We start from the raw sequence: 72,089 nt of genomic DNA, 5'->3' as shown, positions 1-72,089 counted from the left end.
TTTGTCCATATTCAGTAATTATTAACATGTTCCCACATGTGTGTGTATATATATTCTGAATCTTTTAATAAGTCACAGATTTCATGATAGTTGCTCATCAGAGATTCCACATCCAGAATGTATCTCTTAAAACAAGGACATTCTCCTCCATAACCACAGTACCACCATCAGGTAAGAGATCCACAGGTTGTAGCTTATGCAGCACATCGGTATATGATATGCATTATTAGTTATTAGTCATATTTTCCCAACAATAAACTTTACAGCTTTTCATTATCCAGATCAAAGATATATCATTGTATTATATCTAATATCCTTTGATCCCAACTTCCCTGCTTCTATTTTCCATGACTTGACACTTTCAAGGAGTCCAGACCAGTTAGTTTTTAAAATAACCCTAATTTTCTTAAAGTTTTGATTCATGTTAAACACTTTGGGCAAGAATATCACATTGGTGATAATGTATCTTATCTGGTAACGTGGTATCAGTTGTCGTGTTCTTAGTGAAATTCAGTAGAATAACTCCTTCAAGATGGTATCTGTTAGACTTCTCCATTACAACAGTATCTTTCTTTCAATTAGTACTGTCCTTTCCAAACAATACTTTCTTTCCAAAAAGTAATCAATGAACAATCTTTGTAATTAATAAGTAATAAAAATGAATATTTTGCTCCTCTCCAAAATAAAACAAGTATTTTAAAAAGCAATACATTTTAAGGTGTTTCCAGTTGCCCCTGTCGGTGTTGCCTATGCTGAAGCTGCCTAGTGGGAAAGCCTGGGGGACTGTCAATTTTCGAGTTAATTGTGTCAACACAGAAAGGATGTGGGTTAGGGAGTATTTCTTAATCTATATCAATAGTAAAATCACATGGAAATTTGAAGACAACAGAGATTTAATAAAGTGAAAACATAAACTCCATATACATATACTGCTTATATTTAAATTAGACTTGATAGTTAAATTTAATGATGGAGGTTTCTCAGAAAAACTGTTTATAGAAAAACTGTACAATCCAGTAATTCTACTTTTAGGAATTTACCCAAAGAAAACAAAATCACTAATCCAAAAACACATATGTGGAGAAAGTGAAGGTCCCTGTGGCCAGGATTCTCATCTGGCCCTGGCTGGTCAGCTTGCTTACATGCCTGCATGTGAAGGTAATACGCTGTTATTGACTCTATATAAGAGCTCTGTCCAGTGCTCTGGCCTGCTGCACAGCTGTTGCATGACTGCAGGAGAGCAGACACTGGAATGGTGGCAGTGCCAAGGACAGAGATTGAGATGACTGCAGGAGGCAGAGAGGCCCAGAGGCAGAGACCGGCTTGCTGCGTGCAGACTCGCTCTGAGTTGATGGGATTCTAGTGATTGACATGCCACTGTGGGAATAAAGATGGGTATAAACCTTTTCACTCTGAGAACATTCCATTGTCATTTTTTCTTTCTCACTGAATCCATAGTGAACTTGCCCAGAGCTGAAACCTATTGGCAAGACATAGATGCACCTCTATATTTATTGCCGCATTATTTACAATAGCCAAATTTGGAAACAACCTAAATGTTCATCAATAGATGAATGGATAAAGAAGAGGTGGTACAGATTAACAATGATATATTAGCCATAAAAAGGATGAAATCTTGCAACTTATGACAACATGGATGGACCTAGAGGGTATTATGCTAAATGAGTAAGTTAAACAAAGACAAATATCGTATGATTTAACTTATACATGGAAAGAAAAACAAAAATGAACAAAACTATTAACTCATAAACACAGAGAACAGACTTGTGATTGTCATGGGGAGTGTCTTGCCAATAAGTTTCAGTCCCTGGCAAGTTCACTGTGGATTCAATGAGACTGAAAAATGACAATATACATTTTTGGGGTGAAAGGGTTTATACCCAAATTTATCCCCACAGTGGCAAGTCAATCACTAGAATCCCATCAACTCAGAGCGAGTCTGCATGCAGCAAGCCAGTCTCTGCCTCTGGGCCTCTCTGCCCCCATAGCCCTCTCAGTCTCTGTCCTCTGCACTGCCACCACTCCAGTGTCTTCTCTCCTGCAGCCATGCAACAGCTGTGCAGCAGGCCAGAGTGCTGGGCAGGGCTCTTTATATAGAGTCAATAACAACATATTGCCCACATGTGTGTACTGAGCTAGCCAACCAGGGCTAGGTGAGAATCCAAGAACAATTAACTGTGACAGTGTGGAGAGAGTGAAGGTTCCTATGGCCAGGATTCTCACCTGGCCCTGGTCGGCCAGCTCACTTTATCTACAGGGGGTCAGAAACTGGTGAAATAGGTGAAAGGGGAAAAATTAGTGAGAAGCAAATAAATAAATAGAAGAGATTTAATTGTACCTAATTCTGTAGGATGGTGCTAGAGAAGAATGCCCATGGAAAATACTATATGTTCTTGGAGTTAGATAAACTATTGTTTCTGTCCCAAGAAGAACATGTCTGAATGAACAGCAAGTTGAAAAGATGTTTAGAAATGACATTTTGCATATTTAGAGCAGTTTTGTACTTAACTTGATATACTCGCAAATCGTTATTCAATCCACCTCTAGGAGACATACAGGTGGCAATGTACCAGTTAGAGCATTTCCTCTGAGGGCTGGAGGAATCCCTAGCCCAGAACTGCACCCATTACATAAGGCCATCTGTGTCACTGTGGTGGGGCTAGGGAACCTTAATGTTCTGCCTTCTCATTTCTTTGGCAGTAATGAATAGCAGGTTTGTCCTCTCATTGGGGGATACCGTGAGCAAAATGGAAGGTGAGGTCAGCTGAGCTGCTACCTGCTTGAAAATTGCAGTCATGTTTTCTGAGACACTTGCCTATTTCTAAAAGCACCCTGCAGTAATAAAGGTAATTTAGACAAAAAGGAATGAATTAATGTCAAGGAGTGGAGAATAATTAATTAAGAACTACTCAAAAATATTTTGAAGATTCAGTTCAGAGGCAAAGCTAGAAATATAGAATTGTATTACTCTGGTTTTGAATAGGATTTCCAAACACTAATTTGGATCCTAACCCTCTTGTAAAGCAGATTGTTTTACTCAAAGGTCAGTTAGGAAGCAGAATGAGAAGTGAAAAGACTTTTTTTCACACAGCTTTGTTGGCCTTTCTTCATCATCTCACTCAAGGACTAAAGATGGGAAGACACCAAAGATGGGAGTAACTATAAGACCCCATGTGGGACAGGAAAAGGGAGGCCTGGGCTGCTGGCTGCATCAGCAGTGCTCAGAGCAGCCCTCTGCAGCCTGTGGGCAGTCAGTGGACAGTAAGAAGGCCTGAAGAATGTGGACTTGGTAGTCAGCCTTACAGCAGCCCTGGAGTGGCTTAAGGCTGTTACCCACCGAGCTGGACACACAGATGATACAGGCATTCTAGTCAGGTGTTGGGACTATCCGCTCCCACTGCTAGGCCTTCCAACCCGGCTCAGGCTCAGGGATCTCCTGTCTGCCCTAACGGAGTGCCTGCTGCTATTGCCCTAACTCCAGGTGCCCCTGTCTTCACAAAGGACTCTGTATCAGTATGTGGATGACTTTCCCTCATGGACTTATTCAGCACCAAACAGTATTTTAATTGTGTAATATTAGTTGCTAATGCCCTCTCTGATCCAGTTTAAGTGGTTTGGATTTCAGATACATATAATTTCTAATACAATAGCATCTACTTCATGACTGAAATTTTACATCAACCCTGTGAGGAAAGTTGATCAGAAGCTAATAGGCTCTCTCAGTTTCCCACTGGCTGAGTCATGAGCACCATGCTTCTGATGCCAAGCCTGGAGATTCCTCATTCCACAGTCCAGGAAATGTCTCCTTTGCTGGAGTCAACTCTGTTCCATTGATTTCTGCAGCTTACGGCCAAAACAGTGCCTCTGGAGAATATGGTAAGCTGTTGAGCACTGGAGCAAGGACTGACAAATTTAGAGGAAGTATCTGGAATTAGTAGTGTTTGTAAGTGCAGAGTTTTATAGGGTTTTAGAGGCTTCTGATAAGAAACCGTAAGTTAAATTAGCTAAATCTCTCAACGTAAGGAGTCATTGTACATCTAAAATAGTCTCCTCAAGTTGCTTGTACCTTTTCAGAGCACAAATCATCCATCAGCTTTAGATTTTAGCTGTATCCATGACTATCAATTTACCTTTTTAAAAAATACATATTTTAATGATAGAGACTGAATTGGGATTTAGATGTATTTTTGCAGGACTCATATCCAAAGAAGATTGTAGGAAAAATTGACCTTCCTATGACCAGGATCCTCACCTGACCCTAATCTACTTGATGATGTAATTGACCTACTGTGTAGGGTAATGCTTCCACACTGGTTGGCAATGAGCTGTGTTGCTATGAAAGGAACTCCACCCTAGGGAAGAACAGGGCCTGCGCCTGGAGCAGGGCAGAGCCTGGAGAACAGAGCAAGTGAGAGCCAGGGGCACAAGCAAGGGCTGTGAGGCAGCAACCAGCTTGCTGCAGGCAGACTGCCCTGAGGTGGATGTGATGCCAGCCCTTGACCTGCCATCACAAGAATAAATCTGGGTATAAACATTTTTACCTCAAGAATGTTCTGTTCTTATTTTCTGGTCTCACCAAACCCAGAGTGAACCTGCCCAGGGCTGAAACCCTCAGATGACACAAAGGTAAAAAAGAATATTAAAAAGTTTGAAAAAACATCTAGCAGTCTCTTTACAGAGAATGATCTTATCGTTCTTTTTCATACCTGCATATCCTATGTAAATTTAAGAATAGATTTCCTTTAACAAGTTTATATTCAGGGAGATGTCTAAAAATACAAAGGTTTGTGAAGTTCAGTTTCACTCTTTTAAAGGCAGAGGTGCATCCATTCATTCTCAGGTCCCCCCAAATCCTCAGTGATGATAACTTTTCATCCTTGCTTCTTGGAGAGCAAGTGTGTTTACTTGGTGGGAAGCACCGTTTTTACAGATTGACACTGAGCTCATACTGCTGACAAAATGTCCACTGCTGTGAACAACTTAGACATAATTGCAGGAAAGAGGAAATACTTCCGGTATGTGCAGAAGCCAAAATGGGAAGCAAAACCCCACCAGGGACTCAGAGCTACCAATTAACAACAGCAAGATGTGCACCAATTACTCAGGAGTCAGCAAGAGCCAATCTAAGGGCCTGCACACTGAGTGTTTCTGGAAGCACAATAGCTTGTGTTTTAATTCACATGGGGTGATTTTGCTTATTTGGGGCAAATTAATATGTACCTATTTGCATGAAACAAATCCAGTGCCCTCACCTAAGACTAAAAATAATTTAAATTCTATCCATTAATCGATCTCAGCTCTCTAGGTTTTAGAGTTGGCTATAAAGAGGGAAGAAGCAGGAAGAGTTGGAGGATTCTTAACACACTATTGTTGTAACTATAAAAGAACTGGAGGATACAGTGCTAGGAGGAGTGAGGAGGAAAGACTGATGAGGCCGGGTGATAAAGAACTCTGCAGAGAAAATTAAAATTCCTGTGGCCAGGATTCTCACCTGACCCTGTCTGCATATCCAGTGCCCACATGTGGGCAATATGTTACTATTGACTCTATATAAAGAGCACTACCCAGTGCTCTGGGCTGTTGCATGGCTGCAGGGCTGCAAGGCTGCAGGAGAGCAAAGGCTGGAGTGGTAACAGCACTGAGGGCAGAGGCTGAGACGGCTGTGGGGGCAGAGAGGCCCAGAGGCAGAGACAGGCTAGCTGTGTACAGACTCGCTCTGAGTGGACATGATTCCGGTGATTAATCTTCCACTGTGGGAACAAAATTGGGTATAAACCCTTTCACTCCAAGAACATTCCATTGTTATTTTTCGGTCTCATTGAATCCACAGTGAACTTGCCCAGGGCTGAAACCCATTGTCAAGACAAACTCCAAACAGAAACAAGAGAGAAAAAAAGGGGGGAGATATTTGCCAAGAAATAATGAAAGAAACATTTTCAGTTTCTACATGACAGGGGCCCAGTGTGTGTCCTGCATTAAAATGGAAGACAAAAAAAAGAAAACCTATCAGGGATATTACATCATTGCCTCCCCAGCCAGCACTTTCCCATCTTTGCCCCTTATTTTGGACTGGGAATTCATCGGTTCCTGGGAAGCAGTCTCCACCCCCAACCCTCGGGCTAGACCATGTAGCATATTTCTTGCCCCTGGCTACAAAGTGAACAGGCTACTTATACAACCTCAGCTTCTGGCTCCCAGAAGGTTTTCTGGGAATACTGGGACAAACCAGCTTTTTTTTGAGAAATGCAAGAGCTAAGCAAGAACACAGAGAGCAGTGGCAGACCACTTGGTACCATAACCTGACGCGGGAAGGCTGAGTGGGGACAGAGAGAAGCAAGATTGGCATCCACATCTCTGTTTTTGGGGAACATAAATTCCTTTATTGTACAAGTTCATTCTGGCTTCGGTTTGTTTCTCTCTGTGGAAGAGAAATATTTACAATTGAATCATAGCAAAACAAAGCTCATCAAGAAATTTCAGAATACCAAGGATAACAATACAGTTTTAGAACCTAGAAAAAAAACCTAGAAAATATAATTTGCAAGGTTTTAGAACCTTGCAAAAAATAAAAAGTTGGCATTCAACTTTTCATTAAATTGCTAGATGTTAAAAACAATGAAGAGATAATCCCCAAATTGTGAGGGAAAATTATTTTTATCCTAGAAATGTATATAACTAATCTCTTCTGTAGTCATGACATTTTCAGATTTATATTTTTGTTAAATTTACTCCATGTACACTTTCATAGGAAGTTACTTAAAGATGTGCTGTCAGAGAGATGAGGGCTCAAACAAGAGGGAGGGTGATATGGCATGAGGCTGGTGTCCTGCCCACGCAGTTAAGGATGAAGAGATGCCCGAAGGCAGCAGCTGGGCAGCAGCTCTGGGAACAATGGGGCATGGGTGGGGCAGGAGCAGAGGGTGGGAAGGACATCCCTACAGGAGCTGCTGCTTATGAGAAAAGTTGACATAATAGGACAGATTGAGAAATAAAAGGTATGGAGAAAATTAGGCAAGTGAAATAATCAGGCAGGTATTCACTATAGAAAAAAAGAAAACTATACAAAAATTTTAAAGCACACCATTATTATCAGTTATCCTACTGTGAAAACTGATTATTGCTCAGTTATAAAAGGATGCATGCTGCTATTGGGGGAATGGGATATGGCTTTTGGAGGGCTCAGTCTGCATCATGACAGAGTAAAATGCACCTGTATTGTATATAACTTACAGACAATTATGAATGAGTTTACAGTTGACTAGTTAACAAACGTTTTATTTCACAATCAGTTAAGCAGTTAGGAATTTTATTTTTGCAGTTTTCTTTTCGTATTATGGAATAAAATTTGTTTCAGGTTTCAAATGAAAATCCTTATAGGTCCTGAGCAGTTGTTTATAGAGCCCAAAAGATAACATGTCATGGTGTTAGGGTCCAGGACTCTGGGGTTTCCCCAGAGAACAAACCACACGGACACGGAGATGTAACTCCAAGCAAAGTCTTTATTCAGCCAGCTAGCTTGGGCCGACAGCACCTCCCCTGACACGCAGGCAGAGTCCGAGCTGCCGACCCCCAGGCAACTTTAGGTAGGGATTATATAGGGTTTTCACAGCCGTTGCACCGAAGCCCGCGCATTTCTACAACCAATAATTTTAAAACACATTCTATATTTTACCAATGGAGTTGAAACGAGAATGCCCCGGTTACCTAACCGCTTCCCGTAATCTCTAGCTCACACAAGCATGTCTTCGTGACTTACCACGGGTTATGTCCCTAGGCTACTGCCCACCTCTGGTTATCTAACTTAGGGCAGGTGTGTTAGCTTCAGGCAGTTTCTACGAAAACTGGGTGGCTCTTGCTCTAGGGTTTAGCTAGGTTTTATTAGTTCTTTTTCCTGACTCTTGATGCTCTCTGCACTCCTTTACATTTCCCCCCTTTTCTTGATCAGACTGAGGAATCTTCCACAGCGGCACCTAGGGCCTGATACTTTTGACGAAGGACCAGAAGTTGGACGGTGTTAATCCTCTCCTGTACAAACCTAAGTAGCCTGTTTATTATGCACGGACCGATTGTAAGCAACAACAGCAGGATGACTAATGGCCCTGCAACGGCTGAGAGGAGGGTAGCGAACCAAGGCTTGCATTTGAACCAAGACTCAAACCAGTTTTCGTTACTCTCATATTCTTTACGCCTCTTCTCTAGATCCGTTTTTTAGTTTGGCTAAGGAATCTCTGACTGCACCTGTCTTATCTACATAGAAACAGCACTCTTCCTTTAGGGCTGCACACAGTCCACCTTCCTTTAAGAACAAGAGGTCCAGGCCCCTTCGGTTCTGTAGGACCACCTCTGACAAGGAGGAAAGGGATTGTTCCAGATTTGACATTGTCTGTCAGAGTTGTTCTAGGTCCCTGTCAACTGCCAGCCTCAGGGCTGTGAGCCCCTTTTCCTGAGTTACAAGGGCTGCGACCCCAGTGCCTGCCCCTGCTATCCCTAGGGAGAAGAGGGCCCCAATGGTCAGGGCAGTAACAAGCTCCCTCTTTCTCCGGTGGGGGCTCAGCACTTCTTCCCAATAAGAAAGGAGGGATTCATGAGAATGATATATTAGGCAAGGTAGAAAGGCCACAAGCACACAAAACTCACTGTTAGCATTGAACACAGAGGTGGATAGGGCCGGGGTGAGGCCTGTCTTTGAACAGAGCCACCAGCCCAAGGAGGGTATAATCCACTTTTCCTGCTCCCGCGTGGTGTTATTATAGGAGAAGCATAACTGGCTCTGGGCTGTCGGGACTGTGCCCACACACGTAGCAGCGACTGAGACCTGAGCAATCGTAAGCCCCCATGGTCTCCCGTCCCAGTAAGTGGGATGGGAGTTGCTGATAGTGTAGGAACCCTTTATCCCAATTGCCTCATAGAAGTGGGGTGAACCTGGGTAGCATAGCCAACAGGGATAGGTGAAGGAGGGAGTGGTGTGGTTAAGAGTCTCTGCTACTGCCTGCACCATTTCCCACATGGGGTTATCTGACCCGGAGGGACTCAGACCCGGTCCTCTTGTGGGTCTGGAATCAGGGCTACAGCACCTACTGTAACCAGGGCTATGGCTACTAGCAGGCTATGGCGGCTCCGACTACTCGCCCCATGGCTATTACGGCTACGGCCCCGGCTACTACTATAGGTGGGTTCGGGGCATGCGTTCCAGCGGTTGGCCAGCGGATGTGGCCCTTGGTGCCTGCCAGGGCCCCCCTCGGGGAGCTGAGCCAGGCGTGAGGCACAGGCGTACGTCTGGTCGACATTTTCTCTTCCCTTTGGCCCAGGTCCTTGTCCTGGATCAAAGGTGTCTGGGGATGTATAACTGGGTTGGGACCTACGGCCGTGCTGGGAGTTGACACAGCTAATTTGATGGTGAGGATTGAGCCTTCATGTTCCCCATGTCCCCCATATTTATAGTACTTTATCCCCCATTTTAGTCCTTTTATCCAACGCGATACCTCAGTCTTTTTGCCCGTCTCGGTGAATTGAATTCGTACCCAATCCTGGTCCCTTCGGTCACAAGCCTTGTCCATAGGCACGTGACGAGGGATGCCCTGGTTGACATAAGAAAATTTGACAGCATCCTTTTTTGTAACTGGCCATCTCCGATCCCCATCGTTCGAGGTTACACAGTCCCCTATGTTGGCACACCAGAAGGGCCCCCACCCACATGACTCTCCTTTACCTGCTTCTGGGCAAGCATAAAATCCATGGGAGCAAGCCAAGTTTTGAGGGACGTTGGGCTGCCCCCAAAGGGTTCGGTAACCTTGGTTGATCCATCGAAGGCAGAAAAACAGGTCAGGCCACCAGGTTCTGAGTTACGCAGTGTGTTCTGTGGTACTAATGACCTCCCCAGTTGCGCCGTTAACCAGCTTCCAGGTCAGGTCCCATGGCTGAGGGGGGTTGGTGCCTTCGAGCCGGGGGAATGATGCCTGCCCCCAGCTCCACAGATGTGGTTCCCTTGAAGGTCCACATTAAGGCGCTTATCAACAGGATCTCCTTCATCTTCGGCTTAGGTGTAGTTTTAGGGGATTTACAGGATGCTGCTGCACCTTCCACTCTGAGGTACTCTGAGGTAGAGCCTTCCGAACGTGGGTGTAGTGCACCCATGGAGCGATACCATCAACTTTGAGAGCAGTGGGGGTGGTAAACAATACAACATAAGGTCCCTTCCACCTGGGTTCGAGAGTCCTTACTTGGTGTCTCTTGACCCATACCATATCCCCTGGGACTATGCCATGTTCTGGGCTCGGAATTTTCCTGCCCTCGTAATATGCTCTGATCCGTGGCCAGATTTCCTGCTGCACTTTAGCAAGAGCTTGCAACACATTCAGATAGTCAGGGGCCAGGTCCTCTGCACCGGGAAGCTGCACTCGCCGAGTTATGGGTGGAGGGGCCCCATACGTTATCTCAAATGGAGTTAAACCATGTACATAGGGGGAGTTCCGAGCATGGAAGATGGCTAAGGGAAGGAGGGTCACCCAGTTCCTGCCAGTCTCTAATACCAATTTAGAAAGGGTCTCCTTCAAGGTCCGATTCATTCTCTCTACCTGCCCAGAGCTTTGTGGGTTGTAAGCACAATGTAACTTCCAATGTACCCCCAAAGCCAGGGCTAGTCCCTGCAGGATTTTGCTAACGAAAGCCGGGCCATTATCGGAACCTATGGCTTCAGGGACCCCATATCTGGGGATGATTTCTTCAATTATTTTTTTGCTACCACCTGGCTGGTTTCATGCTTGGTTGGAAAAGCCTCCACCCACCCTGAGAAGGTATCCCCCATAACCAGCAAATACTTATATCCATACTTCCTGGTTTTACTTCGGTGAAGTCTATTTCCCAATTCCTCTCTGGAGCCCTCCCCCTTTCCCGAGTACCTGCCGGGTGCGGCCCTCTTGGGGCTGGTCTTAGCATTGCCCAGCTACTGCATTCTTTCATGATCTGATGAGCTGCCTCATTCTGGTGGGGAAACACCAACTGTGCAGACTGGAAAAGGCTGAGCAGCTTTTTCCAGCCTAGATGGGTGGACTTATGCAGGTTAGCAAGCATGCACTGTCCTAATGCTTCTGGCAGAATCAATCTACCTTCTTGGTCCCTACCCCAATTTCCTTCCCCAAACACTTTCCCTGAGACTTGTTTCCTAATCCACTCGAGGTCCTGAGGGGAATACTCAGGTTTGGGCGGCAGGGAAGGCAGTTCAGGTATGGTTATCTCGAGGGCTGCAAGTAAAAGGGAGTCCGAGAGGGCCGCCCTCCTAGCTTCCGCACAGCATGGTTGTTGCCGATGGCCTCAGGTGTCTTCTTTGGTTGGTGGTCCGGTACATGTATAACTGCTACCACCTTTGGTTTTTCGATAGCGGCTAGTAGTCTTTGGACTTCTTGTAGATTCCTCAGTTCCTTTCCTTCTGTGGAATGGAATCCTCTTTCTCGGTAGATGGCACCGTGGACATGGACAGTGCCAAAGGCATACCTGCTATCTGTGTAGATGTTGGCCCGCTTGCCTTCTGCTCTTTCCAGGGCCTCAGTGAGAGCAATAAATTCCGCCTTCTGTGCTGAGGTGCCAGGGGGCAGAGCTGCACTCCAGACAACTTCCCCTTCTTGGGTCACTACCGCTTCCCCTGCTTTCCTGACCCCTTCCTGCACAAAGCTGCTCCCATCTGTGTACCAATTTAGCTCACAGTTCGGTAACGGTGTGTCTTTCAGGTCTGCTCACACCTGGATAATTCCGGAAAGGATGTCTCTACAGTCATGGATGGGGGTCGACAGATCTGGGTCTGGCAGAAGGGTGGCAGGATTTAGGGCCACTGGGTCAGAGAAGGCAATTCGTGGAGAATCTAGTAGGAGCCATTGGTAGTGGGTGAGTCTTGCATTCGTCATCCATTTTTCTGGAGGGTGCCTGAGGATCCCCTCTACAGTATGTGGGGCTGTTACCCTCAGGTTCTGGCCAAAAGTCAGCTTGTCTGCCTCTTTTACTAGTAGAGCGATGGCTGCTAGGATACGCAGACAAGGTGGCCACCCAGAGGCCACTGGGTCCAGCCACTTGGACAAATAGGCCACAGGTCTCTTCCATGGGCCCAGCTGCTGAGCCAGGACTCCTTTAGCCACTCCCTTCTTTTCATCTACAAACAGGATGAAGGGTTTTTCTGGGTCTGGCAGAGATAGGGCGGGGGCCCGGAGGAGAGCTTCTTTCAGTCTGTCAAAAGCCTCTTGTTGTTCCTGATTCCATTGCCAGCCCGGCCCTTCTTTGGTCGCCTCATATAGCGGTCGGGCTATTTCTGCGTACCCTGGAATCCAGAGCCTGCAAAACCCGGCTGAGCCAAGAAATTCCCTCACTTCCCGGGGTGAGGAAGAGACAGGGATAGTCAGGATAGTTTGTTTCATGGTCTGCGTGAGCCACCTGGCTCCATTAGATATTTTGTACCCCAGCACTGACCTCTGACAGATGTGGGCTTTCTTGGCCTGGCTTGATATCCCAGTTTGCCTAGTTCAGCCAGCAAGTTCCCCGTGGCTTCTTCGCACTCCTCATGGGTTTCTGTGGCCAGTAACAGGTCATCCACATACTGCAGCAGTGTCACACGGGGGTGGCTCCTGCAAAAGGGCTCCAGGTCCTGGCTTAGGGCTTCATTGAATAAGGTGGGAGAGTTCTTAAGCCCTGTGGCAGTCTAGTCCAGGTAAGCTGCCCATTTCTTCCTCCCCATGGCTCCTGCAACTCAAAGGCAAACAAAGGCTGACTAACTTCAGAGAGTGGGATACTGAAGAAGGGGTCTTTCAGGTCCAGAGTAGTATACCACACATGTGAGGGTGGCAGGTGGCTGAGTAGGGTGTAAGGGTTAGGCACTGTAGGGTGGATGTCTTCTATTCTCTCATTGACCTTTCGTAAATCCTGCACCGGTCTGTAATCTCCACTGCCAGGCTTCCTTACTGGAAGCAGGGGCGTATTCCATGCAGATCGGCAGGGTTTAAGGATTCCTGTTTCTAACAGTTTGTGGATATGGGGTGCTATCCCTTTCCTAGCCTCTTCCAGTATTGGATACTGCCAGACTCGGATGGGCAGGGCCGCGGCTTTGAGCTGAACAACAACTGGGGGCAGATGTTTGGCGAGACCGATTCCTTTGGTTTCGGCCCATGCGTAAGGGAACCTCTGCAACCAAAAGTCAATTTCTCCCTGTTCTCCCTGGCCCCCCTCTTGATCCGCCTGAAACAGATGATGTTCATCGGCCAGGGATAGAGTCAACACATGTACCGGTTGTAGGGGCTGCCCTTCTTTGCCCATGATCTTTATCCCCTCAGGTTCAAAATGGATGCGTGCCCCGACCTTGATTAGTAAGTCTCTGCCCAGCAACGGTGCGGGGCTCTTGGGTACAACCAGAAATGAGTGAGCGACCTGATGTCTTCCTAGGTTCACTTTTCTGGTAGTAGTCCAAGCACATCTCTTGGACCCTGTCGCTCCCTGGACTATACTTGTGCATCCTGGGTTCAGGGGACCGCGGACTTAGTTGAGAACTGAATATTGTGCCCCAGTATCTACCATGAACCCAATGGGAGCCCCCTCCATGCACAGGGTTACCCAGGACTCGGGGAGGGGTGCCGAGCCCCGTCCCCGTCAATTCTCCTCTCCTAGGTGTAGGGTCTTAACGGGGTTCCCTCCGCCTTGTTCCCTCCTTTTGGGGCACTCCCTCTTCCAATGCCCATATCTCTTACACAGGGCGCATTGATCTTGTCCTAGTCGGGATTGGCAGTGTCCCGTTCTTCGAGGTGATCTAGGGCTCTCCTTCACCTTGGCCAGGAATATCCTGGCCATCTCCTCCCTCTGCTTCTTATTCTCCCTCCTCTGAAATTCTCTGTCTTCTTTCCTATTTTTCTCCTGCATTACCCATTTCTCTTTCCTCAGCCTTTCCTCTCTGTCTCCTGGAGTTTCCTTAGCATTGAAGACCTTCTCCACTTGCTACAGCATTTCTCTAATAGATATTTCCCTAATAGATATTTCCCCCAGGTCAGCCCGCTTGTGGAGTTTCCTCTGGATATCGGGGGCTGCCTGGTTGATGAATGAGAGGACTACAGCTGATCTATGTTCCTCTGCTTCTGGGTTTATGGGGGTATATTGCCTGTAAGCATCAAACAGCCTTTCCAGATACATGGCCGGGCTTTCCATTTCCCCCTCAACAATAGTTTTTACTTTAGCCAGGTTAGTGGGCCTCCTGGCGGCCACCTGGAGACCGGTCATCAGAGTCTGGTGGTAGACCCGGAGATGCTCCCTACCTTCTGCAGTCCCGAAGTCCCAATTTGGGCACGTAAGTGGGAATGCCTCATCGATGATGGGCTGGAGGGTAGTAGGTCTTCCATTTTCTCCAAGGACATTTTTCCTGGCCTCATTGAGGATATGCTCTCGCTCTTCTGTTGTGAAGAGGGTGCAGAGCAATTGCTGAAAGTTGTCCCATGTGGGACAATGGGTGAACATAATGGACTCCACCAGACCTATAAGACACTTGGGGTCCTCCGAGAAGGGAGGGTTCTGAGTCCTCCAATTATAGAGGTCACTAGATGAAAAGGGCCAGTACTGATATTGTTGAACTCCATCTGGACCGCCTGCACCGATGGCACACACAGGCAGGACCAGAACTGCTCCTTCTGAAGTGGAGGAGGGAGCTTCCCCTTCTTGTTCCCTGGCCCCCCGAGGCCTTAACTGCCTTCCTCTTGCTCTTCCTGGTCTCCTGCCCTCTCTATCTGAAGAGTCTGGAGAGGCTGTGACCGCCTGGTCCCTGCTGGGCTCCCCAACCTCGTTTTCTAACCCCCCGGTGGCTTCACGCCATTCCTCCCTCAGAGCCGCATACGGGGGGGGGGCCGCTCAATCGGCAGAGGGGGCTGGAGGGGAGAACTGTCTGGGAGAACAGGTGGTGCACTCGGAGTTCTGGCCCTGTGATCAGAGGGCTTTAAATCTTCCCGGGCAACTAGGATGGAGGTCTTTAGTGGGTCGGTGTGCGGTTTCCCCACCAAAAAGGGCCTCAGCCAGGAAGGGGGATTCTCGGCCAAATTTTCCCAGACAAGAATATAGGGAAGTTGGTCGGGGTGGCCCTCAGGGTCTGGCCAGGAGATAATGGCTTTGACTTTGCTGATAAGGTCCAAGGAAAGAGACCCTGCATCGGCCAGCCTACTCCAAAGGAAGGCCACTTGGCCGAGCAAAGGGTGTCAAGTTTACCTTTCTTGATGCTAAGTCCCATATTTAAGGCCTGTTCCTTGACCTTTGGAAAATGGGAAAGGATCAGACCTTTAGAAGTAGCCTGAGTCTGGCCCATAGTGAAAATGCAAGGAAGACAGAGGCGAGGGATAGAGATGCCACTTTAAACAAGATGACTGGTGTATGTGCTTGTGAATGGGTGCCTGTCGTTGCACAGTTTTTCTTCTGCGGGGGACGCGAATTTATCTGGGATTCATGGCTGTGACCCCCTTATCCTGTCACAGGAGTCTTCTAGCGGCGGGCGCCCTAATGGCTCTTAGTTGCCCAACCCGTGCCCGCGGGGAATGATTTAGTGGCAGAAAGGAGGAACGGAAAGGACAGGAGAACCTCAGAATAGGGGAAACTTAAAATGAAAAGCGCAGAAAGAAATATAAACCAAAACCAAAACACAATAAAACAATCAACGATAACACTAAACACACACACCACATCTGATCACACTCGCTCAGACTGGTCCTTCTCTCACTCTGGTGCGCACCACACTCACCACTTTCAGGATCCTCAAAAACTCTCGTGACTCTCCCGAAAGGCGTCCACTCGGACTGCCGCAGGGTGACGAGCTCGATCTTTTCCTCCTCAGGCGCCAGGTTCCTGCCGATCGGACTTGCCTTCCTAAGGTCGAGTAACTCGGACCCTAGGGCCAGGATTGTTTACCTGGGCTTCACCCAGGGTCGCTAACCTGGGGGCCGGGACTACCAACCCGGACTTCCTCACTCAGGATCACTAACCCGAGACCAGACACGGGACGGCAACTCCCGCTTTACAGTGGATTTATGCAGACACGAGGGGGCGACCCTCGAATTACACTGCCCTGTCCGGACAATTAGACCTTGCCTCCAGCCGTCCTTTGTTCTCAAGGAAGCTGCTCAGATCCCGGACGAGCCCCCAAAGTGTTAGGGTCCAGGACTCCAGGGTTTCCCCAGAGAACAAACCACACGGACATGGAGATGTAACTCCAAGCAAAGTCTTTATTCAGCTAGCTAGCTGGGGCCGATAGCACCTCCCCTGACACGCAGGCCGAGTCTGAGCTGCTGACCCCAAGGCAACTTTAGGTAGGGATTATATAGGGTTTTCACAGCCGTTGCACCGAAGCCCGCACATTTCTGCAACCAATAATTTTAAAACACATATATTTTACCAAAGGAGTTGAAATGAGAACGCCCCGGTTACCTAACCGCTTCCCGTAATCTCTAGCTCACACAAGTATGTCTTCGTGACTTATCACAGGTTATGTCCCTAGGCTACTGCCCACCTCTGGTTATCTAACTTAGGGCAGGCGTGTTAGCTTCGGGTAGTTTCTACAAAAACTGGGTGGCTCTTGCTCTAAGGTTTAGCTAGGTTTTATTAGTTCTTTCTCCTGACTCTTAATGCTCTCTGCACTCCTTTACAATGGGAGTGTTAAAACATTATATCCTCACCAGTCATAAAGTGAACAACTGGAAAACATAATGAAATCATGATTAATGACAGTATTAACAACTAGTATGTGCTGATTGCTTACTACAAGCCAGGCATGTTCCAAATGCTATTTATGCCTTATTTTAGATGGTAATCTCACCAACCAGATGGTATTGGTGTGGAGGGCCAGATGTGATGTCACTGCGGAAGTGACATCACCCGATCCAGACACCAGGAAGTGGGATCACTGGAAGCAGAAGTGACAATACTGGATGAGAGATCAGACCGGAAGTGACATCATTATGAGCTTGTGTATATAAGTGGTGCTCAGAAAATAAACTGTATCACTTGTCTGACATCAGCAATCAGTTAACCTCCTGATCCCAGCTTTGGTTTCCGTGTTTTCCTTGTATATTTCTCTGTGTTTTTTAAAGCTCCTCACCCACTCCACTCAGGTTCAGCTGATTTGTGGAGCTGATCTCTGCAGGTAGCACCCAAGTACAGAGTGAAAGGGACCTGAGAAGAGTCAGGTCTTGTGCAGATGGCCAGCAATTTTGATGAGGAGCTTCCTGTAGGTGAATAGATGTATGTCTATATGATAAGGACTTGGTGAAGTCCTAGGTGTAGTACGGGAATAGTGTTATCAGGAGTAAAACTTGGGATAGCATGGGTCAAAGGACTGTTAACCCTTAAAAAACTTTATATATATGCTTAAAGCTAAAAATATGGGTCAGTGTGGATCACAAGACCAATCACTTTTTGTACTTATGCTTAAAGCCATGCTTCACGCCCACGACAGTAATGTGTGCAGCTGGCAGTTAAAATCTTTTCTTGCTTTTGAGCAGACTTGGCAAGAAGTGGGGTTGCAGTTTAAACAGCCTTTCACCCCTCATGGGCCTCAGTACTGGGCCTCAGGACTTTCACGTGGAAACATTTGCCCTGTGGAATTTAGTGAAAGAAAGTTTAGACTCCTCCCCTGCAGCCTCCCCTTTGCTAGATAAACCTCTGGAAGGGAACATTGTAGCTGAACAACTTAAACAGGTGGTGACTGGCTATGAGGTGCTTGCAAAATCCATAGCCTCAAAGAGTGATGAATCTTTGTCACCTGAATATGAGCAGTAACTAACTCAGAAGAAATAACAATACTTCCAGAAAGAATCTGGGTCATGGGGTTGGGGAGGATAATAATGATGCAGATCCACCTACTGACTCCAAGTCAGAGCTAGGTGACCTTGGAAAGCCTAAAATAACCTCTCCTTATCTCCCATTCCCTCCCTTTGCAAGTCCACCTCATTCCCCCTAGTAATTTGCAAACTAGGCAATTAATTTAGCATGCAAGCCCAGCCAGTAAACTACATAGTAGAAGGCAGGATGGATTCCATCTTCAACTTACTCTTTAGCAAACAGACAATAGCTCAGCCCATAATCACATCATCAATTTGCAATTGAATATTAGTAACTAGAAAATCTTTGTGTCAGTTTCTGTCTGTGTATGTATTCTTTTATGTTGACTGTAGTCATTGAGTCTCAATCTGTGTATTTCTATGTTTAAATGTGTAAATGAAAAATATTTTACTACCTTCGGATGGTATTAATAAAAACTAATTTACAGACAAGTGCTTGTAAAAACTGGGCATTCTGAAACTTCCAGAAAATCTAATAAAAAATATTAAGCATTAATGCTAATTTAAGTTTAACTGAAATGGACATGTCCTTATAGTTATCAGCTGCCAAAGTTTACTTAAAGTCATTTAAGTTTATGTTACCTGTTATATATTTCAAGAAGATGCTTAAAGGAAGGCTTGACTTTGTCTAATGTTTGGTAAAAGTTGTATAAGTAGTCTAGCGTGGTTGCTAAAAATAAGTAAACAAGTGTAGCAAATGAACATCTTAATAATAATACTGTATTAATGTATAACAGTGTGTATATCTGCAAACAGCCTGATAATTTTTGTGGTAACCAAAATTCTTAAAGTTTTGCTAAGTTATATAGACACATTTTGTGCTTAGTGAGAAATTGTGCTGTAAGGCACATTTCCAGAAATGATAAAATATGTTCATAATTGCATCAATCTGAAGAATGCTGGTGTAACAGTTTACAAGGGCCTCTTTTTCAGTGTTCATTGAAGGTTAAGGTAACAAATGGTTTTAAGTTCTAATTAAAACTACTTAATATAATAAGGAAAACATTTCTATATGCTAAAGAATGTGTGTTTTAATAAGAGAAGGTATAAGGAATAGAAATGTATTGTACTGAAAGTAAAAGAAGGTAACTTGTTCTTAAGTACAGCTGTTTATTGAGTGCTTAAGAAAATAAGAACTTAATATTAAAAGGACTGTAAGCTAAGTGTTGTTAACAACTGTGTAACCTTTTGTATTTGCCTTTAAACCTTCTTATTATCATACTGGTTAAATAATAAGCATTATTTAATAATAACCTATAATTCTATTTAAGCAAGTGCCTTAAAAACTTTTGACAACTTACCAAGATCAAATTTTAAAAAGTGCTTTTACCTCTAGTTAACTCTGATATTTTCCTGAGGGCCCCTAGAACATGTCAGAGGAATTTTTTCTCCTCATTAGGGAAAATATGTGGCTAATTCAGCTTGTTTATCTGATATATAATTACCTGGAATGCACTGTCAAAAGAATAATGCTAAACTTTTTAAGTGTTTTATATTACAGAAATATCCAAATATCATTATATCAACTGTCTTATAATAAGTTCTCCTCAGATCTTTAACCATTGTAAATTATAAGTGTTTTGTCATTTATAGTTTATTATTCCTAAACTGATAAAGAACTAGATGCCAGCAGCGGTGCTGATCTGCGGGAGAGGTCATGTCTGCTACAGGTCCTCTCTGGCTCTCCGAATGGCTGCTCAAACATCATCATAAAGCGGTCAACTCCTAAAATGAAGATGAAAACCACCCAAGAAGTCCACCTCCCTCGGGGTCTTCCGCATCATGACATGAGGGCTCAGTTTGCATCATGAAGACAACAAACGGCACAACTCGGCACCCAACATCACCTACGACTTCAATTAAAGAAAGAAGGGGGAGAGCTCCCAGCTATGCCCTAAGTTTTTGCCCTGAGGTTTTTCCAGTCTTTTCAACTTTCTTCCTATTTGCTGGTTCTGTGATTTTCTCCTTCCTTCTCAAACCAAACTTTTTCTAAAACCTCACTACCCTGTTGTTCCAGAAGAAATATCTTACATTATAAAAGATGGCCTGAGTTCCCTGAAATACATTACCTGAGCTAGGACCCTGCCAGCTGGCAAGGGATCCCTAAAGCAGGTACTGGGCATGGAGGCCATGGAGGCATAAACAGCCAAGGAGGCAGAAAACCGATGCTGTCTCTCTCCCACTCTCATACCTCACATTGCCCTGATTGGCCCCTGAGGATTGCTGGTTAGCCAGAGACGGGTAAGATTCCTCACGGGAGGAACAACCTAAGACAGGCACAGTCACAGAGGGGCCATCAGGAGAGAACTTGGGGGCCAAGAGAGGTGAGGCTTAGATCCTCACCCCCCCAACTTCACAGAGGCCTGAATCTTCACCATCTCTGAGAGAGATCTTCTCCTCCTATGGCTGCTTTGCTGCCCATGCTCGGCTCAGATTGAGAACCAGGCTGTGGTTATAGTCCTACTTTTCTATTTCACTAAGGGAAATTAAATCTTTCTATGGGAAATTAAGGTAAGGGCTATGTTAAAAATGGGATATTTAAGGAAAGACTTTCTATAATCTTTATTATATATCTATCTATTACCATCATTTTTAATAAAGTAAAAAAGGGGGAGGTGTGGAGGGCCAGATGTGATGCCATCCTGGAAGTGACATCACCAGATCCAGACACCAGGAAGTGAGATCACTGGAAGCAGAAGTGACAACATCGAATGTGAGATCAGCCTGGAAGTGACATCATTATGAGCTTGTGTATATAAGTGGTGATCAGAAAATAAACTGTGTCACTTCTCTGCCATCAGCAGGCAGTGAACCTCCTGATCCCAGCTTTGATTTCCGTGTCTTTCTTACATCCTTCTCTTGTTTCCTTAAAGCTGCTCACCCATTCCACTCAGGTTCAGCTGGTTTGTGGAGCTGGTCTCCACATATTGGTATTGTCCCTTTTACAGATGATGAACTGATGTACAGCAATGTTAAATCACTAGCCTAGAGCCACCATGCTATCTTTCTCCAGAAACTGATACCACCTAAAACATAATTCAAGAAATAGCAGAGAAACACAGTCTTAAGAAACATGAAAGTCAATACCAAAATGAAAAAAGCTTAAAGTGGTCTTTGAGGAGCTGGCTTAGGGGTAATCTGTGGTAGGTAAGAAAACTGCTGTTTTATCATTGTAAACCTTTTTTTTACTGTTTAACCTTTGAACTACAGGCATGTATTAGCCTACAAGAGATTTAAAAATTGACAATAAAATGAAGGCAACAAATGGCACAACTCCAGCCCCAAACAAACTTGATCCACATTGCTTTCCATATGGGATCGAAGTGTGGGTGTTTGTCAACTCTTAGTACCTGAGTAATAGTTCCAGAACATTCCAGCTGGACAACTGCCATTCCCAAGGATTGAGTCTTTCCATACTATGATGCTTTTTACTCAATTCTAGAGTATGACTCTAATTAGTAGAAAAGAATGCTAGAATATAATTGAAATGATGATGACACAGGGAATCTCAATGAATCATTTGCATTTTGAGTAATAGGAAGGCAGAAGCAAGGTAATTTGCCCTGCCAAATAGCCCTCCCTCCATTTATATGTTAAAATTCCTATTCCTTTGATCATTTGCCTAATAGCATCAAATTGAAAAATGTTAGCAGATGTAAATCTTAGTTCTTATTAGTTCTTATAGTCAAACTAGTTCTTGTTGGTGGAGGGGACTGCTACTGGTAGGTACATATGAGTGAAATGGGAGGCAAAACCATCACAAGAACTCTCAGAAACTTAGTTGGGGTGTATGTGTGTGTGTAGTTGGGGGTGGGAAAGGTTTAAAGGTAGAGAAACTAATCTCATCTACCAAATTAGTCTAACTCCTGAAAGCTTGATTTTATGGTCCAATTCTGATAGTTAAAATATTGTAGCACAATTGAATCTTTGCACTCAGGCAGATTTTATCTAGGCACTGCATTATAAAGAATTGAATTCATCCTTTAGTATAGTGTTGGGCAGTTTGTCTCTTATTAGAATTAGCATTAGAACAATTATATTTTGAGTCTCTCAGACATTGCTCATTTTTTTCTTAGAACCCTCTGTCCATGTCAAATATTTTTCTTCATGGGACATCACCACTCACTGCCGTGGGTGAACACATAGTTGAAGATTTACAAAGATAAATGGTGGTATGGTAGGATGACAAAATCATGATAAACACAATTGACAATATCCTTTTTGACAGATCATTACTGAATCTGAAAATTTTAGTAAGGTTGGGTGAAAATTAAGATATTATAAGGTGGATTCTCTTCTAGCAAGGGAAGGGGAGTTATTAAATATCCCCAACACATTTTCAAGTATCAATGAATGAGGCAGACCTACAACATGGGAGTAAAAGATAACCAGCCATCTGAGCACAGAAAAGAAGGCATGGCTATGACCCATACAACAACTCACAGAACACAGAAGTGCAAGATGAGGAACAAGGAATAGATGAATATTGATGGCTGCATCACAGAAGTGTGTTAGCAAATTGTGGAAGGCCCATTTACTAATTCTTAGTCTTCTCCATAAGGCTGTGATAACTTGGGAATCAATTAAACTCCATTTTGTTTCTCTACCTGTCAATAAGGACAATAGCTATTGTTATTGGAGACTTGGAAGCAATATTTGTTTGAAACTACCTAGGCTCTTTGTTTCCGGAGAGGAGGTCACATGTCAGAGCAAGGGCTACCATTGCTGATTATTGCCAGCAAGGTCAGGTTTATGATTCTCTTCCAAGTGTGCTCTGACCCATTGTCTAAATGTTACTGTGTTTTCCTTCATTACTCATAGGTGTGTGACAGAGGAAATAATATTCTTGTCAATTTTCACTATTAATATACATATATATATATTTTTTTCTTTCTTTTCCCCCACCCCCCACATTATACATGCTAACATAATACCCCATTTCTTCATCCCTGCCCTTATCCCTCCCTACCCTCCCATTCTCCCCAGTCTCTTTCCCTTCGGTAACTGCAAGTCCATTCTTGGGTTCTGTGATTCTGCTGCTGTTTTGTTCCTTCAGTTTTTCCTTTGTTCTTATACTCCACAGATGAGTGAAATCATTTGGTATTTGTCTTTCTCCACTTGGCTTATTTCACTGAGCATAATACCCTCTAGCTCCATCCATGTTGTTGCAAATGGTAGGATTTGTTTCCTTCTTATGGCTGAATAATATTCCATTGTGTATATGTACCACATCTTCTTTATCCATTCATCTACTGATGGACACTTAGGGTACTTCCATATCTTGGCTATTGTAATAGTGCTGCGATAAACATAGGGGTGCATCTGTATTTTTCAAACTGGAGTGCTGCATTCTTAGGGTAAATTCCTAGAAGTGGAATTCCTGGGTCAAATGGTAAGTCTACTTTGAGCATTTTGAGGAACCTCCATACTGCTTTCCACAATGGTTGAACTAATTTATATTCCCACCAGCAGTGTAGGAGGGTTCCCCTTTCTCCACAACCTCACCAACATTTGTTGTTCTTTGTCTTTTGGATGGTAGCCATCCTTACTGGTGTGAGGTGATATCTCATTATAGTATTCATTTGCATTTCTCTGATAACTAGTGATGTGGAGCATCATTTCATGTGTCTGTTGGCCATCTGAATTTCTTCTTTGGAGAACTGTCTGTTCAGCTCCTCTGCCTGTTTTTTAATTGGATTATTTGCTTTTTGTTTGTTGAGGTGCATGAGCTCTTAATATATTTTGGATGTCAAGCCTTTATCGGATCTGTCATTTACGAATATATTCTCCCATACTTTAGGATACCTTTTTGTTCTATTGATGGTGTCCTTTGCTGTACAGAAGATTTTCAGCTTGATATAGTCCCACTTGTTCATTTTTGCTTTTATTTTCCTTGCCTGGAGAGATATGTTCATGAAGAAGTCGCTCATGTTTATGTCCAAAATACTTTTGCCTATGTTTTTTTCTAAGAGTTTTATGGTTTCATGACTTACATCAGGTCTTTGATCCATTTTGAATTTACTTTTGTGTATGGGGTTAGACAGTGATCCAGTTTCATTCTCTTACATGCAGCCATCCAGTTTTGCCAGCACCATCTGTTGAAGAGACTATCATTTCCCCATTGTATGTCCATGGCTCCTTTATCAAATATTAATTGACCATATATGTTTGGGTTAATGTCTAGAGTCTCTAATCTACTCCACTGGTCTGTGGCTCTGTTCTTGTGCCAGGACCAAATTGTCTTGATTACTATGGCTTTGTAGTAGAGCTTGAAATTGGGAGTGAGGTCCCCCCCACTTTATTCTTCTTTCTCAGGATTGCTTTGACTATTTGGGGTCTTCGGTGTTTCCATATGAATTTTTGAACTTTTTGTTCCAGTTTGTTGAAGAATGTTGCTGGTAATTTGATAGGGATTGCATCAAATCTGTGTATTGCTTTGGGCAGGATGGCCATTTTGATGATATTAATTCTTCCTAGCCACGAGCATGGGATGAGTTTCCATTTGTTAGTGTCCTCTTTAATTTCTCTTAAGAGTGTCTTGTAGTTTTCAGGGTATAAGTCTTTCACTTCTTTGGTTAGGTTTATTCCTAGGTATTTTATTGTTTTTGATGCAATTGTGAATGGAATTGTTTTCCTGATTTCTCTTTCTATTGGTTCATTGTTAGTGTATAGGAAAGCCACAGATTTCTGTGTGTTAATTTTGTATCCTGCAACATTGCTGAATTCCGATATTAGTTCTAGTAGTTTTGGAGTGGAGTCTTTAGGGTTTTTTATGTACAATATCATGTCATCTGCAAATAGTGCGAGTTTAACTTCTTTTTTACCAATCTGGATTCCTTGTATTTCTTTTTTTTGTCTAACTGCCATGGCTAGGACCTCCAGTACTCTGTTGAATAACAGTGGGGATAGTGGGCATCCCTGTCTTGTTTCCGATCGCAGAGGAAAAGCTTTCAGCTTCTCACTGTTCAGTATGATGTTGGCTGTGGGTTTATCATATATGACCTTTATTATGTTGAGGTACTTGCCCTTTATACCCATTTTGTTGAGAGTTTCTATCATGAATGGGTGCTGAATTTTATCGAATGCTTTTTCAGCATCTATGGAGATGATCATGTGGTTTTTATCTTTCTTTTTGTTGATGTGGTGGATGATGTTGATGGATTTTCGAATGTTGTACCATCCTTGCAACCCTGGGATGAATCCCACTTGGTCATGGTGTATGATCCTTTTGATGTATTTTTGAATTCGGTTTGCTAATATTTTGTTGAGTATTTTTGAATCTACATTCATCAGGGATATTGGTCTGTAGTTTTCTTTTTTGGTGGGGTCTTTGCTGGTTTTGGTATTAGGGTGCTGTTGGCTTCATAGAATGAGTTTGGGAGTATTCCTTCCTCTTCTATTTTTTGGAAAACTTTAAGGAGAATGGGTATTATGTCTTCTCTGTATGTCTGGTAAAATTCTGAGGTAAATCCATCTGGCCCAGGGGTTTTGTTCTTTGGTAGTTTTATGATTACCGCTTCAATTTCATTGCTGGTAATTGGTCTGTTTAGATTTTCTGTATCTTTCTGGGTCAGTCTTGGAAGTTTGTATTTTTCTAGGAAGTTGTCCATTTCTCCTAGGTTTCCCAGCTTGTTAGCATACAGGTTTTCATAGTACTCTCTAATAATTCTTTGTATTTCTGTGGGGTCCGTCATGATTTTTCCTTTCTTGTTTCTGATTCTGTTGATGTGTGTTGATTCTCTTTTTCTCTTAATAAGTCTGGCTAGAGGCTTATCTATTTTGTTTATTTTCTTGAAGAAACAGCTCTTGGTTTCATTGATTTTCTGTATTGTTTTATTCTTCTCAATTTTATTTCTTCTCTGATCTTTTTTTTTTAAGGAAAGCAAAGTACAGGCTTTCATTTAGAGATACAGTGAAAGGACAGAGCTCCCGGCTCACGCCAGGAGGGGACAAGAGAGTCCCTCTTCTCTGATCTTTATTATGTCCCTCCTTCTGCTGACTTTAGTCCTCATTTGTTCTTCTTTTTCTAATTTTGATAATTGTGATGTTAGACTATTCATTTGGGTTTGTTCTTCCTCGTTTAAATATGCCTGGATTGCTATGTACTTTCCTCTTAAGACTGCTTTTGCTGCATCCCACAGAAGTTGGGGCTTTGTGTTGTTGTCATTTTTTTCCATATACTGCTGGATCTCCATTTTAATTTGGTTATTGATCCATTAACTATTTAGAAGCGTGTTGTTAAGCCTTCATGTGTTTGTGAGCCTTTTTGCTTTCTTTGTACAATTTATTTCTAGTTTTATACCTTTGTGGTCTGAAGAGTTGGTTGGTAGAATTTCAATCTTTTGGAATTTACTGAGGCTTTTTTTGTGGCCTACTATGTGGTCTATTCTGGAGAATGTTCCATGTGCACTTGAGAAAAATGTGTATCCTGTTGCTTTTGGGTGTAGAGTTTATAGATGTCTATGAGGTCCATGTGTCCTAGTGTGTTGTTCAGTGCCTCTGTGTCCTTACTTATTTTCTGTCTGGTGAATCTGTCCTTTGGAGTGAATGGTGTGTTGAAGTCTCCTAAAATGAATGCCTTGCAGTCTATTTCCTCCTTTAGTTCTGTTAGTATTTGTTTTACATATGTTGGTGCTCCTGTGTTGGGTTCATATATATTTATAATGGTTATATCCTCTTGTTGAACTGACCCCTTTATCATTTTGTAATGTCCTTCTTTATCTCTTTTTATTTTCTTTGTTTTGAAGTCTATTTTGTCTGTTACTAGTACTGCAACACCTGCTTTTTTCTCCCTATTGTTTGCATGAAATATCTTATTCCATTCCTTGACTTTTAGTCTGTGCATGTCTTTTGGTTTGAGGTGAGTCTCTTGTAAGCAGCATATAGATGGGTCTTGTTTTTTTATCCATTCAGTGATTCTATGTCTTTTGATTGGTGCATTCAGTCCATTTACATTTAGGGTGATTATCGATAGGTATGTACTTATTGCCATTTCAGGCTTTAGATTCGTGGTTACCAAAGGTTCCAGGTTACTTTCCTTACTATCTAAGAGTTTAACTTAACTCACTTAGTATGCTGTTACAAACACAATCTAAAGGTTCTTTTCTATTTCTCCTCCTTTTTCTTCCTCCTTCATTCTTTATATATTAGGTATCAAATTCTGTACTTTTTGTCTATCCCTTGATTGACTTTGGGGACAATTTTGCATTTGCCTTGCAATCAGCTGCTCCACCCTCCCTACCGTGGTTTTACTACCTCTGGTGACAGCTATCCAACCCTAGGAACACTTCCATCTATAGCAGTCCTTCCAAAATAGACTGCAGAAATGGTTTGTGGGAGGTAAACTCTCTCAGTTTTTGCTTATCTGGAAATTGTTTAATCCTTCCTTCAAATTTAAATGATAATATTGCTGGATAAAGTATTCTTGGTTCCAGGCCCTCCTGCTTCATGCCATTAAATACATCATGCCACTCCCTTCTGGCCTGTAAGGTTTCTGCTAAGAAGTCTGATGTTAGCCTGATGGGCTTTCCTTTGTATGTGATATTATTTCTGCCTCTGGCTGCTTTTAACACTCTGTTCTTATCCTTGATCTTTCCCATTTTAATTACTATGTGTCTTGGTGTTGTCTTCCTTGGGTCCCTTGTGTTGGGAGATCTGTGGATCTCCATGGCCTGAGAGACTATCTCCTTCCCCAGATTGAGGAAGTTTTCAGCAACTACCTTCTCAAAGACACTTTCTATCCCTTTTTCTCTCTCTTCTTCTTCTCGTATCCCTATAATGCGAATATTGTTCCACTTGGATTGGTCACACAGTTCTCTCAATATTCTTTCATTCTTAGAGATCCTTTTTTCTCTCTGTGCCTCAGCTTCTTTGCATTCCTCTTCTCTAGTTTCTATTTCATTTATTGTCTCCTCCACTGTATCGAACCTGCTTTTAATACCCTCCATCATGCTCTTCAACGATTGGATCTCTGACCTTAATTCATTCCTGAGTTCTTGGATGTCTTTCCGTACCTCCATGAGAATGTTGATGATTTTTATTTTGAACTCCCTTTCAGGAAGAGTCACAAGTTCCATATCATTTAAAACTTTCTTGGGAGTTGTATTAATAATTTTACTCTGGACAAGGTTCTTTTGGCGTTTGATGTTTGTATATGGTGCCCTCTAGTGTCCAGCAGCTCTATTCTGGAGCTGCTCAACCCCTGAAGCAATGTCGGGGGGTTGCAGGGGAGTGGTATTGGTGCCTGGGGGGAGGAAAGAGCTGTTCCCCACCTCCCGGCTGCTGTGCCTGTTTCCACTGCCTGAGCCTGTGGGCCAGTCACACAGGTATGTTTTTGTCCCAGAGTAGCCAGATATGGATCCCTGCTTTCCACAAGCAGCCGGAATCCCAGTCTCCCCAGGAATTCTGCCTGTATTAACTTTCCAACCCAGTAGTCATGCAAGTCTCATGAAAGCACCATGAAATGTAGGTCTGTGCTTCCAGAGTCAATCTCGGGAGCTAGGTATTCAGCAGTCCCAAGCCTTCCACTCCCTCCCTGCTCCATTTCTCTTCCTCCCACCACTGAGCTGGGGTGGGGGAAGGGCTCGGGTCCCACTGAGCCACAGCTCTGGTACGTTACCCCGTTCAGTGAGGTCCTCTCTTTTCTCTAGGTATGTGCAGTCTGACTCCGTCCTCTTTCCTGTTGCTCTCTCAGGATTAGTTGCGCCAATTAAATTTTCTAATTGTGTCCAGTTTTAGGAGGAAGCCTCTGTCTCTCCTCTCACGCAGCCATCTTTAATCCAAAGTTCTCACTATTAATATATTAGGGAAATATGTTGGACTATAAAATTTTAGCTTTTTCTATGTTGACATTCCCTTACCTTCCATTCTACAAGGAGGAAGTGAAGCTCAGTATTACAGCTTCTCATTGGCTTTGAAGTATAAGTAATGTGCTTTGGTTAAATAAAGACCAAATTTACTCACATGGTTCTCTTAGACAAAAAGAACTTTTTTTGAACTGCACTAATTCATTCAAGCCATTTAGGAACTGCCAATATATGAGAAAAAAGAAAAATGACATCTACACCAGAGGTAAGTCCAGAACCTTCGATCTTACATTATGCCAATTGAATATAGTTTAAAGAATTGACTTTAAAAATTCAATCAATTAGACTGAAATTTTTTCTTGGGGTTTTAATACAATAATTTTAATTTAAAAATATGAACATTTTTACAAGGCCAAAGACTCAACCAGGAAGGTAGGGAAGTATGTGCCCAGTCATGAGCTACTGCTGTGGTTCCCAGCTTTGAGGAGCCACACCAGAAACCACAGACCTTGAAAAAGCTTTCAAGGGAATTGAACCAAATTACTGACTTTTTACTTTATTGAGTAAGCAAAATCAAGCAAAATCAACACAGCAAACAAATGAAAAACTTTTCCTTGAGTTCCCAACATCAATGTATAAAAGATAGAATATGCTGCAACATCTTTCTGTGTTGACAGATAGTTACTGCACTAGTTGTGGTAAGGATTTACTAATATGGGTAACTGTTGAACCACTGTGTTACATATCTGAAGCCAATATAATATTGTATATCAACTATATTTCAATAATAAAGAAGTAAATAAAAATAAATTAAATATAAGTAAAAAATACATTTTTAAAAATAATAAAAGAAAAAACATGGTCTCAGAATAAGAATTCTTTAAGTGATTTTAGCTTTATGAGAAGTGCAGTATATTTTTTCTGATATGTTTTGTAGGTTCTTTCTTGAGTGATATAAACCTTATCACAAAATAACTGGATATTTTTATTACTTTGTGGAAATCACTGATTTAAAATGCTAGCACCTCACTCAGCACCACTAATGGAGACAGTTCAGGTAATGTGAAAAAAAACCAAACACATCTTCATTAGAAGCTCTACTCCTACCAGATGAGTGAATAGGGTCACTGGGGGACTAGAAGAAGACACTAGCAGACATATTGGTTGCTACCATCCTTAACAGAGACAGAAATCTGGGAATAAAGATACAGTGCTCACCTTAGAAGGTAAACACTTCTAGAAGTTATGTTACATAAAGCATCACTTTCAGAGGTTGCTCCATGAAAAGTGACCTAAATCCGGTCCATGACTTCCAGAACTTCACAGTGCGTGGTGCTGGAGCAGAGCTCTGACTACCCTCCCTGATGTACCACGAAACCTGATTAACTTTTTTCAGACAAATATTTAGCCTCAGAGCTCCCCTTATAGTAACTATAAACCTGGAACACATGTCACATTCTCCAGGGTTTTGCTAATCTATGATGCTTCCATGTCTTTCAGGGAATTAAGGCCGTAGCCTGTCTAAGCATTGCTGCTGTGCCTCCTTGACAGTATCCAATGACTTGCATTGGATCCATTCACCCACCAATTCAGTCACTGAGTACTGACTGCATGCGTCATGATATTTTAAACAATGTGGGGAATTCAGTAATAAATGAGTGAAATATAAGGTGTTTACCTTCAAAGATTACAATCTAGGGAGAAAGTAAACCATATTCAGGAAGCAAAACAAAATATAAGGGTGTTAAGTAAAATTAAGGTAACATTCAGAATCATTGAAGATCAAAAATAAAGAGGAAATAAGAATGAGCTGAAAATAAATTTCTAACATTTTTTCCCTAAGCCTGAAAAATGTTTTATGACCCTTAAAAAGTGTTTTATTACCCCACTCTGTCCCGACCAAACTTCCCTCACCTGAAAATTAAAAAATGAGACAAACCTTTCCTCCCTTCTCTAAAACTTGGTGCTATGATTCTGTGACAGAGATTTCCATCAGACAAAAACAACATTTGAAGGAAGTAAGGGATTTTCTTTCATCAAAACCAGCAGATAGTTCTATCATCGATGTCCAGATCTCTAGAGATTACTCTAGGTGAAATACTCTACATGCAGTTGTGGAGAATAGTGTGCTAGACAAGCAGCTCCAGGAGCAATCTGAGGGCAGGAAGAGTCTGCCTCTAATTCGCACCACACACTGGTGCCAGATTAATCTTCCTGTTAGACTGTTTTCAGCATCTTAGGCTCCTGTTTAAAACACTTTAACAGCTTTCTACTGCATCCAGTATTCCTTTTGCATTGAGCATTGAGGTTGCTTAGTCACTCATTTCAAACTGCCTTAAACTTGTGTCTCATGATTCTTTTCTTAGTTATAAATTATTGGATTGCAAAGAAGATAACTTCCACAAGCTATTTAATGCAAAAGAGAAGTATATTAAAAGGATGCAGAGAAATTCTTGAAACATAGGGCAGTAACTACAGCTGGCCTTTATGACAGTTGAGCTAGGGATTGGAGAACATAAATAATCAAGATTTTATATGTTTATTTTTATTGAAATGTAATTCTAATGCCACAAAATTCACCACTTTAAATTATATAATGCAGTGTTTTTTAGTGACTTGCTGTTTTAGATTTTGTTTCCTCCTGTGGAAAAGCTACTTTTCAGGTGAGGTATGTTTCAATTCATCTTTCCAGGAGTGCTTTGTATCTGAGAAAAGAGAGAAAGAAAAAAAAAAAATCAAATGCAAGTGTTTGTCAGGATCTGGTGATAGCTGAGTGTGGAGAGATGTGCACTTGGTGACAGAGGCCAGGAGCTCCTGCAGAGGGTAGGGGCTGAAGGGGGAGCTGCAGGCTGGCTGAAGGAGAAAGTGAGATCCACGACTTAGGAGAAAAACCTCCCTAAAGTCACAGCCAGCCTGTGTTGCAGGATGTAGGGGCCCTAGTCCTCACCCCGTCTGGAAGCTGCTCCAGGCTGCTGCAAAGCCTTGGCCACTTGCCTATTGCCCTTTGCTCAGCAGCCACTTCCCTCCTGATGCCCTTCATCTGGAGTGAAGCGATGGCTTTCTCACACCTCCAGGGAGAGATGTGCTTGGTTGAGCGCCTGTCACACACATTCAGAAACAGATTGCTCTGGGAACGAGGGAACCCTTGGTGGAAAATATGTCCTCCTCTAGCTCTTGCCTCAGTCTTGAGGAGGAGGAGCAGGCTGTGGAGAGAGTCCTAGAATGTGAGAGCCATCTGGGACCACAGAACATATCCACGTCCAGTTCCACCTTTTACATGTAAGGGCCTATGGTGCCAAGGGACTGAGGACTAACCGAAGTCATGTGACCTCTTACTGACAACCCTGGGATCACGGACCTCTGGCTCTTTCCATACATTTGGGAAAAGGGAGAGGAAAGGTGTCAGCAGGCAGTAGCCACTGTCAGGCTAGCTGGGCTGGACACAAATAAGGCTTGGCAGAGAAATCCTGCTCCAAATAGCTCAAAATGGAGTTAGCAAAAGGAGAGCAGAAAGTGTAACCACGGACCTGCTCATTTTCATCCCATGGACACCAACATTCTCTGAAGGGGATTTCACACCAGGATACACCTTAGGCTGTTTCTATGAATATGCTCAATAGGTGGACCCACAAAACTCAGAAGTGAAGGTGAAAAAGCGTTTGGTCTAGTTACACTAAATTCTCCTCACTTTCTTTTCCAAACATCTCCCTAAGGAAAGAGTCTCTCTTTGTATTTAATGCTAGAGTAAAGAAGGGCATAAAAAAGATAAACATAGGAGAAGGAGACCTCACATTTGTTATTGGGGTTTTGTATAAAGACAAAATTCGATAAATAGTAATTTCAAATACAGTCTGAACCAATTAGTGGGCTGTGAAATCAATTTAGGGAATCATGAACCGCATGCTTCATTTTAAAAGTAGAAAAGAAAGCATTAAATTCCACTACTTGTAGAAAGGGGAGGCATTATTTTGGCACACTGAGTTTCTAACATAATGGTTATTTCTCCCTTATCTGGTACTATAACTATACTGAGAGACTGAGATACAAATAGAGAGATTATATGTCTAACTTGTCCCTCTATCTTTTTTTCTCTTCTGTTTTCTCCAGTTGTACAAACAGTTCTTTTGAGCTAGGGATGCTGACTCCATCGATGGCTGATGTTCAGCTTTTCTATGAAATAGCCACACACACAGGACACCTCTATGCTGGTTACTGAGATCCTACTAGATCCGTAGACCTTCTAATAGCTAGATGCCCATTCATGGGGCTTTGTAAAAATACTGATACAAACCTCACTGCAGAATGCCTGAATCAGGATTGCAAGGAATTAGGACAACGCATTCATGTTAGCTCAACACTCACTCAGTGTTTATTTTATGATACATGATTTGGAGCTGCTCGCTGGACCTACCCTATTTCACACCATTCTTTTTCTTCTCAAATTCACCCAGCATGAGTTTCTTTCCCATGAGCCCTAGAGATTTTGTCTTCTTTCTGACAGTCTCAGGTAAATCACTTTCCTTCTTCATTAGACTTGTCTAAGGCAAAGATTGTCTTGTATTCCTGGGCCTCCCCATAGGTTTTCCTAAAATTGGCCCAGAGTTAATTCACTACAATGTTCTCCTGCATTCTCTGCCTCATTTTCCAACTCAGTTCATTGTTCCAGGTTCTTTACTGAACATGCAAGGGTTAGTAATGGGAATAAAGGGGAGAGGGCTGAGTGGCTAAGCACCTCATATGTGTGCATTTGGAAAACCTGGCCTCTGCTTCTACTTTTGGCCAGTGTCCCTGTAGGGTGCCATCTACTGTCCTCCACCTAATGCCAGCTCCAGTGAGGCCCTCATAGGCACATATGAGTCACTGGAGGCCCCATGCAGATTAGCACAGGCTTGTGCATCTGGGGCTGAGGAGAAACCTGACACCAGACCACTACGGCACTCCCACCTTAGGACAAGTTCTCTATTAATTTTCACAATCAGGGCTCTTTCTCTTCAGTTTCAGTACTTCTTATTCACATGGAGAAGTTGTGGAATAAGGGTTATCCTAGTTTGTTTCCTTAAAATACCCAGGAGGAGGATCCCTGTGCAGTGCCTCATTTGTACAACGCACGTGGAAGAAAGAGGCCTCGGAGGTGGGGGAGAGGGAAGGGAAGGCAGTGTGTAACGCTCTCCTGATGGGGAGCACCGCGGGTCCGGGTGTCTTGTGACTGAGGAATGGTGAGAGGGACCATCAGGACAGCAGCAGTGAGAACATACCAGAGATCAGAGCGCAAAAGGAGTTGGTGGTGAGAGGCTGCCCCCTTGGGAAATAGGGAGCAGCATCCACTATTGGAGTGAAATAGGGAGAAAGAGTGAGAACAGGGGGAGAGCAGCTATTATCTTAGATAGACAGCAATAAAAATAAGCGCCTCAAAAAGCCACAGACACAATTACCTCAGTTCCCTAAGCTTGAAGGCCAGGGGATCTGCATGCTGGTCTCCACTTTCTGAACAGCACTTTTCTTTGGAGAACCTTCTCTTTTCTGGTACTCAAGGCATTAATGTGGCCAGACACTGGGCACTCATGCTTGTCAGCAGCTGTGCCCTCAGAAACATCATCCTCCAGCTTGGGAGGCTTCCTCTTTCCAACAGAAACATCCAAACCCAGCTCTGTAAAGAAAGCCACAGCCACCAGGATCCACTGGTGGGACATGGACTAAGGAAATGGCCAGAACAAGAAAGACCATCTCAAAGTCACAAATGTGGTGAAGTCAATGGATACACTTTGATATGTCCTTTTTGTTTTCCCATTTTTGTCAGTTGGGAGTATGTTCATCTGCTGGCAATCTTATCATTGTTGTATAGTATAAGAAAGATCAACAAAAAAAGTATTTTTGAGAAAATTAGAACTGGCAGATAGAAATAATTCCTAGGTAGAGAAGACAAATCCAATGGTGTCATGCTGAACACAGGTTGTGCTGATGGGAGGGAAGAGACTGTAGACATCAAGCAAGTCAAGGTGAAGGAAAACCTCAAGAGAGAAATGATCTGGGAAAGACTAAAGGTGGAGAATTTATAAAACTATAAGACTTGCATTGATGCCTAATGTACTTCATATATGTACACTGCATATAATATCCACCCCAAGTATCTATAATGTATATGACATATGATACCAATATAGTTTCTACATGTATGTGATTATCCAGGAGAACAAAGGACTAAATAGGGATTTTGAAGTCATTGCATATGACATCTTAATCACTATTCTGGTCAGTTGAAATTGGAAAAAAATTAGAAATATGAATAAGAAAAGCTGTGGCGAGAAACAGACAACAGACAAGTGTTGGACACCAGGAAAGAATTACAGGGTGGAGGGGAGTACAAATGAAATATAGGGCATTAAAAGAATGTGCTGCAGAATGAAAGTGTACATCCCTCCAAAATTCACATGCTAGAACTTTGTCACCAATGTGATGGTGTTTGAAGGCAGGACCTTTAGAAGGCAGACCATTCTGAATGGGGTTAATGCTCTTACAAAAGAGGCCTTATGGATCTCTCTTGTCCCTTCCACCAAGTGAGGCCAGACCAAGAACCAAGTCATCTGTGAACAAGGAAGTGGTCCTCACCAGGCACCAAGTGTACCTGCACTCTGACCATGTACTAGCCAGCCTCCAAAAGTTGAAAAATAAATTTCTCTTGTTTATCAGTTACCCAGTCTATGATAGTTTTATTAAGGCAGCCAGAACAGATGGAAGGAAACTATCCTTGGCCAAATAATCTGACATGGAGCCTAGTTTTATGCTCAGTCCTCCATAGAAAGTGAGCAGGAGAGAGAGACTGAGCCAGTGGGGCTGGGGCTGGGTGGGACTGTGGGAAATCAAGGAGAAGTGAAAGAAAGGCCAGAAGGAAGGGAAGACACCCACATGCTGTAGGACCTATGGCACCCATCAGGGCTGTGCACCCCCACCTCTCTGATACTCCCTCTGAGAGCTCCGTGGTGCGACATTGGTGCTCACTGTGTCACCTCCACGAGAGAACATGGGTCTTTCCTAATTTCCCAGGTGAGGTCATGGCCTGACAGCTGACACCAGGCAGCCCCCAGGTCCAGGAGGAGATATCGTGAGTGCCAGGGGGTAAGGATGAACGTGACCCAGAGGAGGTGGATGTCAGGGCATAAAAGCTCAGATTTCAGAAAATCTGAGCAGAAGTGGATCCTGGTGACAAAGAAGCTGAGGACATGACCAAGTAGATGAGTGGAGATGATGAATTAAGTGGAGTTTCAAACAGACTAATTCATGCACTTTATGTAAAAAGGTGGCTCTTGGTTTTAAAAAGAGGGGGGGCAATCTGAAAGGCAAGCAGGAGACTGAGCTGTGGGGCCAGTATGGGCACTGTGGCTGAGGGCACCTGCATGGAGGAAACTGGCTCCCTGCTGCATGCTGAAAGGAGAGGAAGAAAACTGGCAGAGGCGCCGTTTCTGAGAAAGCAAGGGGAGGTGGGGTCCTGAGGAAGTGGGGCCCAGGGATGGCACTGCTCAGACTAAACAGTGCATGTTACACCATTTTGTAAATGCTAGTTAAAGCATCAGAAAGGTACAAGGCTTAGATATCACATATTCACAGTTGTTAACAAGCAGTTTTTATGGAATCAGGCACTCTAGAAACCATGGTGCTTATGACTCCCAACAACCATGGGATGTAGATCAGATTTTCAGGGGTTTCAGATGCGGGAACTGAGATGTGAATACCTAGAAGAAAAAGGGCAATGAATTTAAAACAGTGTGGTAGATGTTCATCCAAGTATTCAATAAATGCCTTAAACCTCAATCATCTAACTAAACCAGTTAAAAGATAGACTCCAAGAGTGGATAAAAAAACACTTAACAATATGTTGTCCACAAGAAATCCACTTGAAATAAAAAGGCACACATAGATTAAAAGTGAAAAAATGGAGGAAGATATACATACAACAGTAACACTGATCAAAGGAGAGCTGGAGTAGCTATATTAATTTCAGACACAGCAAACTTCAGAGCAATGAATGATCAGGGATAAAGAAGAATGTAACATATTGAAAAAGGGATAATTTCTCCAAGAAGATAGAACAGTTCTTAATTTGTAGGACCTAGCAAAAGAGTACCAAAACACATGATGTGAAAACAGAACTGCGAGGAGAAACACAAGGATGCACTAATACACAGCTGACCCTTGAACAGCATAGATTTGAACTGTGTGGATCCACTTATACATGGATTCTTTTTTCAATAAACATGTTGGGAAATTTTTTGGAGATTTGCAACAATTTGAAAAAGCATTTTCTTTCCTCTAGCTTATTTTCTTGCAACAATACATATATATATATATATATATATATATATATATATATATATATAACATACAAAATAGGTGTTAATCAACTATTTTGTTTCAGTAAGATTTCCAGTCAATAATAGGCTATTAGTAAAGTTTTTGGGGTGTCAAAAGCTATATGTGGATTTTTGACTGCATGGGGTTGTTTGGCTAACCCCATGTTGTTCAAAGATCAACTGTTGTTAGAGATTTCAACATCCCTCTATCAGAAACAGACGCATCTAGCAGGCAGAAAATCATAAGGACATAGTTGAACTAAACAGCACCATCAATCAACTGGATAAAAATGGCATTTATATAAATACTCCAGCAAACAACAGCAGAGCACACATTCTTCCCAAACTTACATGGAACAGTCACTAAGATAGGTTCATTCTGGGTCATGAGAACACACATTAACAAATTTAAAGTAGAAAACATATAAAATGTGCTCTCAGATCCCAGTGGAATTAAACAAGAAATCAATGGCAGAAAGATAGTTGCAAAATCCTAGAACACCTGTAGATTAAACAATATACTTCTAAGTAAAACAAAGGTCAAAGAGGTCTCAAGAGAAGTTTAAGATACTTGACCTAAATTAAAATGTAAATACAATAAAAACTTGTAGAATGCAACAAAAGCAGTGCTTAGATGGAAATTTATAGTATTAAATGCATATATTAGAAAAAAAGAAAGACCAAAATCAATAATCTAAGCTTCCATCATAGGGTACTATGAAAAAGAAGAACAAATTAAATCCAATGTAAAAACATTAATATAAAGAAATCTTAGGAAATACAAAAAAATTAATACAAAGTAGAGCAGAAATCAATAAAATTGAAAACAGGAAATCCGTAGAGAAAATCAACAAAACCAGAAGTGAGTTCTTTAAAATTAATAAACAGCCTAGCCAGGTTAACCATGAAAAAAAGAGAAAAGAAACAAATTACTAATGTGACAAGTGAAAGAAGGATGGTCACTATGGACATTAAAAAGTTCCCATGGACATTAAAAGGATAGTAGAGGAATACTGAATAATTCTGTGCCCTAATGTTTGAAACCAATCATCTACTTTAATGATAGAATCTATCAGAACTCACACAAAGAGAAATAGATAATCTGAATAGTCCTAGGGTCTTCTAACAGAAGTTGAGTCAGTAATTAATCACCTTCTGAAACAGAAAGGGATGGGCACAGATAAATTCACTGTTGAATTCTGTCAAACATTTAAGGAAGAAATTATCCCAATGCTCTACAATCTCTTCCAGAAAATAGAAGCAGAGAAGATATGTCCTACCAGATTCCATGAGGTCAACATTACCCTAATACCAACACCAGACCAAGTCATTAAAAAAGGGAACACTACAGGTCAAGATTTGTCATGAGCATCACTCTTCAGTCTTCCTGGCGGCACACTATGTCAGACTCTGTCATCGGTGCCCCGATTCATCTGTCTCCTTCCTCTTCTCTGATTCTACCACCTCTGCGCTATCAATTACTCCACCAGCCTCATCACCCAGAAGTCCTGTTCTCCTCTTGTCCTAGATCTACCTCTGAAAATGAACTTTCTACTGTCCTCTACCTTAAACACTCCACTGGCCACAAACTCTAAACTCCTCTATTTGCCTTTGTGTCCTTCTGTTCTGGCCCCTCTCTCATTTCCAGTAACACTCCCCACAACTCCCTTACATGAATCTTCCATGACCCCAGTCCTACCAGGTCTTTCTCTACAACCAATTCTTTGGGCTGGTGTGCTCACCATATTTCCTCGGGGCACAGGGTATTAATCATCAATCAATGTAATTTAGGTGAATTAATCATATTAAATATCAATTCATAATGAGCTAAGGATAAAACCTCTTTAGCTAATATTTAACATAGCTGATATTTAAATTCACAAAGTCTCTTTAGTTAACTGAAAACCGATTTGGTTGATGAAGGAATTGTCATGTCCAGATGTCCCTGTTCTTAAGTGTTATTTTTGAATCAAGGTCCAAAACTGTTTGTAATTGTCACTGCTTAATTTCATCATGTTGCTTTACCCCTCTTGTCTCAACTACCAGCTGGGCATCATTACACTATGCTTTGAATATTCCTTTGTGTTTGGAGGAGAAAAGGGAAAACATTTTATCAAATTTCTGAAGTACTGCCCAATATTATTGATTTGGTCTGTAGGGAAAAGCCCTCAATAGAAGACCAAGTTGTAATTAGCTGTGTTTGTGTATTTCTACAGAATCTCTCCCTGTGTGGAGAGGACAGGGCAGAGCAGAGTGGCTGTGGCCCCACAGCTTGAATAACAGCCTATACACATGGTTAACACAGTATCATCAGAACACGCACACAGGACTGACCTACATATGGTTTAATGTAGAGGCTCCATTCACTCCCCTTGGCCCATCTTCATGGGTGACTTTGACCTCTCCTGGACCATTTTGAATGATGGCCTGGCAGGGCCTTACCACATCACACATGTCACACTTCTGAGATGCAGATCTAAGAATTTCTCACCCTCCTCGTGGAAACCCTGACCTGGCTGTCAGTGTCTCTGAGTCAGCTGGGCAGCAGGACATGGCACCAGGATACCCTAGATAGTTGCCCCGTTGGGACATGGGAGTGAGAGAAGAAAACCTCTCTGGGGCAGGTGTTGGTAAAAGACATGGGCCTCACAGCCTCTCACTGCTTTTCCATGGAGGGCCTCCTAGAACTGTAGCTCTGCCTGGAGGGGCTGGATAAGCCACTGGCTCTGCTCACATGGCAAAGTGCATTGATCCATTAGGAGATGGACGGTGGACCCAGGAGTTCTTTGGAGCAGCCTTACAATTTTTGTGTTTAAATTCAAAACTGTTTCAAATAATTTGGTCCAAAAGCAGAAAGGACAGGATGAGCACCACTCCTGCTCAGTCCTTGACAGATCAGAAGGCAGGGGGCAGTGCACGGAGACTGAGCAGGGAAGTCAGGCCCCTGAAGGGCCGCTGTCCCACCACACACGTGGCTCCGGCTCTTGGGCAAGTGACGTGACCTTGCTGAGCCTCAGCACCCTCAGTTCTAATGTGAGATTCCACACCAAGTTGATAGGGTCCCTGTGAGCTGAGTGGGTGACAGGGAAAAAGGAGTTCACTTCCTAAGGGGCACAGCAGAGAACAGATGCAGAAAACTTTCGTTTCTGCTTTGTGAATTGCTGTGATCCTGAGGAAGCCTTTATTTATTTCCAGTTCAGGGAAGAATGGGAAACAGGAAAGAGATGGTCTAGCATGAAAAGACACTTAGAGGGGGGACAAAATTTTTCATGGCCAATTTCACTATAAAATATTAAGATAGAGTAAGGAACATCACAGAGTTCTTGCTTTTCCTACAAGATGATTTGATGAGTAAAGTTTCCTAAGAACCCTCTGCTTTCCCAAAGAGAAGTCCAAAACATAGCCTGTGTGAGAAAAAGTGATTTCTGGAGATCATGGAGTGCGGAGCCACTATGCTTTGCTCATAAATCAGGCCAGGGCCCATAAGTCATACAGGTTGTTGATGGTTTGTGCTAGATTAGAACACAGAGACGAGACACATGATTGAAATTATAGGCCACACATGGAAGAAATCATTGGGGCTGCACAAAGGTGAAACCACAGCCATTTATGGAGGCTGTCAAAGCAGAGCCAGACTGATAACTTCCCTGAAACCTTGGACAGAGGCAGAATTTAGTGTTCAGGATCTCATTTCTCAATGCTTCACAGGGAGGTAGGCATCCTGAGGAGAAACACTTTGGACTTGGGAACAATAGAACATATGTTGCAAATACACAGCAGACTGCAGTGGAAAGACTGTGTGGGAAGCCAGAGAAGCTTTAAGAACTACTCAGGAAGTACTAATATCATTGTAATCTCATGAGGATAGAAAGTCTTATCCGGAATAAAACGAGGTGAGTGACCCAAATTTCTCCAGGTGAGATGGTGGCGGCTGAGATTCAGCCATCATCCCTCCATTTCCCATCTCTGGCCTGACGTGGTGCCAATAGCCTGCACTTATGAGAGGGGCCAGATGACAGAAGGGTAGCCTGGGACAAGAAGAAGAGAGAATTGCCCAACCCACAATCATGCGCCTTTTGAAAATTGAATCCAAGAGCAATATTAAAACCAGTAAGAGTCTACACGGCCTGTTTGCAGGGATGCATCTCTCAGCCCACACAGGGTGTTGGATACAGAGATTACAGAGATTCTTGGGGACCCAGTAGGAGTTTATGCTCTTCACAACAGGAGTACTCACTGTCTACCTCCAGTGCCATGAAGACTTGCTGCACATCAGGTGTCAATGAGGCACTTCTGGAAGGCCTATAGGAGGCCAGCAGGTCACAGACCCTCGAGCAAGTCAAATAACGTTCATGCACTGCATCCTGTGGGACTTCCTTCCCTTTTACCATCAGCAGCTCCCAACTGAGTCTCACTGGGCAGGGAGGACTGATGATTAAATAAGCAGGGTTAGTACACAGAGTCCCAGCTAGTTTGATGGGAAGGGTAAGGAACTGGTCCCAGTAAACAAATGGGAAGCCCCTGTGAATGGAGATAAAGCAATCCTCCTCTCACTGGGGCCTGAGTTTGGTTGCAGTGGGAACAGGAAAGACAAGGAGGGAGAGAGGAAGAGCAGGAGGTGCTCAGAGCCCTGTCCAGTGTACAAGCTCATGAGGAAGGAGGCTGAACTACCACAACACAGAGCTGTCATGACACACAGCACAACAGAAACCACAGAGGTGGCTCAACATTACTGCACAGATTTTATTGACATTTGCATGCCCCAGCCCAGGGAGCACAGGCTCGGACAGCATTGCAGACTCCTAAAATCTTGTGTCTACAAGGTCTATTTCTCTAAATACTGAGACATGATAGGGTTTTTTTTCTAGTCACTTTTGTTATCATAGAATACCTGCTCATATGGTCATGCCAATCAGGCAAAGGCAGATAGGCATCCCATGCTGGCTTTGTACAATGGGTAGAGCAATCAAATGCAAGAAATCCTATGACTGATTATGAAACCTGCATCAGGTTACTAAATTTGAGAGTGATGAATAAAGGGGCCCATACAAGTACCACAGGGAAAACAGACAACATTGCTAATGGACAATTTGTGGCTATCTGTATGGGTGAAATAGATATATACAGTACTTTCTGATTTTCCTAGAATGGAGATCATCAGATGTCAAAAATGAATGAAGACCCACAATTCTTCAGGGTTACCTGGAACAAATGTGGTCTTGGTCTTCCTCCTCCTCCTCCAGGTGAGTATGATTTCCTACAAATAAATTCAGACAGGGCCAGTCACATTAAGCAGATACCCCATTGTACATTAATAATCCAGTGTCCAATGCCAGGGCAGGGACATAAATATCCCTAATGTGAAAACAGGGAATTGTATAAGGACTATTCCAAGGGCCTCAGGTTGTGTCTTCAGAAAGTGCCTTGGTTTTCTTTCCTGGGCCATCTGGCAATATCTCCTTGACCTGGTGGGCCCTCATGCACAGTCTGTATGAAGAGTGAGACATCTCTTCCCAGATTTTGGGGAACTAGCATACCTGTTGATGGCTGAGTGTAGTTTTCACAGAGAGACTAGACTGATGGATGGTATCTAAAAACTCTGAACTGGTGGTACACAGAACTGAGTGAGGGAATGGCAGGGCTTTACCATGCTTCCGGGACACTTATAAGCAGGATGACTCTAGAGGCGTTTATGTCCAGAGACTCAAGTGACTGCTTGGTTGAAACAGCCAACTTAGAGGAGACTGACACTGGGGATGACAGCAGTGAACCTGGCGCAAAGATAAATCCACAGATGTAGATAAGGCTGCCACATGTTCAGAAAGACTAGAAACTCAAGAGACATCATTAGGGAAAGAAAATGAGAACACGGAAGGTGAAAAGAGGCATTTGATGAAAATCAGGAGCAAAGACAGATACGTCTGTCCATGTGCTATGATGTGAGTTTGTCACTTCTGTCTGGGTCCAAAATTGGGCTCAAAGCATCCTAGGCTTGTCCTGGGACATGGAAGTAAGGGCAGATTCTGCCGCACTGAGGTCTGTGCTTATAACTCTATCTTAGAACCTGATTCAAACCACTGTGACCACAGGGCTTGCACACAGTGATGAGAAATCTCAACGAAGCCAAAGGTGCTGGATACCAAATGACGGGGTCTACCTGGGAGTCCAGGTGGAGGTTTATCACTTCAGCAATGGAATATTTACTGGCTGCATGCAGAGCAGAACAGACTTCCAGTTCCTCAAATGAGCTGATGGATGAGCCCCTATAAGGGCAATGGGAGTTACACAAGTCAAGAAGAACTGAGGAAGTCAGATAGCAACCATCCAGTGAGTCCTGTGGGATGTCATGCAGTGCAACCTCCCGCAGTTCCCCGTGGAAGAGCATGGAGGATGTAGGGCTGAGGACTGAAACAAGAAGAGACCCCACACCAGCCTAGCCAGTGTTGCCAAGAGGGACAGCAGTGTAGTCACAGTGAAGTGGCACACCCACAGTGAGAGAATGCGGCAGAGTGTGGAGCAGTAGGAGCAGTAGACACAGAGAGAAAGGGAGAGACAGAGAGAAAGGCAGAGAGAGAGAGAAAGAACAGTAGGTCCTCAGTGCACTGGCCACGTAACTAGATTATGAGCAACAAAGCTCAACCATGCTGCATGGAAGTCATGACTCACAGCACACATGGAGATTCATACAGGTAGCTTCAATATTTGGGATACGTTCTGTTGACACAACATTCAGTGCAAAAGTAAACGCAGGCTTTAAAGGTATTATTGACACCGGAAGTCACATGTCTTGAAGGCCTCTTTCTCTTAATACTCAGATGCAGGACTTCTTTCTCATTCCTTTTCTACTATGATATGCCAGCAATGTGCTAACCCCAAAGAGGCAGAAATCAGATACCCCTCTCACTCTGGTTTTAACAAAAGCAGAGGACAAGGAACTGCAGGGAATCCAATCCCTGTGGTTGATTAGGTCACCTATTTCAGCTGGCTGCAGGTCACTCAAATTGAGGGACAAAGAAAGGACTTACATGTGCCATTGTGAGGAAAGACAATATTGTTAAAATGGATTCTTCATGAGTACAGAATGGATGAAAATGGGTCAAATCAGCACTTACTGTTTTTCCCTTGAAATGTAGTTGCTACATGTCACCATGGAAATAACAACCCTTGATTTTTCAGTTACCTGAGGTGTATCTGGTCTTGGCCTTCCTCCTCCTCAGGATCAATTTGATTTGCTAGAGATAAATTCAGACAAGGCCAGTCACAATAAGCAGATCCCACATCACACATGACTCTCCCAATGCGCAGTCCTAACACAGGACACAGATACTCTCAGTGTAAGAATAGGTTCAGTGAAAGAATATTTCAGGAGGTCTCAAATACTGTATTGTGATAACTGGCTTGGTCTCCTGTCCCGAGGACTGGGCATTGGCCGTATCCAGGAGATCATCATCACAACCCCTCTGCCTCAGGGCTGTGCAAGCCTTGCAACAGATCCTCCCACACAGGGGACCTGGCCTGCCTTCATTCTGAAAGAATTAGCACCTTATTCACCCTTCTCTAATCAGATGCCTGGTAAGTAAATGCTTGGGGATGGCATACACAGAGACCAGACTGATGGATGGAATCCAAAAACCCTCAAATAAAAATCAGTCTTTGGTGGTAGATAGAACTTTGGCTATTTGTGGTGAGAGAGCCAAGACAGAACTTGGCTGTAGGAACCATGTGAACAGGTAATGGTAGAGGGGTTTATGACCGGTTTTCAAAGACTGCTTAGGAAAACAAGCCAAACTAAAGGAGATAGGGAATGGGGCTGAGAGCAGGAAACCCTGAGTTGTATCTTCAACAAAGGTATAGACAGCTATGCCAATTTTTTGCAGGAGGTGAAGAATTTTAAGGATTGTGGCTCAGGAGTGAATCTTAGAGCACTGCAGTTAAAAAGACACATTACATCCGAGTCAGGAGGTCTGACCGACATCCTCTGTGCTCATGCTGCAGAAGTGACTCATTTGTCATGCCTGCCTTTGGTCCTGAGACCTGACAGTGGGGCCAAGGTGATGTGGGTATGTCCTGGGACAAAAGAGATCAGAGCTCCTCACCCACCTGGTGCCTGTGCCTACAGCTCAATCCTGGAGCCTGATTCAATCAGTACATCTGTACAGGGCCTACACACAGAGACGTCTCTCAGCTCAGCCAGGCATGTGGGATTCAAGGAATACAGAGTCTACCTCGGTTCCCAGTTGGCATTTGATCACCTTGATTAACAGTACTCGCTGGTTATATCCAGAGGAAAACAGGCTTCCAGTTCCTCAGGTGAGAAGACAGCGGTGCTCCCATAAGGGCAGCAGGAGTCTGATAGATTGAGGCTTCTTCCATTTGAAATGCAGTTGTTAACGGTTCAATGTATATGTTCACATTAGACTGATGAGTGGAACCTATGCAACACCAGATAGAAAAATCATAAATGCTACAAAGAAATAGTGGCTATTTATGGGATAGGGAATTTCCAAGGCCCTGCCTCGAGTCACGGTATACACAAAGTGACTTCTGAAATGAGATGAGATAATACAAATTAAAGGAGATAGACTCTGGGTGGAGAGAACTGAGCCAGGAGAGTGACATTTCCCAATATACAGACAAGACTGCCAATAGCCTTGGAGAGACATAAAAAAAATAATGGGATATGGATTAACAATGGAAATTAAAGTGTTGCAAGTGAATCTGAAGAAACATTCAAAATCAGAGGGTCAAGAAGTCACCTCCCATGCCAGAGTTGCAGAGGTAAATATGAGTGAGGCAGGGCAGCCTTGATTTTGCAATGCAACAAATATAGAAAAGGTGTCCCTTAGAATAGGATGTGAGAAAACATCAACGACTCATGGATGGCCTATTTCAAACTCAGTCCTAGAAAGTGTTCAAATCAGTATGTAACTATAGGCTATAAGAGAACTGAAAGTCTCAATCTAGACAGGTTGTGCTGAAAAAAGAATATACCGGCTACCTGGGAGACCAGGTGGAGTCTCATCCCCTTCAGAATGGGAGCTTTCATAGGCTCCATTCAGAGCACCATCAATTTCATGTCCAGCAAGTGGGAATTTTCCCTCATGGTATGGCTGGTAGCAGTCAGACCCTTCCCGAGTGTCGGAGGAGTCAAAGCACAGGGATCCTGGGAGGCTGCAGGACTTCCTCCTGCTCCACACTGTGTCAGGAGGTACAGAGAGGACAGAAACAAACCAAGGGGGACAGATGCCATGGCTTCCCCACTGGTGCTGACGGCAGCGGTAGGGAGTGGTCCCTGAAATCAAGGGGCAACAAACCATCCTACTTGTGAAGGGTGACTGCCTTGGGGTGGGAAGAGAGGGCAGAGGAGAAAGAGAGACAGAGCAGCAGATGCTCAGTGCACTGGCTACATCCCAGTGAATCAAGGAGACTGAACTCTCCTTGCAGGCTACAGTCATGACTGGAGCACATGCACAGGACTAAAAGAGTGGCTTCAACCATCCTGTGCACATTGCTTTTAGTTATACACACAGTGTCCCAGTGAGTACAGATGGCTCTTGGGGCACTATAGCTCTAGGTATTCTGCTCTCAACAATCATTTTCTCAATATTTTGATGTAACAGGAATTCCCCTGCCAACCCCGGCTTCTTCCCTTGCAATCAAATTCTTGCCAACATGCTGCTATCAAGCAGGCACACAGCTCACAGACATCTCACCCTGCTTGTCACCACACAGGAGGGAACAGCTGATCACAGGAACCCCTGAGTTTGGTTAGTTCACCTGGGTCACCTGACTGAAGGCTGCTGAGCCTGGGAGGGATTAAGAAGTCAAACCTACACAACTACCACAATAAAAATATATGAGGTTGTACAATATGGGAGAATATTTTCATAAATGACAGATCCAATAAAGGCTTGACATCCAAAATATATAAAGAGCTCATGCTCCTCAACAAACAAAAAGCAAATAATCCAATTAAAAAATGGGCAGAGGAGCTGAACAGACAGTTCTCCAAAGAAGAAATTCAGATGGCCAACAGACACATGAAAAGATGCTCCACATCGCTAGTTATCAGAGAAATGCAAATTAAAACCACAATGAGATATCACCTCACACCAGTAAGGATCACCACCATTCAAAAGACAAACAACAACAAATGTTGGCGAGGTTGCGGAGAAAGGGGAACCCTCCTACACTGCTGGTGGGAATGTAAATTAGTTCAACCATTGTGGAAAGCAATATGGAGGTTCCTCAAAATGCTCAAAATAGACTTACCATTTGACCCAGGAATTCCACTTCTAGGAATTTACCCTAAGGATGCAGCACTCCAGTTTGAAAAATACAGATGCACCCCTATGTTTATCGCAGCACTATTTACAATAGCCATGAAATGGAAGCAACCTAAGTGTCCATCAGTAGACGAATGGATAAAGAAGATGTGGTACATATACACAATGGAATATTCAGCCATAAGAAGGAAACAAATCCTACCATTTGCAACAACATGAATGGAGCTAGAGGGTATTATGCTCAGTGAAATAAGCCAGGCAGAGAAAGACAAGTACCAAATGATTTCAGTCATCTGTGGAGTATAAGAACAAAAGAAAAACTGAAGAAACAAAACAGCAGCAGAATCACAGAACCCAAGAATGGACTAATAGTTACCAAAGGGAAAGGGACTGGGGAGAATGGGAGGGTAGGGAGGGATAAGGGTGGGGAAGAAGAAAGGGGGTATTATGATTAGCATGTATAATGTGGGGGGTGGGGGAAAGGGGAGGGCTTTGCAACACAGAGAAGACAAGCAGTGATACTACAACATCTTACTATGCTGATGGACAGTGACTGTAATGGGGTTTGTGGGGGGGACTTGGGGTAGGGGAGAGCCTAGTAAACATAATGTTCTTCAAAAAAATTAAAATAAATAAATATATATATATATGAGGTTGTTAAAGGAGATATTTGGCTATTGGCTGAGTGGATGAAATCCTTATATGCGGCCCTCTCTGTTTTCTCCTGGGTCTAGAGGACCACAGCTGTCACCACTGAAATTCATAGCCCACAAGTCTTCTGAGTTACCTGGAGCACACTGGCCATTGTCCCTCTTCTACCTCATGATCATTCTGATCATCTGCAAATGAATCCAGAGACAGCAGGTCACACTAAAGACATCACACTTCACACATTACCAACTCATTGACCACTGAGACCACAAGGACATTAATATGCTCGGCACAAGAATGTAATGTTCTGGCAGGCATATTTCCTGGATCCCTCAGGTGAAATCTTATGACAAAGAGACAGGACTGCTTCCAGACCCATTGGGGAAATCCTCTCCCTCATCTGCAACTGGATCACAATAACCTCTGGTCTGGTTCTGTGCAAGCAGGTAATAATGTATGTCCCCCGGGAATCCCAGCGAGGGAGCCCAAGCTATCCCTGGAAGTGCGGCTGCATATGGGCCGGTCCCATCAGATCCGTGCTCGGCGATGGTCTAGAGGAGTTTCTGCTTGAGACTAGACTGATGGGTCAGCTGCCTACATCTTCAAGTCAGAAGAAAACTTTGGTGCTACGCGGACACAAAGGCTCTTTGTAGTTTGAGGGATGGCACAGCCCAGCCTGGCTTCACAGAAACATGCAGGGAAGTTAATGATAGAGTTGGGCATGGCCTGGCTTTCAGATGACTGCTTAGCTAAGGCAAGACAACAGGGAGAAGGGAGAGACTGACTGAGAGCAGGGAGACCACCTCTCCTGATATGTGATACGCCTGCCAGTGTTTTGGTCAGGCATAGGATCCTCAGGGATATTGTCCTAAACCCCAAATTGGACCATTGCAGGTGACAAGAGACATTTGATCTGAACTAGGCTGTCCGATAGACACCGCCTGTGGATGTCCCCCAGGTGGGTGAGACTTTGTCATGCCTGACTTGGTTATGATGGCATGACACTGAGGCCAGGGGGACAGAGGGGTGGCCAGGGCTTGGACGGGCTGAAGGCTCCCTGGCCCTCCTGATGCCTGTTTAACCCAGTATGTGTCATAGCGCCTGTATTCAAGGGGTCATGACCTTCCTCAGTTTAGGCAAGTGTGGGTAACAAACAACATGGAGCTTACCTAGGAGACCAGTTGTAGTTTTACCCCCTTCAGAATGGGAGCTTTCACAGGCTCCATCCAGCTCACAGTCCTGTGAGCCCTGTAGGACTTCCTCCTCCTCAACTTCCTGAAGTTGTGCCGGGTGGTACAGAGAGGACAGAAGATTAAATAAAAGGAGAGTATCAGACACCATGGGCTTCCTAGCTGGTTCTGATGGCAGGTGTAGCAAGGGGTCCCTGAAAGAAAAGGGCATTCCCCTCAAGAGGGAAACAGCTGTCCAATTTATGGAGAGCGCCGGGGGACTGCCATAGGGCAGGGTGACAGAGAGAGAGCAGCAGATGCTCAGTGTACCGGCTGTAAGCTGCTTAAGAAGATGAGTCCCAAACCTCCCATACTGGGACAGATACTATGTGAGACACAAATGGAGACCATATCACGTGCCACCACCATGCCTCTCTGTGCTGTGGGATTTATCAGAGTGTTCAGTTAATCGACACCTGGGGTATTGTAAACTGTCAGATAAATTCTGCCTTGCAGGCTTCTTTCTCTTAATATTGCCATTTGGCAAGTAAATATTTGTGTATGTTCTTATCATGGTGCTTTATTTTGCTATTTATTTATTTACTAATTATTTAGCTGGTTACCTTCCTACCAAGGATCCAGACAACTGTGTAGGCAGCTGATATGCACCTTTATCCTGTTGCTCATTTATAGGAGAGAATAGGTATTTTCTGTGTGTGCAAGAGATCTGAGGCTGGAGAATTCACCTGAGTCACACTGACAAGTGCCCTAGAGACAACAGACAACTAACCAAACTGCACCATTCCACTGTTGGTTGAGTGAATTAAATCTATACAATCTGCAGTTGTGCTTATCTTCCCCCCTGCCACCTGTGACTCTTGACCTCATTTATGCCTCCATATTTTACCTCCTCACCCTCATTACCAGCTCCCAATGGCTCACTTTACCTGGAAGTTACTGTTCCTTCTGTTTGCTTATCCTCCTCATCTTAATGGTTTCCTGAAAAGAAATTCAGAAATTTCAATGCAGCTATTTCACACTTTGCCCACAACCAACCCAGTGGGTTCTGCGGCCATAGGAACATAAACATCTCTGTGTGTGTTAGTGTCATCCTGAGGTTCTAACGCATTGCTTTAAAGCACTGCTGTGCCATGCTCTGCCTGAGACTGGGCAAAATTTAAATTCTTTTGTTCCCAATATCACTGGATACTTATTCCTGCTTCCATATATATTTCTGCAATGGTATCCTTCATCCTGCCACAGTCCTGTCACTGACACAGGTGTGTGTCTCTCACTGCTCTCACATAGAGCCCTCTCCTTCTGCCAAGGACAGGAGAAACCACTCTGTCCCCCATTCTTACACTGGGGATGTCATGGGTCCCCCAGTGGCTTCTATGTGATGTCATGGGAAATTCTCCAAATAGAAAGTGTACCCGTCTAAACAATTTCCCACCAAGCTCTGCTACATCAAGTATCTTATTGAAATCCACCCAGAGGCTTACATCTTTCTGAAGTGCATTCATAAATGCTCCCACATTTGATCATATAGCAACCATTAACAGCTTATCTGGTATATTTTGCAGATGATGAGATGGAAATTGAGGAAATAATCAGTCATTTGCCCACAGAGAGTAATGACAGCTCTCAGCCTGGAGCCTGGGAACTTCCACATGCAAAACGGGGCTCTTCTCTCTCTAACAAGCTGCCTCCTGCCACATCCTTCCTTTTGTCCTTTACACCAGGTGGGTGCTGCCTCCGGCCCCAGAGGCCACAGTCCATCAGGGAGGAAGCAGACAGTTGGCACACTCTGACCCCCACCCTGTGCATTTCTCCTCTCTGTTCCCACCCAGCCAATTCTGGCTTTTTCATGTCCCCAGTTTCCACATGGAAACCAGGACAGCTAATAAAACGTTACTAGTGGAGGTCCTCAGGCCCTGGCAAGTCAGAGGAGCTAGGGTCAGAGCCTGTGGCCGCCTCCCCTGGGCTGAGCTTGAGGACAAGGTGCTCCACCAGCCTGCGTCTTTCCGCCAGTTTCTCTCGCAAGGCTTGTCCCTGGTAGTTGTCCGGGTCATCACGGCTGAGGAGGTCCTAGAGGTGCTGCTTGAGGAGGACAGACACCTTTCCCACTTCCTGTAACTTATGTTTCAGCTGGGCCAGGTCTTGCTCCTGATCTTCAGTCAGGGTGATGCATTCCCTAAGGTGGGAGAGGAGAGAGCATTTAAGAGTCAGAAAGGATGAGTGACAGGGTCTAAGGATTTTCAGAAATATTTCTGTGAGAATTTCCCCAAGAAGCCATTGCAGCAGAATTCTGACACAAGTTTGGTAAAGAAAGGAAAACAAAAGTTTCCTGTGGATCAGAGTGCTCTCCTGTAAGGTCCTTTGACACCCCATTCACCTTTTTCTTCGGTAAGCAAAAAGCCTAATGTCTTCCTAACCCTGCTTCAAAAAGAAGGCCCTGTAAAATATGTAAAGAACTCATACAACTCAACACCCAAAATCCAAATAGCCCAATTTAAAAATGGGCAGAGGACATAAATATACCTTTTTCCTAAGAAGACATTCAGATGGCCAATAGGCACATGAAAAGATGCTCCACATTGCTAATCAAGGAAGCGCAAATCAAAACCCTAACTAGATGTCCCTTTCACCAGTCAGAATGGCCACCATCCAAAAGACAAGAAATAAGAAGAGTTGTTAGAATGTGGAGAAAAGGGAACCCTCCCACACTGTTGGTGGGAATGTAAATTGAGCCAGACACTATGGAAAGCAGTATGGAGGTTCCTCAAAAAACTAAAACTAGAAATACCATATGACCCTGTTATTCTATTTCCAGGAATTTCCCTGAAGAAAACAAAGTGACTGATTCAAAAGGGTTCACGAACTCCTAGGTTTATTGCAGCCTCATTTGCAACAGGCAAAATATGGAAGCAACCAAAGTGTCCATCAATAGATGAATGTACAAAGAAGACGTGCTGCATACATGCAACGACAATGGATATTTTTCAGTCATAGAAAAGAAAGAAATCTTGCCATTTGCAACAATATGGATGAAGCTAGAGTGTATTATGCTAAGTAAAATAAGCCAGGCAGAGAAAGACAAATACCATATGACTGCATTTATGTGTGGATTATAAACAAAACAAAATAAGTAAACAAAACAGAAATAGAATCATAGATGCTGAGAATTGGTGGTGCCTACCATGGGCAGGGGCTGGGGTAGGTCTGTGAGATAAGGGAAGGTGATAAGGAGGCACCAGACCTCACTCATATATACATTAGTCAGGGATGAAAGCATACAATAGAGAACGGAGTTAATATTTAAGTAACATCATTCTATATTGACAAATAGTAAGTACACTACTTAGGGTAAGCACTTAATAATGTAGATTACTCTCCAATCACTATGTTTTTTACTTGAAATCACCAAAGTGTTATATATCAACTGTACTTCAGTGAAAAAAATAAGATGTCCATTCAGTTCCTCACTTCAGCCATGCCCATTTCCATGTAAAATGACACACCACACAGTGAATGGACATAGAGAGATGCAGAAATGTGGACACGTACTACTGGTGCTCATGGAAAGAACATGAGATTAGCACGGTCAAGAAGACAGAAATGCTTTTTAAAGAAAAAGGTGTAATAAATCAGTGGATGACTGAGATTAGAGGTAAAAGAAGAAATTGCATGACTTTGGGAAGATACTGAACACCACTGAATTGTTCACTTGAATTTGGTCTTTATATTGTGTGAATTTTAGTTCAATATGTTATCTTTTAAAAAAAAGAGTAAATAAGGCTCTGAATAATTGAAATCCACAATTTACCCGTTACTGTTCTCTAATTGCTTTTCAAATATTTGTGCACATGGGCCTGCCATGGAGATTTCTCCAGGCCCAAAGTCGCTCCTTGCCCCACTTCAGAGGTGCCCACCCCTTCGTGCCAGCATCCCCACACAGAGCGCTCCTCACTTGAGCATGTCAGCTAGCATCTGCTTCTCTGCCGGCGTCCCCTGCCCAAGGTGCAGCTTCTCCTCCAGCAAGGATTGGATGATGTCTCTGTACTCCTCAGACTCTGAGAAGCAGAGACCCTGCATCAGTGGGAAGCTGGACACTCTGCTGTGCTCGCTGCCTTCAAGGGAGGAGGCGTCCATTCTGAGACAAAGTAACCATGTTGGAGACCATCCCAGAGAAGACGTGATCACCAGGTGACCTGTGAGCTGGACCCCAGCAGTCAGAGGTCCTTCTCCTTGGAACGTGTGTCCTGCCTGCCTGCCCCACTTCCAGACTGCCTCAGGGTCACAGCCTTGAGTTCCTGGTGTGGTGTGGTGTTGAGACCATCTGGACAGTAGACGGGACCAAAGCCTGGTAAGGCTTCTCTAAAACTGTGACAATTTGGTGGGCCACTGGGGAGATCTACTTGGCTTGTGGCTGCCCAAGATAGGCCTCCTGGAGTCCCTTGCTTATTTGACCTGCCACCTACCAACCTGGAAGGGCCGACTCTCTCTCTCCTCTCCCTGCCCTCTGCATGTGGGGGCCGGCATCAGACTGCACCTAGGGAGCTCCTGAGGAACTTGTGAACCAGCAGACCCCAGGACCAGCATCTGTGCTGGGATTTCCACATCTAACTCCTCAGCCTCCCAGATACATGGCATTTGACTGCTCCCTGTTTGGAGCTGTGGACAGAGAAGCTCCAAGGCGCACAGAGTAAATAGACAAGAGTAACTGGATTCTGACAAGGTCAGGATTCACATCCCCTGGCAATGACCCCACATCATGGGCCCCTCACCAAGCCTTTCAGTCTCTTAAGTAAAACACTCAACAGTGACATGAATCGCTGACTGTGTGCCCGTGTTCAATTATTCATTGCAACTCAGAGAAGTGAAAGGCCCCTAGGACCATAAGACCAAGGGTTCCCTTATGACTGGTTTTCAATAATGAGCAAGTTCTCTCAAAGATGAAAATTTCATCTGGATACACTTGTGTGAAATATAATGCATAAAACCGTAAGAACCAGGAAGAAATATGCCCAGACGGTAATCATCTGCGATATTAGAAAAAGAACAGTGTGATAGATACTCTTGTAAGAGCTTTCTAAGTATTTACTCATTATTCATTGCAACTCAGAGAAGTGGAGAGGATCATTACCATGCTAACAGACAAGGAGCCTGAGGCACGGATAGGTGGGCACTTGAACCTGATCCCAGGAGGGCTGGCCCAGAGCTCATGCTGTCCACCACTGCACCACGTCACCTGGAGACCAAGGGCTGGCATATCTTTCTTCCTCACCATCTTCAAAACTTGTTTCTCACAGTTGGGATTATAAGGAAAGATATTAACTAAACAGCTTGTCCTTTCCCAAAAGCTCATCTCTTCACTTTCTGAAATAGCAGGCTTCAATTTTTACTTTTCTCTGTCATTTTTAATTAACACCGCTCCCCTGCATCCTCAGCTGATTTGTTGAAAAATAATTGTAGGAAAAAGACACAAATTCATGCTCAGCACTGTCAAGATTCCTTCTAACCACTCTGGTGTGCACGTGGCACCATCCTGCTCAGGAAGAGACAGAAGGGGTGGTACGGATTCCCTGATTTCCCCAGAATCACCTCACTGCAGGGGTCCCATGATCCCCCTAGACTCAGGAAGATGAGCCTATGCCCAGGAAGCACGGCTTCCCTCCTACCTGGGCAGGGCCTCACTTGATAGCGTCACTCATGGGCACCAGGTACAGTGAGGAGCCGACTCTTCTTTCAGCTGCTTTAAAGCAGGTATGATCCCCCGCTTCCCCCAGGTGTACTATCACCACGGTTCCCCGTGTAATGAGGGCAGTGCTTTGCTGACAGGTCCTCAGAGAAGCTTGAATTGATGGGAGTTCATTCATCGCAACATTTAGGCCAACAGAGATGCAGGAAGTGACAATGCAGAGAGGATCCCGAGAGAAAAGGGTATTTCTGTGGCTGTGTCAGGAATCGCTGACTGAGATTTTATTTCTAATCCCACCGTACACCTACCTCACCGCAAACCTGGAAAAGTTACTGAATTTTTTGTCCTCAGTTCTCCCTACCTGGGCAAACCGAGGGTCAAATGCCCACTTCTACCTTTCCTGGACTGTGGTCACAATGAAATTTATATTGATAAGGGAATAGAAGACAAAGCCTGCAGAGGTTTGAGTTCCTTAGAGGGGAGACAGGGGTCACTCCTCGCCGTGGTGACCATGGCCCTGGAGGACTCGCTGTGTTTCTTCAGCTGATTGGCCAAGGAGCAGGCAGTAGCTCTGGTCATAAGGAATTTCTCCCTGAGGTCTCGCAGGCCCTACTTGCGCTTTGCCAGCAGGGACTTAAGATCCTGGTTGCCTTCCCAGAGGCTAATTTCTGTGCTTGGATAAGACAAGAGCTCCAGAGATTCTGCCGTGGTGGCATGTAGCAGAAGACCTAGGGCCACGGGCTGGGGAGAACAAAGCCAAACATATGAGGGACTAAAAACAAGTGAAATCAAATAGGATTCCTCTGGACTAAGAGATGACAAAAGCTGGGATTCTTCACTTAATGTTGGGAACAGGCTGATCAACACAGGACCTGTGACAGTTGGTAACTGCAAAAACAAGAGTCAAGATGCCAGAGCTCAGAGTTGAAGGCCCTGCCAACAGCTCAGACTCAGACAGAGTGGTGAGGGGCAGCTCCAAGGTAACAGTCTGCAGTTGCAACAATAGAATTTGAAGGTGGATGGTGCCACAGAATCTTGGGAGCCACTGCCTTCCAGAGGCCTAGACTGCACTGACCTGCAAGGCTGACGGGTGTCTTTGGATGGTTACCACCGGTGGGGACCACCCCACAGCAGCCACTTCCATGCTTGGCTAGCCTTGCACTGCTTCCAGCCTATCTCCTTCCAAAACACATCTGACTATAATTCCCAGTGTTCATTCTTGTGTGTATACAAAATCATCAAGACAGGGATAGTCTCCCAGCAAGGTTTATATGTAAGCACCATCATCGTATCACCCTACCTTGTCTTTAAATTAAAACAGTTCTTAAGGCTTTTCCATGAGTGAAAGACATCAGACTTTTAGACTCTCCCAGTGTTCTTCTTTGAGTCTTTTTCAATATTCTTAAAAAGCATAGGACCAAAAGAGAGTAATACTAAGAAGATGAAAAATTAATTTCAAAAAGTGTTTTCTGTCCTGACTCCCTCAGTATTCTTCCTGCTTCATCCCTGTGTTCTGTCAGCTTCTCCTCCCTCAGGGGGTCAGCACGCTGACTTTTCATTAAACATAAGCCACATTTGACATCCCTGCCCCTAAACTTTCCCTTCTCCAGGTGTGGGTTCCTTTGTCATTTCTGTGTCACTGTAACAGCATCTCATATGGACACTTAAGGATTTCCTTTAGTCCAACGAGAGCTCTTTCCAAGTTTATGTATTCTGAACACTAGACACCTTTCAGATTATTGTTTTGCAACTCTTTTCTTTGATTTTGTGGGTTGTCATTTTCACTTCTTTGTTAGCATTTTTTGAAGCACAAAATATTTTAATATTTAGGAAGCTCAGTTTGTGTATTCATCAGCTGTTTTTCCTTTAACAGTCATATATAAGACACTGTTACCTAATAAAGATCACAAAGATTAATGCTTTCTTTTCTTCAACACATCGCTTTGAAGAAATTTCCTGTGTCTTTAGGGCATGGGGACATTTTTGAATCTTGTTTCCCATAAATTGATGCATATCCCTCCTGACAGGTGTTCACAGGCCTGCCTCCCAAGCCAGTGAAGCATCCATATGCTATAACAGAGATCTGGGGGATGCTATTTATTAATATCTTGCCTTCAATTTGGGTGAGAGTTCTAGCCATGTGGTTCAGTTTGGCCCTGACCTCTTCTGGTTTCAATATTTTGACAAAGAGTTGAACAATTGATTAAGTCTTTCTGGGAACATGTGGGAGTCCAGGTTATTCTAAAACTATAGTGGACTTTCTCGTTTCATTCCAGACAGGGAAGGCTGCAGGGGTTGGACCTAGTCAAGACTTTCACCTGTGGTCTTAGATGGAAACTAGCCCTGCTTCAGGGTTTGGGGATGGCTGTTCAAAAGGCTCTTGTTCCTCTCCAGTTCTTTTTACTATATATGTGACTTCTTCCCAGAAATGGTAGGAGAATATTTGTTGTAGAACATCTTATATGTTCTCTGCCTATTGTTTTCTGTCTAGAAATTTAGAGTGGGTAATGGAGGACTCAAAGCAAATGTATTCTTGGTGTCTATTATCATTCAAGTGACCACATTTAATCCTATGAACTATCTTATTAGTTAGCTTTGTCTTTTTCCTTATTAGGAAAAAAAAGTGCAGGAAGATTGCAAAATCTCCGAAGGTCACAGATCTCATGAGGAGAGGACCGACCCTGGGAAAGCATTCCTGTTTGGCCTTCAGAGCCAGCCTTGTATCGTTCTATCAAACTGAATGTTCCTATTCCAGGAAGGGTGCCTACATGATGAGGGACACAAAGAGGACCCTGCTTCCCTAGTCTGGGCTTTTAGTACTTCCACTGTCCTTTAAGGTTTCTCCTCTACCTTAAATGTTGGGGGATCTCAGCTGTCATATGGGTCATTTTCTTATAAAGACCTGTAATTTTACTCTCTTCCTGGAGAAAAGAGATGGCTGAGAGATCAGTTCTAGGGTTTCTCCTAAGCCACCTGGGGGAGTTGGAAGATATCGAATGACTGAAATCAGGTCAATACAGAGGATCCGGAGGGGCATGAGGTCATGGGGCAGCCTCTCATGGAGACAGAACCGCGGCGTGGTCAATGTCAGATCTATTCAGGCAGAGAGGACATATCAACCAGTTTTGTGGGTAGGGTACCCAGCCATGTCATTCCAGACTTCTGATCTAGAAAACTGTGAGATAGCAAATGTGTGTTCTTCAAAACCACTGTTTTTGTAATCTGTTAATATGTGACAATAAGGAACGAATTCAGATGTGTATCTCTATTCTCCAGATGTTTTAACTTTCAGAAATATCTATGTTAATCCCTGTAAGAGCAAAAAAAACTCAAGAGGCCCATTAGAAATCTCATGCTCACCTTCATGTGACCATTGCCAAGTCCTTGGGACATCAAGGACACTATGAAGGGCATTCCAGGTGCTGGAGGATGTCTTCTTAATGTCACCAACCAAATTTCTGAAAGAATAAAGATGGCATAACACTTAACTCCATGTGACATTGTCTGTGAACCCACCATCTCTCTATGTCCTGTGGCAGACCTTTCTCACTCCTTGCTCTCCTGAGCTCGCCCAACAAGGTTTTATACCGAGTTACGAGTGTAGGTGGCCAGTTCAAGGAAAGTGATAGAGTAGCTCCTTTCTTAAGCTCCCCCAAAGTCCTTTGAAAGTAATCTCTCCTCTTATTTTGACTAGAAAGAAAGATCTATTTTTTATTCTTATTCCATCAAAAATTTAAACTTAAATGTCTCTGTTTTACAATGTTTATGCTGCTCAGGCCCCATCATGGAGCCCTCCCTCCTCAGGGTGAGTGAGTGCCCAGTTCTCTGTAGCCTGGGCTTTCTGCCAGTGGAAGTCAGGCAAACCCAGCCTCAAATCTCTTCTGTGAACTTCTCACCCTCAAAACCCAGAAAAATGTGCAAACCCAACAGGCAGCAGCATTCACCAAGTAAGAGTGATATATTTGCACTGCTCTTGCCTCAGATTATGTAAGAGAACAGAGAAGTAATAAAATCTGGCAAAGAAAAAATCAGATTGAAGTCAGCTTTTCCAGAATACCACTTAGGTTAGGCCATAATTGTAAACTCGTCTGAGTAAATCTCTCAAGAGTTTAATTGTTAGCAAAAATAAATGGTAGGTACAGATGCTATCCAATGTTGGCAAGAGGATGGAGAAAAGAATATTCTCAGAAATAATTGCAAATATGAATTGGTAAAACTTCTACGCAAGGCAATAGGGCAGAAATTAGCAAAATCAGATATGTGCAAATATATTTGTAAACATCAATTTCCTTTATAGGAATACATTCTAGAGAAGTACACAAGTATTGATGAAGAGACATAGATATATTTAGATGTCCCTGTAGCATTGTTTATAACAATAAAAATTAGAACCAATTTTACTCCATCAATTGGGAATACTTATCAATAATGGCCATCCATATGCTGAAGGGGTCAGTAGTTGTTTGAATGAACAAAGCAGATAATAAAAATGATGGTGATGGACTGGTAAGAGTCAATATGTACTGAGTAGTTATTATGTTCCAGGCACTGAGCCCAATGCTTTATGTGCACATTTCATTTAAAACCTAGGACAACCCAGGCAGGAAGAACTCCTGTTTTACCCATTTTTAAATGAGAAATTGGGCCACAGAAAAATCAAGAAACAGTCAAAGTTACACTGCTACCCAGTCAGGTTTCCACCTATGGCTTGTGAGACAAGAATGTCCTCTATTCTTGTGTTCTCTATTTTAAGGATTTCTAGTAAGAAAGAAAATACCAGACCCACCACCCTGAACTGATCAGACACTCATAGCCTGACCGTTTTGCTCTCATGTTGGAAATAGCGTCAGATACTGAATATCAGACTCAGATTAGATTACCCTGAGGCTTATATAAAATGAGATAAAACAAGGCCTCGTAATTTTGCCGAGTTACTGGCAAAAACAAGTCACTGTGCAACCTACAAAAATCCCAAACACCCTCCTCTTTTCAGAGGGACATGCCTGTTGTTCCTTCACTCCAGTCATAGAATCGCGCATGCTGACTGACAGTGCTCAGCAGAAGGCAGCCTGCTTCCTTCCATCCTCCCCCAGATCATAGAACCAAAGCCCGAACCCTGTACTATTTTCTTTGGAATACCCACTTACCTACACCAAGAAGTGTGTTCTTTCTGGCCACAAGGAATAAAAAAGCCAACGTGTTTCATGGGAGGGGCGTTCCCATGACTCAGCTTAAGGGAACTGACACCAGCTTTCTGGGAATAAGCAGCTGTAAAAACCTAGCCTCTGGAAGAAAAGTTATATTGTCTGTGGGATACCTAGGTGTTGAAACTCCAGAACTTGTTTTTACCGTTAAAAAAAATGAATTTTTTTCTACCAAACCTGTTAGGGTTCAGGCAGGATCTTACCAAGTCTAGTTTAAATTTAATGGAGATTGAGCATAAGGTTGGGAGAGAAAGAAGCTAATAAAGAAAGTATGTATATTCACAAGGTTGTACAACCATCTCCATTCTCTGTTTCCAGAACATTTTCAGGCCCCAGAAAGTAACCCACACTCATTATAGTCACTCCCTACTCCCCCATCTCCCATACTATAACAAATTTATTCACTATCTTTATGGATTTTCCTATTCTGGACATTTCACAAAAATGGAGTAGGTCAATAGGAGGCCTTTGGTATCTGGCTTCTTATAGTTAGAAAATGTTTGCAAAGTACATTCATTTATAGCATGTATCAATATTTCATTTCTTTTTATGGTTGAATAATATTCAATTGTATTGCTATACCATATTGTTTAATATATTCATCAATTGGTAGACATTTAGATCATTTATACTTCTTGGCTATTTTGAATAATGCTACTCTAAATATTCACGACAAATTTTATATAAATGTGTGCTTTCATGGGTATACCTCTTGGATTGGCCTATGCCTAGGAATGAAATTGATGGATTGCATAGTGTTAGGGATTGAATTATGTCCCCCTAAAATTCATATGTGCAAGTCCTAAATCCCCGTAAGTTAGAATGTGACCTTGTTTAGAAATACGGTCATTGCAGTTGTAATTAGTAAGGATGAAGTCATACTGGGATAGGGTGGGCTCCTAATTCAAGGGCACTAGTGTCCACATACGCGGGAAATTTGGACACAGGCATGTGGGGAGAATGCCACGTGAACAAGAATGCAAAGACTGTAGCAACATGTCTGCAAACCAAGGAACACAAAAGATTGCTGGCCAACCATCAGAAGCTGGGGGCAGGGCCTGGAAGAGCTTCCTCCTGTGGACACCTTGATCTAGGACTACCAGCTTCCAGAACTGTGAGAGAGTAAGATTCTGTTGCTTCAGACACCCAGTCTGAGGTACTTTGTTATGGCAGCCCTACAAATTAATACATTGGTAATTCTAGGTTTAATTTTTGAGGAACTAGTGAAGTGTTTCCAATGTGGCTGCACCATTTTACAGTCTCACCAGCAGTGTGTGTTTCACTTTCCTATTATTCACGTCTTTCATTAATATGGCACATTTGTTACAACTAATGATACAATGCAATTTTGAAATAATGCAATAATGATAATGATACAAAATTATTAACAGGTCTATAGTATACATTAGGGATCACCCTGGTGTCATGCATGCTATGGATTTGACAGATATACGTGAATCCACCATTACAGTAACAGAGAGAATAGCTACACTTCCCTAAAACTCCCCTGAGCTTCACCTAATCGTAGCTCCCTCCCTCTTTCCATCTGAACTCCTTGGAAATATTGATTTTTTGCTACGTTCCTACTTTTGTCTTTTTCATAAAGTAATATAGTTGGGAATTGCACAGTATGTTGCCTTCTAAGATAGACTTAGCAAAATACATGTAAGTCTCTTCCACCCATTTTTTTTTTGTAGCTTGATTGCTCATTTCTTTCGATCATTGAATACTATTTTATGTATGGATGTGTCACAGTTTGTTTATCCATGTTCACTATTAAAGGACATCTTGGTTGCTTCCACTTGCAGCACTGATGAATAAAGCTGCTGTAAACATTCCTGTGCAGGGTTTTTATGGACACAGGGTCTCAACTCCTTTGGGTAAATACAAAGAAGTCCAATTGCTAATCATATGGTAAGATTTTGCTTAGTTTAATAAGAACCTCTTTTCCAAGGTGGCTGTACCATTTTGTACTCCCATCAGCAATGAATGAGAATTCCTGCGGCTCCACATCTTGGCTCAGATTTGGTGTTGTCCATGATCTAGATTTTAGCCAGTCTAGTAGTAATCACAAAGAAGTATCTTGTTGCTTCAATTCACAGTTTCTGGATGACATGCTGTTGGACATCTTTAGATATGTTTGTTAACATCTGCATATCTTCTTCAATGAGGTATCTCTTCAGGTATTTTGTCCATTTTAAAATTTTGGTTGTTTGGTTTCTTTATTATTGAGTTTTAAGTCTTATTTTTATATTTTACCACTCTCATATTTATAAAATATGCATTTTGAAGAGATTTTTCACCTGGCCTATAGCTTATCATTCATTCCCTGAAGAGTAATCATGAATTATACTTCAGTGTTACCTTAAAAGTCATTGTCAAACCCAAGGCATGTAGATTTTTCTCTCATGTTACTTTCTAGGAGTTTTATAATTTTAAGTCTATAATCTATTTGTTGTTGTTGTTTGTTTTTTTTAGGAGAGCAAGTGAGAGACTTTTATTTAGAGATAAAGTGAGAGGACAGAGCTCCTGGCTCAGGCCAGGAGGGGACAAGAGAGTCCGTGGTGGTGTGTTGCCTAGAGGTTTCCTAGGCAGTTGAGAGACAAAGGGCTAGGGATGAACACCTGCTAAGTGTCCCAAAATGTTATCTTTGAAGAGACATTAAGTTTCTTATTAGTCTTCTGGGTTATTTACAAGAAATTTACTGCTCTGATTTCCTTCCAGGATAGCAGCTTCCTGGTCTGGGAGCGTATCACTCAAAATGCCTGCTTTGCTCCCAAGGTGGGCTGAGTTATTGTCTGTTTGTTAAGGAGTATGTTAAGAAACTTACTTTTTAACTAACTGGGTTTTAAAATGCAATCCTATCTTCAAGATGGAATCCTTCCTGTTTTTAATACATTGATTTGGGCTTGCTTGTTAAATTGCCCAGGTTGAAAAATCACTTGATTAGGGCTGGAGTAAGGAAAGCAGCACCTGGTAAAGTAAAAAAAATAAGCTGGGCCCCTCAGCAGGCCAAAGCAAATCCTACAACAGATTATCTTGCTTCGTTTTCCCAGAGGCCCTCAGCCTACTCTATCTAAGCCTGTGGTCCCTGTCTCATTCCCCCCTCTACAGATGGAGACCCTAGCTGCTGCTAGGGAAAGGGGGCGATGACCGCTCTGGTTGCTTCATGCTGAGTGGGGGCACAATAAGGGGTGCAGCTAGGTCTCCATCAGTCGTTGGCCAAGAGGCCTTGGAAGATGGGCATTTTCATCCTGGGCTCCATTTCCATCACCATTTGCAGTTTTATGACTTCAAAAGGATTTAGAAAACTAGCTCCATATCATAGTAGTCCATGGGATTTCTAGGCCTTACATAGTTTGGACTTGCTTTCAGAGGTCCTGGAGTGAATCAGAGACATTTTGTGAATACTTTTGAATGTATACACAACACTCAACTTTAATTACAGCACAGGCCCCACCCTGTGCTGCTGTTAAGATGTCTAGTAACATTCTATTTTGTATAACTGCTTGGTGCATTAAACTTCAGTATGAGGCCTTTTGAGTAAAATTAGTTAAGGATTTGATATGCCAAATTTTATCTTCTAAACCAAGACATGGTATAAAAATGGAGGCTAGGTGATCATACCAGTGAAAAACACGCCTAATCCATTGATGTTGGAGGCTTGGGAAGTTTGCTTTGTGTGGATATTCTTAACCCAACATCCTTGTAACCAAGAAATTCAGTTACTACACTTATTTAGTTCACTCATTCTTAACAACCAAAACCTTCCCTAAACATTACAAAGTCTACCCTCTCTTTAAGCAATTTTTTCTTTTGAAAGATTTAAGCCAGGCTATATTGCAAAAGATAAATCCTTCTCTCTCAGGGAGTCTAGTTTAAAAACCTCCCAATTTTTGAGGATAATGATGAACCCAATAAGTGGAATACATTTCCAATAAAAGGATTTAGAAAAAGAGTTTTATATTGTAGTAGTCTACAGGACTTTTGACCATTTTGTTTCCCTATGGCAAAATAAATTTAGCTGCATAACCTTATTATATTGTGTATTTCTCTCAGGGGCCAAGCCTCTCTAATCAGAGAGTTTGTATTGAGGCCAGGCTTATGTGCAGAAGAAAAGGCACTTCTTTTACAGGGTTTGGGGATCAAATTCCTCCAAATTCTTCAGAATGCATGCCAGAGGTGTGTCTGACTTTAAACTTGAAGAGGGAGCTCCCATCTGGCCTTTTCTCTTGAGGGCGTCCCCTCGCCTTGGAGCCTGGGTGACGGTGGTCAATCACCCTCTCTGCCAGGCCTACTAGACTTAGCCACTCCTTACCAGTGTGGCCTGCACCTTGCCTTGATATCCCTCTTGCCTTCTCACTAAGCAAGAGTTGCCTCAGAGCTCTGGATTTAGTGTGCTCTTACTTTACATCTTTTGGGAGTTCTAATCCAGACCCTAATTTCTAAAAGCACGGGCTTTAGCATAGTACACTTGGGATCATTCTTTGATAGGCCCCTGCCTGTCCCATAAATGCAGGGACTGTGTGACCTCTCGCTGCCAGAGCCATGGTCGGTTAGAGTCACAAGTGTGTTCCACTTCCCTGGGGCTGCAGAAAAGGAAATGCCACAGCCCCAGGAGGACTGCCTTTAAGGAAGGGAGGTCAATAGAATAGAGTCATCTATATGTTGGGCTCAGTTTTCAGCTTGACTACTTCACAAATCTCATTTACGCTACCCAGGAGAAAGTGGTACAGCCCCAAGAGGAGTGCTTTGAATGAGGAGCAGGGGAGCTTATTCTAAAGCCAAAGATAAAATTCAGACAGAGGCTGCCATGGACAGTTATGAAGGGGGGGTCTATACTTTCAAACACCAGTTTCTGCCACTGCCAGGGAATTATCCTGCTAGTCACCCACTGTAAGAAATATGACATGTCAGATAAAGAGGTCAGGGGTCATCTGCAACTCTCGCATAGGCAGCAGCCTAGCTGGAGGTTCATGGGGCACCATCAGATCAATTGGCTGGAGTGGGGATCCAAGGGCCACTGTCTACTAGGAGTCCGCAGATTAGGATAGGAAAGTGGGAGGTTGGCTCAGTCACTCCCCAACATTCCCATCTAGAGGCGGGGGATCAAGGAGCAGCAGACACCAGGAAACCTTTTACCCGAGACTTAAGACTAGTGACTGACATGAATCATCTTTTAAGTGGCTAACGGGTACCCAGACACATTTTTATGAAAACAGCATTGAGTCAAGAGTAAGAGTGAAGCATAGATCTCCCACCTTGCAGTAGTGATCATAGGGTTCCATGAAATTGATGAAGTTAGAGGCCCACACAGAGCTTGTAAAGGAAGTAAAGAGCACCCTGCCTCACTCAGAGGTCAAGGGTGGCCTGAAAAAACAGGCTGGAAGTCAGACAGAGAAAGAGAGACACTCCTCATGGATACCCAGTCGGGCTGTCGGGGACTGATTCCAGACATGTGGGCCTTTGAGAAGCCGCTGAAGTGTAGCCTCAGCCTAGGCTCTCGCAGTTGCCCACGGCCTTCCTCAGTCCCTCGCATCCAGGGAGATGCCTCTGAAGGGGAATCCTGGCCTCCTCTCAGGTGACTTTCCTGGCTCCCAACGGAGAAGGGGGATCCACTGAGGGAGATGCAGGGGAACCTGTCACTCGAGACTTTGAGGTCGGCAGCCGGACTAGTCCCATTTAAGTGTTTGACGAGTGTCCCATGTTGTGAGCCACAGACTGCTTCCTTCTATAAGGACAGTGAAAGAAAAGGCAGGCTTGGATGCTGATAATCACCTTCGAAGTTATCCCAGACAAGTCCCCAAAAATGATGCCGGGGTTCTTGTTTGCAGAGTCAAAGAATGAACTTAGCAAACACTCAAGGTAGAAGAGCCAGGGAGAGGCTTTTATTTAGAAATAAAGGAAGAGGACAGACCTCCTGGCTCACTCCAGGAGGGGACAAAAGAGTCCCTGTCTACAATCTATTTTGAATTAATTTTTGTGAAAGGTGTAATGTTTGTGTCTAGTTTCATTTTTTTGCATGTGGATGTCCAGTCAGGATTCATTTTTTCCCACCATACATATATCAAAATATCCAGTACTGTTCAGTAATAACTAACTGCACTCATTTTTGGTTTATTCTTCCTACGTTTCCTCATGCATAAATGAATAAATAAGTGCATGTACTTCCTTACATTATTAAAATGAATGGTAACATACTAAAGATGCTCTTTTGCACTGTGTTTTACTTTAAAAATTACAACCCAAAATCATTCTGTATCAGTTTGTGGAATATGGTACATTCTTTGTCTTTTTTCAAATTATTTTATTAGCACATAGTGCAACAAAGTTACTGAATTACTCTATTTATTAGCATCCAGAGTCACTGGCAATGTTTTTCAGTGTCAAAAAAATGCTTCATTGAATAGCCCTGAAAAAAGTATATACACAGCTATTCAATGAATATTCGAACATACATATCTCTATATATTTACACATATTATAGATAGATAGATAGATAAATATTCCAGGGATGAGGAGAACCATTAATGTTTGTGGAGTTTAGTTATAGCTGAAGAACTTACATTCAATCCAGACATCTTTGGAAATGAGAAGTGAAAAGGAGGGATGTGAAATTCTAGGAGAGATTTTCAATTGCAAATCAGAAGAATATTAAAAAAAATAAAACTTTCAGATACATACCTAACATATAGAAATAACAGAAAATTATCTAAGTAAGTGGATTTTTCCCAACTCAAAAGTTGCTTTTTCCATTAATAAATTGCTTTTGTCTGCAATGAAGCCTCTTTATTTAAAGATTCTATTATTTCTCTACTTTAAAATTTAGATCCAATTCTTCATTGAAAGATTTTCATGTATATTGCATTTTTCCAGCATGTACTGCCCTGGATCTATTTAAGAGTTCCCTCAACTGCTTATTCATAATTGACTGAAATATTTTACAGAATCTGATCCAGGCCGAGTCTGACAATGCTGTGAATTATGGAACAGTTCTTGATCTAAACAGTTTTCAGTCTATGGAAATCCACACAGCTTGAGGCTGTTATTTCAGAACGTTAATGTTCAGACCCTTATATTTTAGTGAACCATATATTTTTCTAGGCATTTAAACCCTACAAGGGAAGAGTCTAAAGGGCCCTTAGAATCCAGCTTTGGTTTTAAACATAAGCTGGCTGAAGCTCAAGAAGGGTAAATGACTTACTCATAGTCCCACAGCTCGTTGGCTGCTGGAAGTAACAGGTGAGAGTTTGTGTTTTCTGCATCTGTGACTCCTAGTCCATGTCTCTCTGCAGGTCATGGGAGGCAATCTGCTAGGTGGTCCCCTCACAGTCAGAGGAGTTAGAATCAAGGGTTTCATTAAGTAGAGAAGTCCTGAGGCAGAAAAGGCCAATCAGAGATATCCAGGTGTACCACTGTTTTTCCTGAAAGCTAAAATGGAAAACAGAAATATATCAGGGAAGTGCAACTTTCCCTAGTAAAGGGAGAATAGAGAAGGAAGACAAACATGACTAGTGGAGGGGGAGTGGGGGTGAAATGAGTTAATGGATATCTGGGGCCAGTGGAGTGTCAAAAGGAATGAGAAGGTGGATTCTGCTTCTGTGACTATCTTGGGTCAGCTGGCGACCTTGAGGAAAAGAAAAAAAAGCACAAGCTCCTACAGAATCATTCAGTGGGAAACTGTGAGCAAATACAAACTGTGCCACTTCAAGATGTGTATGTCAAGGTCTTGGTAGGTCTAACAGAAAATTAAAGAATGAAAAGCAATTCCGCCCCAAAAAAGTGTATTCTTCTAAATGTATGGCTAAAATGGGTGTATCTTTCAGTCAGAACAACTCTTTTACATGAAGCACTTTGAAATTGTTATAATCCTTAGCTAAGAATGCTGATTCTCAAAAATAATAATAATAATAAAACCCCACACACCCAAAATGAAACAGACAAAGATTTCAGGAATTTAGTAATGAGGCAGAAAGGAAATGACTTTATGCTGGCTTTCATAATCTTGTATATCTTATGCAGAGACTAAAAGAGGCTATACACACCAAACAAACAAAATCATATCAATAAAAATACCCCAAGTTTCTTCAAATAACTGAACATTTGATAAGAGGTCTGGATATTTACCTATTTACCCCATCACACATGCAGAACTGTTCACATTATTTTTATTTCTTTATAACCAGACATATTAATCACTTGCCGTGATTGGATCATCAATCCCTGGAATGGAGGTCCTGAAGGCTGTTGGTCTTTGGAAGGCCATTGATTGATGGAGTTCATTGGTAATTATTTGTCTGGGAATAATGTGCTGTTGGCTATTACAACTACCTTAAACATGAGTAAATTCAAGTTTTAGGGGAAATATTTGATAGTATTTTCTCCCAAATGATCAGAGAAGAGAACAGAAATAAATATCAGATAAGAATAATTAAAACCAAAACCTTCTGTTCATTAGAATCAGTAAACTTGATAATGGAGCAGAGTTACATTTACACTAGTATAACATATGCATTCTTATTATTGAAAATATTCTAAATATTTACATCATCTGTCACTGTAGATGTTATAAAACTCTCCAACAGAGTGCTTATTTAATATTCTCTGTAGTGCTTTGGGGAAGTGTGATATAATACAAAACTGTATTTGTTTTTTGTCCCTGGCACATTATTCCTAAAACCCTTGATATTTCCTGAGTGCCTTTGGTATTTATAATGGGCCCCTATCCATCATACCTGAGTTTATGCTAATGCGATGACTTAGGCTGGGCCCCTAGATAGCCTCATGATGGTCTTAGGACCAAGTGATGAGAAGGTTGGAAATTTCAACCCCACCTACCACCTTCAAAGGGTAGGAGGAGGTCTGTAGATTGAGCTCTATAGAAGTTCTTAAACAAGATTTGGAAAGCTTCTGGGTTGGTGAACATGTTAAGGACCAGGGAGGGTGGTGCACCCAGAGAGGGCATGGAAACTCCCTTCCCCTGTATCTGTACACAGGTGCCCTACGTATCTTTCCAGTTGTCTGTTCCTGAATTGTATCCTTTATAATACACTGACAATTACAAGAAAACCATTTTCCTAAGTTTACAAGCCATTTATCAAATTATCAACACTGAGAAAGGGGTCACAGAAACCCTCAATCTATAGCCAATTGATCAGAAGAACAGACGGCAACCGACATCTGAAATAGTGGCACCTGTGGGACTGAGCCCTTAACTGTGGGGTCTGTACTGAGTCTGAGTACTTAGTGCCAGAGTTGAACTGAATTGTAGGACATCCACTTGGTGTCTGGAGAGCTGGCTACTGGAGGGTAAAACAAAACACACATGTAGCATCAGAAACAATGTGAGTATAAACAGTTCAGGCAGCAGGGCAATCTCACCCCTTTTTACAGAAAATAGAAGTAAAGCTTACAAAGTTGCACTGATTAACCCAAAGTATAAGCCACAGTCAGTGCGCATATAATATTCATGCCTTATTCTTGAACTCAGTACCATCCCACAAGCACATTCTCTGACCAATCACAAGATGACAACTTGGGTTGTCAAAACTTCAGAAACTAGACTAGCAGCCAGATACTAGGTTAGACACAGCAGAATTGGACAACCAAGCCAATATAAGTTAGAAACTGGGTTACTGAAACCTCCTCTTAGAAATTGTATGAAAGCTGCTTATTGCTATTTATTAAGGTTATTATTCAAATCCTCTTGAAAGTAACTTACGGTTTCTCCTCAGCAAGCTGATGCAAAAAAACATTATCTTGTTTATTTCCACACAAGGAAGTTCATCTGTGTCATAAACTTATCGTAAGAGAAAATGGTATGTATGAAACCAGAGACACCCTTTGGTGGAGGAGAGATCAGGGAGGTTTATTAAGCAGAAAATTGGCTAATGGCTAATGTTGCTGATGGTATCTTCCTCCAGATAGCAGATCCAAAAAGGTTAGCCTGAACTGGCAAATGGCAGCAGTGTGCGTGTGCGTTTGGGGAGGGGTTGTGGGCAACGACAGAAAACAGTTCAGGCTCACAGAAAAGCTATGTTTAACGGTATCAGCAGCCAACAGCACAGACCGAGTGGTTGCTGCACTCCACACCACGCATTACTGGGAGATTGCAGCACGAGGCCGCGCATCTGTGTGCAGCCGTTGTATGGCGAAAGCCATTCCCTCGCTGCATGGGGCGCTTTAGATCCCACTTAGAACACTTAAAATGTACAAACCCAGTGATTTTCCTTAGACACTTTTATTGTAGCTGTGTTTTAAAATATGCAAACATTTTCTAATGATGTTAGCTTCATCTTACTTAGTTCACCCATCTATGACACATTACGTGCCATCCTAAACTGATAAATCTGGGCTATGATATCAACATGCAGTCCTGTGTGCATTGTTTTTCTTCTAAAATGATCTCAGAAAGCTTCAAATGGAATAAAACTCTAATGGCAAGTTGGCTAGATAGGTTCTATGGTCATTTCAAAACCTGAATAAATAGACACAAATGTTACTGATGTATGGTCTTCCTTGATTACTACACCATGCACCAAAAATGCTAATCTGCCAGATGCTGTTTCCTGAGGCTTTTTTTTTTTTTTGAGAGGGCATCTCTCATATTTATTGATCAAATGGTTGTTAACAACAATAAAATTCTGTATAGGGGACTCAATGCTCAATGCACAATCATTAAACCACCCCAAGCCTAATTCTCGTCAGTCTCCAATCTTCTGAAGCATAATGAACAAGTTCTTACATGGTGAACAGTACAAGGGCAGTCATCACAGAAACGTTCGGTTTTGATCATGCATTATGAACTATAAACAATCAGGTCAAATACTAATATTCATTTGATTTTTATACTTGATTTACATGTGGATCCCACATTTCTCCATTTATTATTAATATTATTATTATTTTTAATAAAATGCTGAAGTGGTAGGTAGACACAAGATAAAGGTAGAAAACATAGTTTAGTGCTGTAAGAGAGCAAATGTCGATGATTAGGTGAGTGCCTGTAGACTATGTGTTAATCCAAGCTAGACAAGGCAATAAAACATCCACGGATGCAGAAGATTTCTCTCAGAACGGGGGGGTGAGGTTCTAAGCCTCACCTCTGTTGATCCCCAATTTCTCACCTGATGACCCCCCTGCGACTGTGCCTGTCTTAGGTTGTTCCTCCCTTGAGGAATCTTACCCGTCTCTGGCTAACCAGTCATCTTCCAGAGCCATACAGGGAAATGTAAAGTTGGTAAGTGAGAGAGAAGCCTTATTGTTTGAAAAGGTTAGCTTTTTACTTCTTTGCATATTTATGCCCTGTGGCTTCTATGCCCAGCATTTGTCTTGAGGTATCTTTACCACTTGGAAGAATTATGATACTCGGTAATTTCGATATGAGGCACAAATTCTACTTAAGGGTTATAATTAGGAAGGAAGAAGAAAAGCTATAGAAGTAGCAGACAGAAGAAAACATGGGAAGACCATATATGACCATAATTGACCATATATGTCTGGGTTAATGTCTGGATTATCTAGTCTGTTCCATTGATCTGTGGCTCTGTTCTTGTGCCAGTACCAAATTGTCTTGATTACTATGCCTTTATAGTAGAGCTTGAAGTTGGGGAGTGAGAAACCCCTCACTTTATTCTTCTTTCTCAGGATTGCTTTGGTTATTCGGGGTCTTTGGTCAAATTTCCATATGAATTTTTGAATTATTTGTTCCAGTTCATTGAAGAATGTTGCTGGTGGTTTGATAGGGAATGCATCAAATCTGTATATTGCTTTGGGCAGGATGACCATTTTGACGATATTAATTCTTCCTAGCCACGAGCATGGGAAGAGTTTCCATTTTTTAGTGCCCCCTTTAATTTCTCTTAAAATTGACTTGTAGTTTTCAGAGTATAGGTCTTTCACTTCTTTGGTTAGGTTTATTCTTAGGTATTTTATTCCTTCTGATGCAATTGTGAATGGAGTTGTTTTCCTGATTTCTCTTTCTGCTGGTTCATTGTTAGTGTATAGGAAAGCCACAGATTTCTGTGTGTTAATTTTGTATCCTGTAACTTTGCTATATTCCGATATTAGT

The 72,089-nt window shown here is 42.9% G+C and overlaps 1 protein-coding gene across 1 annotated transcript; it reads right to left on the bottom strand.

Moving 5' to 3' along the window:
• Positions 1–33,755: 33,755 nt before the first annotated feature.
• On the bottom strand, positions 33,756–55,959 carry LOC118929566 (neuroblastoma breakpoint family member 6-like). The gene is given in 11 exon segments (XM_057497518.1): positions 33,756–34,356; positions 41,253–41,529; positions 42,211–42,265; positions 43,213–43,413; positions 46,007–46,204; positions 49,115–49,395; positions 51,030–51,308; positions 53,085–53,267; positions 54,812–54,948; positions 55,317–55,556; positions 55,891–55,959. Coding segments are annotated over 11 exon segments (2,172 nt in total). The 3' UTR covers positions 33,756–34,104.
• Between the last annotated feature and the right edge of the window lie 16,130 nt (positions 55,960–72,089).

This window comes from Manis pentadactyla, chromosome 2, assembly GCF_030020395.1.
Source record: "Manis pentadactyla isolate mManPen7 chromosome 2, mManPen7.hap1, whole genome shotgun sequence".
NCBI lineage: Eukaryota > Metazoa > Chordata > Mammalia > Pholidota > Manidae > Manis > Manis pentadactyla.
The sequence above is the reverse complement of the archived record's forward strand: the minus strand, read 5'-3'. Positions and strand labels throughout refer to the sequence as shown.